We start from the raw sequence: 71,732 nt of genomic DNA, 5'->3' as shown, positions 1-71,732 counted from the left end.
CCCTGCCCCTGCCCCTGCCTTCCCCCCCCCCCTCCCCCATCGCTGAGCCTGTACTGAGTGAGTTCTGGGGGAGGTGTCCCACATTACCTCCTCCTGAGACACCGGGATAGCAACCTCCTCCCGCCATGCACTTTGTCAGTTTCTGTACAGTTGGTGACTTGCTCCTTTGTAGAGATGGTGTAAGTTAACCGAGGTGTATAAACTCTAAGGATACACAGCCTATCCTGTAAATACTGTTCTACCCCCACTGCCCCCACCCCCCCTCCCGTGGTCCCATCTCCTCGAGATGGCTCGGGACTGCCTGTTATTTGGCCTCAGATTCCCGTGCTGGTCAGCAACTCACCTCTGACCCAGCTCACTGCCAATTCACACATTGTTTGATTTTATTGTAAAGATTTGAATGAAGGTAATTATTGCCGTTAAATGGGACACGACATCCAGGAGGATGAGGGTGGGGAGTGGACATGGAGACTGGGGGTGTGGGAGACCTTTGTCCTGATACCGAGCCCTGACAGAACCCCTCTCCCACAAACCCAGAAGGAAGCCACATGGATTCCTGTCTCCCCCAGGGCACCTCCTCCGGGAGTGAGCGTTTGTACGCTGCAGTTTGACCAACGGTTACCAGAGCAACGGGGCGACGCGTGAATTGTAGAGATCACCAGACAGGACCTGACCCACACACACCCCCCCACACACACACGCACACACCCACACACACACCCCCATACACACACACACACACCCACACACACACCCCCCATACACACACACACACACACACACACACCCCACACACACACCCACATACACCCCCACCCTCCCCACACAGACCCCCACCCACACACCCACACACACCCCCCATATACACACACACCCACACCCACACAGACACACACACACCCACACATACCCACACACACACATGCACACGCACAGACACACCCACACCTCCACACCCACATACACCCCCACCCTCCCCACACAGACCCCCACACACACCCCCCATATACACACACACCCACACAGACACACACACACACACACACGCACAGACACACCCACACACACTCACCCACACACACACACACGCACAGACACACCCACACACACACACACCCACATACACCCCCACCCTCCCCACACAGACCCCCACACACACACCCCCCATATACACACACACCCACACCCACACAGACACACACACACACCCACATACATCCCCCCACACACCTACACACACACAAACACTCAGACCCACATAGACACCTACACACACAGACACACACACTTACACACACACATCCGCACACAGACACGTACATACCCACACACACACACCCACCCACCCACACACACCCACACACCTACATACAGACCCACACACACACACACCCTACGCACCCAACCCCCCACACACACACACACACCCACACAGACACACCCACACACACACACACCCTCACACACACACACCCCCACACACACACCCCTACACACAGACACACCCACACACACACCCTACACACAGACACACCCACACACACAGCCTCTGTTGCGGTGAGCCTCTGGTACAGGATGTGATGAGTGGTGACCGTTCCCTGACCATTGTGAACCGACTGAAAGTCCCAGTTTCGGGCCTGGGCCTGGGTCTGGCTGGACTGGAGGCTCTGACCCCAGGGTGGGTGAGAAGGAAGGTGCTGACCCTGGGGAGGGGGACAGGGTGATGATCCTGTCTCAGCTAGTACAGTCACAGCTTTAATCTGCTGAACATTTCGCATTGGGAGGATGGAGCTTGTGTGCCAGGACAGTGACAGGATTAAACATGGAGTGTCCTTGCTGAGCTGCCTGACCCTGGTCACTGTGTTGTGTACACTCTGAGGCCTTTCCTGGACACAGCCCATGAAATCACTGCCATAGCAACGGGCAGGGACCCACATCAGCTGCTCACTCCCGGGCTCCATGTTGTTTGAATCTCTGCCTGACTCGGATGTTTCCCTGAATCACGTCTATTTTTGCACTGACCATGATTGTACGTCGAGCTGACCGTGTTTTCCTGCCTGTGGTGAGATGTCTCTCACACAAACAGAATGGTCACAGAAAGCACGTTACACCCAGAGTCAGCAATGGGTTGTGATGCACCGACTGATCTATTTGTTTAAATGTTTGCTAATTTAAAATTCATAAAAAGATTAATTAATTCTATTGACTTTCTCATTTCTCTGACTATCAAAAAGATGATTGCAGTGTGACACTGTCACCTCCCAGTTGCTGCTCCTGACTGTAGATCTGCGGGAAGGCAGCGTTCCTGTGGTATTACCACTGGACTGTTAATGCTGAGATCCACTGCATATTCCGGGGACCTGGGTTCAAATCCCGACACGGTAAAAGATGGAATTGGAACTTAATTAATTTCTGCAAATAAGAATCTAATGATGACCATGAATTCATTGTCGGAAAAACGCATCTGGTTCACTAATGTTCCCCAGGGAAGGAAATCTACCGACCTCCCCTGGTCTGACCAGTGTGTGATGTGACTGACCAGTGTGTGACTGTAGATTGACTCTCAACTACACTCTGGGCAACTAGGGACGGCAGGGCTGTTGGAGCAGTAACTAGGGAAGGGTGGGGCTGTTGGAGCAGTAACTAGGGAAGGGTGGGGCTGTTGGAGTTATAACCAGGTAAGGGGCGGGGCTATTGGAGCTATAACCAGGTAAGGACGGGGCTGTTGGAGTTATAACCAGGTAGGGGCGGGACTGTTGGAGTTATAACCAGGTAAGGGTGGGTTGTTGGAGCTATAACCAGGTAAGGGGTGGGGCTGTTGGAGTTATAACCAGGTAAGGGTGGGTTGTTGGAGTTATAACCAGGTAAGGGGCGGGGCTGTTGGAGCTATAACCAGGTAAGGGTGGGTTGTTGGAGTTATAACCAGGTAAGGGGCGGGGCTGTTGGAGCTATAACCAGGTAAGGGGCAGGGCTATTGGAGCTATAACCAGGTAAGGGGCGGGGCTGTTGGAGTTATAACCAGGTAAGGGGTGGGGCTGTTGGAGTTATAACCAGGTAAGGGGCAGGGCTGTTGGAGTTATAACCAGGTAAGGGCGGGGCTGTTGGAGCTATAACCAGGTAAGGGGTGGGGCTGTTGGAGTTATAACCAGGTAAGGGGCGGGGCTGTTGGGGCGATGACCAGGTAATGGGCGGGGCTGTTGGAGCTATAACCAGGTAAGGGGCGGGGCTGTTGGGGCGATGACCAGGTAAGGGGCGGGGCTGTTGGGGCGATGACCAGGTAAGGGGCGGGGCTGTTGGAGCTATAACCAGGTAAGGGGCGGGGCTGTTGGAGCTATAACCAGGTAAGGGGCAGGGCTATTGGAGCTATAACCAGGTAAGGGGCGGGGCTGTTGGGGCTATAACCAGGTAAGGGGCGGGGCTGTTGGGGCTATAACCAGGTAAGGGGCGGGGCTGTTGGAGCGATGACCAGGTAAGGGGCGGGGCTGTTGGGGCTATAACCAGGTAAGGGGCGGGGCTGTTGGAGCTATAACCAGGTAAGGGGCAGGGCTGTTGGGGCGATGACCAGGTAAGGGGCGGGGCTGTTGGAGCTATAACCAGGTAAGGGGCGGGGCTGTTGGGGCTATAACCAGGTAAGGGGCGGGGCTGTTGGAGCTATAACCAGGTAAGGGTGGGTTGTTGGAGTTATAACCAGGTAAGGGGCGGGGCTGTTGGAGCTATAACCAGGTAAGGGGCGGGGCTGTTGGAGCTATAACCAGGTAAGGGGCGGGGCTATTGGGGCGATGACCGGTTTCCTCTGAGGGGAGAGGATCCAGAACTTGTCTCTCATCTCACTGTTGGTTCCTGACCTTGATCTGGAACGTTCCTGACTGAGCGAGTTTACGCAGCCTGACCAGAACCCAGACCTACAAACATCTGATTGCATTCACATTCATCCTGACCACAGTCACATCTGCCTGGGAGTGTGCACACCAGTGACTAACCCACAGCACTAACCCACACCCATCTGATTTGATTTGTTCTTCTCACAGTGAAAAGCTGTGATCTGTGCTCAGTGCGGGCAGATCATACAACACCAAGATCATAGGGTGATCAAACCGAGCGAGGAGAACCTGCTGCAGGGACGGTACACAAAGCACAGGTCAACATTCCCTTTAAAATGTGAGGTCCATTCTGAAGTCGAATACAGCCCGAAGAAGCTGCGCTTGAACCTGCTGGAGCCTGTGTTTAAGCTTCTGTGTCTTCTGCCTGACGGAAGAGGTTCTAACCGGGATGGAAGGGGCTAGCTGCCTCTATACAGCACCGAGACGTGTCGATGGAGTCCATGGATGGAGGGTTGGTCTGTGGGATGGACTGGGCTGTGGTCACAACTCTCTGTAGTTTCATATAGGCCCAGGCAGAGCAGTCGCATAACAGACCATTCTATATCCGACAATAGTGTATCTGTAAACACTGTTGTGCTCTCTTGACCATGGCATCAACGTGGGTGGACCAGGACAGATTGTTGGTGATAGTCACTCCGAGGAACTTGATGCTTTTGACCATCTCCACCTTGGCACCTTTGATGTGCCCACCTCCTGGATTTCTGATGTCAATGACCAGCTCTTTAGGTTTGCTGACATTGAGGGAGAGATTGTTATCTTAGCACCATGTTGCCAAGCACTCACTCTTTCCTGCATTCTGTCTCGACATTGTCTGGCCGACAACAGTGGTGTCATCAGCGAACTTATAGATGCAGTTCAGACGAAATTTGGCCACAAAGTCACGGGTGTACAGGAAGTACGCGGAATATTACAGCACAGTACAGGCCCTTCGGCCCTCAATGCTGCACCGACCTGTGAAACCAATCTGAACCATATCTATCCCACACTATTTCATTCCCATCCATATATTTATCCAATCACCATTTAAATGCCCTTAAAGTTGGAGAGTCTACAACTGTTACAGGCAGTGTGTTCCTTAGCCCTACTACTCTCTGAGTAAAGAAACTACCTCTGACGTCTGTCCTATATCTATCACCATCAATTTAAAGCTGTGTCCCCTGGTGCTAGCCATCGCCATCTGAGGAAAAAGGGTCTCCCTGTCCACCCTATCTAACCCTCTGATTATCTTATATGTCTCAAGTCACCTCTCAACCTTCTCTCTCACAAAAACAGCCTCAAGTCCCTCAGCCTTTCCTTGCAAGACCTTGCCTCCATACCAGGCAACATCCTGGTAAATCTCCTCTGAGCCCTTTCCAAAGCTTCCACACCCTCCCTATAATGCAGTGACCAGAACTGTACACAATATTCCAAGTGCGGCCACACCAGAGTTTTGTACAGCTGCAGCATGACCTCCTCGTTCAGAAACTCGATCCCTCTACCAATAAAAGCTAACCCATCATATGCCTCTTAACAACCTCATCAATCTGGGTGGCAACTTTCAGGGATCTATGTACATGGACACCGAGATCCCTCTGCTCATCTACACTACCAAGAATCTTACCATTAGCCCAGTACTCTGCATTCCTGTTACTCCTTCCAAAGTGAATCACCTCACACTTTTCCTCATTAAACTCCATTTGCCACCTCTCAGCCCAGCTCTGCAGCTTATCTATGTCCCTCTGTAACCTACAACGTCCTTCAGCACTGTCCACAACTCTATTCAGTGTCGTCCACAAATTTACTAACCCATCCCTCTCCACCTTCATCAGGTCATTTATAAAAATGACAAACAGCAGTGGCCCCAAAACAGGTCTTTGTGATACCCCACTAGTAACTAAACTCCAGGATGAACATTTCCCATCAACCACCACCCTCTGTCTCCTTTAGCTAGCCAATTTCTGATCCAAACCGGTAAATCACCCACAATCCCATGTCTCCGTATTTTGTGTAATAGCCTACCGTGGGGAACCTTATCAAACGCCCTACTGAAATCCAGATACACCACATCAACCGGTTTACTCTCATCCACCTGTTTGGTCACCATCTCAAAGAATTCAATAAGGTTTATGAGGTATGACCTACCCTTCACAAAACCATGTTGACTATCCCTAATCAATGTATTCCATTCTCAATGATTATAAATCCTATCTCTTATAACTTTTCCAACACTTTACCCACAACTGAAGTAAGGCTCACTGGTCTATCATTGCCAGGATTGTCTCTACTCCCCTTCTTGAACAAGGGAACCACATTTGCTATCCTCCAGTCTTCTGGCACTATTCCTGCAGACAATGATGACATAAAGATCAATGCCAAAGGCTCTGCTGTCTCCACCTTGGCTTCCCAGAGAATCCGAGGATAAATCCCATCTGGCCCAAGGGACTTATCTACTTTCACACTTTCCAGAATTGCTAACACCTCCTCCTTGTGAATCTCAATCCTGTGTAACCTAGTAGCCTGTATCTTGGTATGCTCCTTGACAACATTGTTGTGTGAATACTGAGCAAAAATATTCATTTAGCGCTTCCACTATCTCCTCGGACTCCACGCACACCTTCCCATTCCTATCCATGATTGGCCCTAATCTTACTTTACTCATTCTTTTATTCCTGATAATACCTATAGAAAGCTTTATAGTTTTCCGTGATCCTAACCACCAATGACTTCTCATGTCCTCTCCTTAGCTCTCTCTTTAGATCTATCCTGACTAACTTGTAACTCTCAATCACCCTGACTGAGCCTTCACGTCTCATCCTAACATAAGCCGCCTTCCTCTTGACAAAAGATTCAACTTCCTTAGTGAACCACGGCTCCCTCACTCGATAACGTCCTCCCTGCCTGATAGGTACATACTTATCAAGGACACACAGTGGCTGTTCCTTGAATAAGTTTCACATTTCTATTGTACAGTACATGTGTAAACCAACCCAAATGACAAAAATATATTTTGTACAACTTCTATCTCACAGCATTAGTGGGAATTTGGAGTGAAGGTCAGGTCTGTGTCACTGTGACATCGGTGCTGGGTAAGTTGTTGGACGGGAGTCTGATCAGATCTCCATGCATTTGGCGAGACAGGGATTTGGCGATTAGCAATAGCCAGCTTGGATGTGTGTAGAGGAAATTATGTCTCTCTAACTCGTTTGTGTTCTTCAGGATGTTACCAATATGATTGTTGAGGGCAGAGCAATAAACATTGCCTACATGGACTATAGTAAAGCCTTTGACAAGGCTCCCCAACTTAGACTGGTTAGTAAAGTTAGACCAATGGGATTCCAGAAGAGCTCACCAGTTGGATACATCATTGGGTTAACAGTCGAAGACAGAGGGTGGTGGTGGAGGGTCGGTTTTCAGACTGGAGGCCGGTGACCAGGGGAGTTCTGCAGGGATCAGTCTGTTCACTGTTGGGTCCACTTTGTCATTTACATAAACAATTTGGATGAGGATTTCGGAGACATTCAGTAAGTTTGTGGATGACACCAGAATTGGTGGCGTATTCAACAATGAAGGAAGTTACCGAAGATTATAAAGAGATCTTGATCACTTGGGCCAATGGGCTGAGGAGGGGCAGGTTGAGCTGGATTTGGATAAATGCGAGGTGTTGTATTTTGGGAAGACACACAAGGCCAGGACTTACACAGTGAACAAAAAATAAAAGATCTGTAAATGCTGTAAGTCAGAAATAAATACAGACATTGCTAGAAAAGCTCAGCAGGTCTGGCAGCATCTGTGCAGAGAAATCGGAGTTAATATTTCATGTTGAGTGACCCTTACCCAGAACTGCCGGTTCTGATTTCTCTCTACAGACGCTGCTAGACCTGCTGAGCTTTAACAGCAATTTCTGTTTGTGTCTCATACACAGTAAACGGTCAGGCCCTGGGACATGGTGCTGTCCAAGGGAGAGACCGAGGGGTTCCAGTTTGTAGGTCTTTGGAAGTTATGTCACAGGTAGACGGTGGGGGGGGGGGGGGTGGTTAGCATGCTTGCCTTCATTGCTCAGGTTTGAGTGTAGGATTTGGGATGACGTGTACAGGACGATGGTGAGGCTAGTTTTGGAGTACAGTGTCCAGTTCTGGTCGCCCTGATATAGGAAGGACATTATTAAAATTGCAGAGGATTCAGAAAAGATTTACCAGCATGTTATTGGGACTGGACGATTGGGGTTATCAGGAGATGCTGGGATTTCAGGGAAGTGTACTTAAGGCCTAGGCAGCTAAGAACAGAACAGGCCCTGGAGGAATATCAGGAGAGTAGGACAAGTCTTAAACAAGGAATCAAGGGGGCTAAAAGGGGTCATGAAATAGCTTTAGCAAGCAGAATTACAGAAAATCTCAAAGCATTTTATTCTTATATAAGAAGCAAGAGGGTAACTAGAAAAAGGATTGCCCCACTAAAGGATAATGAAGGAAGGCTGTGTGCCGAACCTGAGAGAATGGGTGAGATTCTGAATGATTACATCAGTGTTCACTGAGGAGAGGAACATGATGAGTGTTGAGATTAGAGATAGAAGTTTGATTAGTCTGGATCATGTTGACATAAGTAGGGAAGATGTGTTGGGTAGGCTAGAGGTTATTATGGTGCACAAATCCCCAGGACCGGATGGGATCTATCCCAAGTTGCTGAGGGAGGCGAGAGAGGAAATAGCTGGGGCCCTGACAGATATCTTTGTGGCATCCTTCAATACAGGTGAGGTGCCAGGGGTAAGGAAGGTTGCTCATGTTGTCCCCCTGTACATGAAGGGTAGTAGGGATATTCCGGGTAACTACAGACCAGTGAGCCTGACATCGGTGGTGGGAAAGTTGATGGAGAGGGTACTGAGAGATAAGCTCATTCTTTTCTAAATATAAATAGATCATATCAGTGATAGGCAACACGGTTTTGTGTGGGAGAGATTGTGCCTTACCAACTTAATAGAGTTCTTTGAGGAAGTGACCACGTTGACAGATGAAGGAAGGACTGTAGATGCCGTATACATGGACTTTACAAGGGCGTTTGATAAGGTTCCCCATGGTAGACTAATGGAGAAAGTGAAGTCAGATGGTGTGCAGGGTGTTCTAGGTGGATTTAGAACTGGTTGAGCAACAGGAGACAGAGAGTAGTAGTGGAAGGGAGTTTCTCGAAATGGAGAAAGGTGACCAGTGGTGTCCCACAGGGGTCAGTGTTGGAGCCACTGATGTTTGTAACATACATAAATGATCTAGAAGAGGGCACTGTTGGTATGATCAGCAAGTTTGCGGATGGCACGTAGATTGGTGGAGTAGCAGAAAGTATAAGGAACTGTCAGAGAATACAGGAGGATATAGATAGACTGGAGAGTTGGGCAGAAAAGTGGCAGATGGCTTTCAATCCAGACAAATGTGAGGTGATGCATTTTGGGCAAGTCTAATTCTAGAGCGAATTATACAATGAATAGAAAAGCCTTGGGAAAAGCTGATGAGCAGAGAGATTTGGGAGTTCAGGTCCATTGTACCCTGAAGGTGGCTGCACAGGTGGATAGAGTGGTCAAGAAGGCATATAGTATGCTTGCCTTCATTAGACGGGGTATTGAGTATAAGAGCTGGCAGGTCATCTTAACATTGTACATGACATTGGTTCGGCCGCATTTAGAATCCTGTGTACAGTTCTGGTCTCCACATTACCAAAAGGATGTGGACACTTTGGAGAGGGTGCAGAGAAGGTTTACGAGGATGTTGCCTGGTATGGAAGGTGCTAGCTATGAAGAGAGGTTGAGTAGATTAGGTTTATTTTCACTAGAAAAAAGGAGATTGAGGGGGGACCTGATTGAGGTTTACAAAATCATGAAGGGTATAGACAGGGTGGATAGAGACAAGCTTTTTCCCAGGGTGAGGGATTCAATAACAAGAGGTCATGCTTTCAAGGTAAGAGGTGGAAAGTTTGAGGGGGATACTCGCGGCAAGTACTTCACACAGAGGGTGGTGGGCATTTGGAACGCGTTGCCAACAGAGGCGGTAGAGGCAGGCACAGTAGATTCATTCAAGATGCATCTGGACAGATGCACGAGTAGGTGGGGATCAGAGGGATACAGATGGTTAGGAACTGAACGACAGGTTTAGACGGTGGATTTGGATCAGCTCTGGCTTGGAGGGCCGAAGGGCATGTTCCTGGGCTGGAAATTTTGTTTGTTCTTTGTTCATTCCCTGTAGTGTCGGAGGCTGAGGGATGACCTGACAGAGGTTTATACAATCATATGGGGCAAAGTTAAAAATCACACAACACCAGGTTATAGTCCAACAGGTTTAATTGGAAGCACTAGCTTTCAGAGCGACATTCTTTCACAACCACCTGGTGAAGGAGCGTCGCTCCGAAAGCTAGTGCTTCCAATTAAACCTGTTGGACTATAACCTGGTGTGTGATTTTTAACTTTGTACACCCCAGTCCAACACCGGCATCTCCACATCAGAAGGGACATAGATACAGTGAACAGAAAAGGTCTTTTCCCAAGGGTGGGGGGAATTCAAACCTCAGGGGATGCAATTTAAGTTGAGAGGAGAAGGATTTAAAAGGGACCTGAGAGGCAACTCGCCGAGGCAGAGGGGTGGCTCCCCTGTGGAAGGGGTAGATGCAGGTGCAGTTACACTGTTTAAAAAGCATCTGGACAGGTACGTGGACAGGAGGAGTTGAGGGGGATATGGGCCAACCGCAGGGAAATGGGACTGGATTAGTTTCTGAAACCTGGCTGGCATGGACAGGATGGACCGAAGGGTCTGTTTCCATTGGCTGTATTGGCCTGCAGAGGACTGGAGTATGATTATGCAGTTACAGTTCGATCCGACAGGGAACTCTGGGAGCAGATGGGAGTAGCACGCCTTAGGAAGGGTAGATTGGCCTGAGAGGGAACACAACAAGGAGCTGACCTGGAGCTGAGGTTATGGGGAGGGATTAGACACGAGGCACGTTTCCTTCAGAAGTTAGAGGGTTAACGGTGATCAGATCAAAATCTTTAAGATATTAACAGGAAACGGCAGGTACATGAAGAAACTCCCTTTGCCTGCCTGGGAATTTCAGAGCTGGGGGGGGTGAGGGGGAGTGGGCGAGGGGGAGGGGGGAGGGGGGGGGGGGAGGCATAGACAGAGGCTTCAGGCCAAACTCTTCAGGATGGGGGGGGGGCCCGATGTTGGACTGGGGGTGGACAAAGTCCGCAGTTACACCACACCAGGTCATAGTGCAACAGCTTTAACTGAAATCACAAGCCTTTGGAGCACTGCCCCTTCATCAGGTGACACATCTCTTCAACATCGTGACTGTACCTGCTTCCACCACACCCTCTGGAAGCCCATTCCACGTACAGACCACCCTGCCGAATAAAAAACATTGCCCTCAAATTCTTTTTAAATCTTTCTCCTCTCACTTCAGAGTGTGCCCCCAGCTTTCAGACCCGAAAACTTCACGGCAAATATCCTCATCACTCACAGTAACAATACAGCTTCCCCCTGTCCCTAACCCCCACACTATCCCTGCCCCTGTCCTGGGGGTGTTTGAGGGGGGGACAGTGTAGAGGGAGCTTTCCTCTGTCTCTAACCCCCGTGCTGTCCCTGTCCCTGTCCCTGGGAGTGTTTGATGGGGTCAGTGTAGAGGAAGCTTTACTCTGTATCTAACCCTGTGCTGTCCCTGTCCCTGGGAGTGTTTGATGGGGGAAAGTGTAGAGGGAGCTTTCCTCTGTATTTAACTCTGTGCTGTCCCTGTCCCTGTCCCTGTCCTGGGAGTATTTGATGGGGGGACAGTGTAGAGGGAGCTTTACTCTGTATCTAACCCCGTGCTGTCCCTGTCACTGTCCTGGGAGTGTTTGATGGGGGGAACAGTGTAGAGGGAGCTTTCCTCTGTATCTAACCCTGTGCTGTCCCTGTCCCTGGGAGGGTTAGATGGGGGGACAGTGTAGAGGGAGCTTTCCCCTGTATCTAACCCCAGGCTGTCCCTGTCCTGGGGAGGGTTAGATGGGGGGACAGTGTAGAGGGAGCTTTACTCTGTATCTAACCCTGTACTGTCCCTGTCCTGGGGAGGGTTAGATGGGGGACAGTGTAGAAGGAGCTTTACTCTGTATCTAACCCTGTGCTGTCCCTGTCCCTGGGAGTGTTTGATGGGGGGACAGTGTAGAGGGAGCTTTACTCTGTATCTAACCCCGTGCTGTCCCTGTCCCTGGGAGTGTTTGATGGGGGGACAGTGTAGAGGGAGCTTTACTCTGTATCTAACCCCGTGATGTCCCTGTCCCTGGGAGTGTTTGATGGGGGGACAGTGTAGAAGGAGCTTTACTCTGTATCTAACCCTGGGCTGTCCCTGTCACTGTCCTGGGAGTGTTTGATGGGGTGACAGTGTAGAGGGAGCTTTACTCTGTATCTAACCCTGGGCTGTCCCTGTCACTGTCCTGGGAGTGTTTGATGGGGTGACAGTGTAGAAGGAGCTTTACTCTGTATCTAACCCCGGGCTGTCCCTGTCCCTGGGAGTGTTTAACATAGAACAGCACAGTCCAGGCCCTTCGGCCCTCGATGTTGTGCTGACCTTCTATCCTACTCTGAGATCAGACTAACCCCCATCCCCTACATTGTACTGTCCACCATGGGCCTATCCAAGAGTCACTGAAATGTCCCTAATGTCCCTGACTCCCCCCACTGGCCGTGCATCATAACCTCGCGGCTCTTAAACCCAATCCCTCTGCCCATGAAACCTTCTTAACAACCCTATCAACCTGGGGGGCAACTTTGAGGGATCTATGGTCATGGATGAAGACTCGCCGTCTGAGGTAGTTTGGGCTGAGCTTAGAAATAGGAAAGGTGAGGTCACCCTGTTAGGAGTTTTCTGCAGGCCTCCTAATAGTCCTAGAGACGTAGAAGAAAGGATTGTGAGGATGATTCAGGAGAAGAGTGAAAGTAATAGGGTGGTTGTTTTGGGGGACTTTAACTTCCCAGATATTGACTGGGAAAGCTATAGCTCGAGTACGTTAGATGGGTCGGTGTTTGTCCAATGTGTGCAGGAGGGTTTCCTGACACAATATGTAGACAGGCCAACAAGAGGTGAGGCCAAACTGGATTTGGTTCTGGGTAACGAACCAGGCCAGGTGTTAGAATTGGAGGTAGGTGAGCACTTCGGGGACAGTGACCACAACTCGGTGACTTTTACTCTAGTGATGGAGAGGGATAAGTGTGCGCCGCAGGGCAAGAGTTATAGCTGGGGGCAGGGAAATTATGATGCAGTGAGGCATGACTTAGGATGCGTGGATTGGAAAAACAGGCTTCAAGGGAAGGGTGCAACCGATATGTGGAGCTTGTTCAAGGAGGAATTATTGAGTGTCCTTGATAAGTATGTACCAGTCAGGCAGGGAGGAAAGGGTCGTGTGAGGGAGCCGTGGTTTAATAAGGAATTGGAATCCCTTGTGAAAGGGAAGAGGGCGGCCTATGTAAAGATGAGGCGTGAAGGTTCAATTGGGGGGATTGAGAGTTATAAGGTAGCCAGGAAGGATCTAAAGAGGGAGCTAAGAGCAGCAAGGAGGGGACATGAAAAGTCCTTGGTTGGTAGGATTAGGGAAAACCCAAAGGCTTTCTATAGGAATGTCAGGAATAAAAGAATGACTAGGGTAGGAATAGGGCCCGTCAAGGATAGTAGTGGGAAGTTGCATGTGGAGGCTGAAGAAATTGGGGAGACACTGAATGAATACTTTTTGTCAGTATTCACTCAGGAACAGGACATTGTTGCTGATGTGAATATTGAGTCACAATTAATTAGAATGGATGGCTTTGAGGTATGTAGGGAAGAGGTGTTGGAAATTCTGGAAAGGGTGAATATAGATAAGTCCCCAGGGCCTGATGGCATTTATCCTAGGATTCTCTGGGAAGCTAGGGAGGAGATTGCAGAGCCATTGGCCTTGATTTTTATGTCGTTGCTGTCTACAGGAATAGTGCCAGAAGACTGGAGGATAGCAAATGTGGTTCCCTTGTTCAAGAAGGGGAGTAGGGATAACCCTAGTAACTATAGGCTGGTGAGTCTTACCTCTGATGTGGGCAAAGTCTTAGAGAGAATTGTAAGGGATAGGATTTATGAACATCTGGATAGGAATAATGTGATCAAGGATAGTCAGCATGGTTTTGTGAAGGGCAGGTCGTGCCTCACAAACCTTATTGAATTCTTTGAGAAGGTGACTAAGGAGGTGGACGAGGGTAAAGCAGTAGATGTGGTGTATATGGATTTTAGTAAGGCGTTTGATAAGGTTCCCCATGGTAGGCTACTGCAAAAAATACAGAGGTATGGCATTGAGGGGGAGTTGGAGGTTTGGATTAGGAATTGGCTGGCTGGAAGAAGACAGAGGGTAGTAGTTGATGGTAAAGGTTCATCTTGGAGTGCAGTTACTAGCGGTGTTCCGCAAGGATCTGTTTTTGGACCATTGCTGTTTCTCATTTTATAAATGACCTGGAGGAGGGGCTAGAAGGTTGGGTGAGCAAGTTTGCAGATGAAATGAAAATCGGTGGAGTTGTTGACAGTGAGGAAGGATGTGGCATGTTACAGCGGGATATAGATAAGCTGCAGTGCTGGGCAGAAAGGTGGCAAATGGAGTTCAATGTAGCTAAGTGTGAAGTGATTCACTTTGGTAAGAGTAACAAGAAGATGGGGTACTGGGCTAGTGGTCGGATACTTGGTAGTGTGGATGAGCAGAGGGATCTTGGTGTCCATGTACACAGATCTCTGAAAGTTGCCACCCAGGTAAATAGTGCCGTGAAGAAGGCATATGGCGTACTGGGCTTTATTGGTAGAGGAATTGAGTTCCGGAGTCCTGAGGTCATGTTGCAGTTGTATAAGACTCTGGTGCGGCCGCATCTGGAGTGTTGTGTGCAGTTTTGGTCGCCATACTATAGGAAGGATGTGGAGGCATTGGAACGAGTGCAGAGGAGGTTTACCAGGATGTTGCCTGGAATGGTAGGAAGATCGTATGAGGAAAGGCTGAGGCACTTGCGGCTGTTTTCATTGGAGAAAAGAAGGTTTAGGGGTGACTTGATAGAGGTGTACAAGATAATTAGGGGTTTAGATAGGGTTGACCATGAGAACCTTTTTCCACGTATGGAGTCAGCTATTACGAGGGGGCATAGCTTTAAATTAAGGGGTGGTAGGTATAGGACTGATGTTAGGGGTAGATTCTTTACTCAGCGAGTCGTGAGTTCATGGAATGCCCTGCCAGTAGCAGTGGAGGACTCTCCCTCTTTATGGGCATTTAAACTGGCATTGGATAGGCATATGGAGGATAGTGGGCTAGTGTAGGTTAGGTGGGCTTGGATCGGCGCAACATCGAGGGCCGAAGGGCCTGTACTGCACTGCATTTTTCTATGTTCTATCCCACTGTTCCTCCACACTGCCAAGAATCCTGCCTCTAACCCTGTAATCTGCATTCAAATCCCACCTTCCAAAGGGAATCACTTCTCACTTTCCCAGGTTGAACTCCATCTGCCACGTCTCAGCCCAGCTCTGCGTCCTACCAATGTCCCGTTACAACTTACAACAGCCCTCCGCACGATCCACAACTCCACCAACCTTCGTGTCATCAGCAAACTTACTAACCCCCCTTCCACTTCCTCATCCAAGTCATTTATAAACATCACAAAGAGCAGAGATCCCAGAACCAATCCCTGCGGAACACGACTGGTCACCGAGATCGACACTGAATACTTCCCATTTACCACTACCCCCTGTCTTCTCTGGGCCAGTCGATTCTGTATCCAGACAGGAAGGTTTCCCTGTATCCCAGGTCTCCTTACTTTCTGAATGAGCTGATCATGGGGAAACCTGATAAAATGCCTTGCTGAAATCCACATACACCACATCTACCACTCTATGTAGGAATCAGTTTAGCTCAGTTGGCTGGATTGTTGGTTTGTAGAGCAGTATAACACCAACAGTATGGGTTCAATTCCCATCCTTGGTTTGAGGTTACCATGAAGGGCTCTCCTTCTTAACCATTCCCTTCCCTGAGCTCTGATTGTCCTCAGGTTAAATCAACACCAGTTACTTCTCTCTAATGAGAGATTAACCCCTATGGTCTAGTAACACACAATACACCGTCATCAATGTGTTTTGTCACATGCTTAAAGGATTCAATAAAGTTTGTGAGGAATGACCTGCCCTATCTCTAAATAAACTATTCTTTTGCAAATAATCATAAATCCTGTCTCTCAGAATCTGCTCCAATAATCTGCCCACCACTGACTGGTCTGTAATTCCCAGGATAATCCCTGTTCCCTTTCTTGTACAAGAGAATAACGTCCGTTTGTTGGAGACAGTGTCAAGAGAGAGAGTTCTTTTCAGTTTAGATGTGAGGAAGCAGCTTTACTCTTTTATCATCCCGTTCTGCCCCTACCCTGGGGGGTGCTGGATGGCACAATAACGTTTTGAATTGACAAAGACTGTAAGGCTGGAGGGAGTTACAGAGGGAGGAGGGTTGTTGATGTACCATCGAGATCTACAGCACAGAAACAGACTCTTCAGTCCAACCTGTCCATGCCGACCAGATATCCCAACCCAATCTAGTCCCACCTGCCAGCACCTGGCCCATATCCCTCCAAACCCTTCCTATTCATATCCCCATCCAGATGCCTCTTAAATGTTGCAATTGTACCAGCCTCCACCACTTCCTCTGGCAGCTCATTCCATACACGTACCACCCTCTGTGTGAAAAAGTTGTCCTTTAGACCCCTTTTATATCTTTCCCCTCTCACCCTGAACCTATGCCCTCTCGTTCTGGATTCCCCCACCCCAGGGAAAATACCTTGTCTAATTACCCTATCAATGTCGCTCATGATTTTATAAACCTCAATAAAGTCACCCCTCAGCCTCCGACGCTCCAGGGAAAACAGCCCCAGCCTGTTCAACCTCTCGCTGTAGCTCAGATCCTCCAACCCTGGCAACATCCTTGTAAATCTTTTCTGAACCCTTTCAAGTTACACAACATCTTTCTGATAGGAAGGAGACCAGAATTGCCCGCAATATTCCAACAGTGGCCTAACCAATGTCCTGTACAGCCGCAACATGACCTCCCAACTCCTATACTCAATACTCTGACCAATAAAGGAAAGCATACCAAACGCCTTCTTCACTATCCTATCTACCTGCGACTCCACTTTCAAGGAGCTATGAACCTGCACTCCAAGGTCTCTTTGTTCACAACACTCCCTAGGACCTTACCGTTAAGTGTATAAGTCCTGCCAAGATTTGCTTTCCCAAAATGCAGCACCTCGCATTTATCTGAATTAAACTCCATCTGCCACTTCTCAGCCCATTGGCCCATCTGGTCCAGATCCTGTTGTAATCTGAGGTAACCCTCTTCGCTGTCCACTACACCTCCAATTTTGGTGTCATCTGCAAACTTACTAACTTGTACCTCTTATATTCACATCCAAATCATTTATATAAATGATGAAATGATGAGCCCAGCACCGATCCTTGTGGCACTCCACTGGTCACAGGCCTCCAGTCTGAAAAACAACCCTCCCACCACTACCCTCTGTCTTCTACCTTTGAAGCAGGTCTATCTTCAAATGGCTAGTTCTCCCTGTATTCCATAAGATCTAACCTTGCTCATCAGTCTCCCATGGGGAACCTTGTCAAACGCCTTACTGAAGACCATGTAGATCACATCTACTGCTCTGCCCTCATCAATTCTGTTTGTTACTTCATCAAAAAACTCAATCGTTTGTGAGACATAGTTTCCCACACACAAAGCCATGTTGACTATCCCGAATCAGTCCTTGTCTTTCCAAATACACGTCCATCCTATTTGTCAGGATTCCCTCCAACAACTTGCCCACCACCGAGGTCAGGCTCACTGGTCTATAGTTCCCTGGCTTGTCCTTACTGCCCTTCCTAAACACGTTTGCCAACCTCCAGTCTCCCGGCACCTCATTTGTGTTCATTGCTCCTGCTCCAAGCTCACGTTGTGTCTGTGGCTTTCGTGAAGAAATCAGGTCCCAGTGTAGATTGTCATTCCCTCTGTACCCCCTTCCCTCTGTCTGCAATGTGTCTGATCGATCAGAATGCTGAAGCTGATGAGGATTCTGGACAGTTCTGTCCCCCCCAAGGGGGTAAATGAAATGAATGGCCTCGGGGCAGGGTGCAGTACTGCAGAGAACCAACTGGTGGCAGTGTTGGTCTGTTAGTTATTCTCCAGATTATCCAAATTGGACATTAGATTAGATTATTACAGCGTGGAAACAGGCCCTTCGGCCCAACAAGTCCACACTGACCCGCCGAAGCACAACCCACCCATACCCCTACATTTACCCCTTACCTAACACTATGGGACACTGTCCCATGGCCAATCCCACCCTAACCCGGACACTATGGAAGGGGAAGGTGGGGATCGAACTTCAGTTCCTCGCCGTCTCCCCGGCCCCCGAGCCCGGCGCTGATCCCACTCGGCCACTCTCGGTCGGGAGCGAGCGCCGCTCGGGAAACGCCCCTTTAAGGTGTAGCCCCTCCCCCTCCCACACCGTCAGCGGGGGTGGGGCTCACGCGGCAGGCGCCACTTCCGGTGCGGTCCAAGATGGCGGACCTGCTTAGCACGATCTTGAGCTCTATGGAGAAACCGCCGAGTGTGGGCGACCAGGAGAGCCGGCGGCAGGCCCGGGGTGAGCCCGGGGAGAGGGGGCTGGGCCAGGGGCCGGCGGGGAGGGGGGTGGGGGGTGGGGGGTCGGGCCGGCCCGGGGGGGAGGGGGATTACCGCACGGTCAACTCTCCCAACCTCCCATTGGCTGCCAGTGCTGCCCGTCAGACCGAAGGAGCCAATAGGGAAGGGAATAGAAGTAGGGGCGGGGCACGTGGGAGGAGAGTTATTCGGGAGGGGAATGTGGGGGGATATGGGGGGAGGGGGATAATGGGGGAGGGGGATGAGGGGGATAATGGGGGAGGGGGATGAGGGGGATAATGGGGGAGGGGGAATATGGGGGGAGGGGGATAATGGGGATCATGGGGGAGGGGGATAATGGGGATATTGGGGGAGGGGGATAATGGGGGATAATGGGGGAGGGGATAATGGGGATAATGGGTGAGGGGATAATGGGGATATTGGGGAGGGGATTATGGGGATAATGGGGGGAGGGGGATAATGGGGGGAGGGGGATAATGGGGATAATGGGGGGAGGGGATAATGGGGGGAGGGGGATAATGGGGATAATGGGGGGAGGGGGATAATGGGGGGGGGGGGATAATGGGGGAGGGGGATAATGGGGGAGGGGATTATGGGGATAATGGGGGGAGGGGGATAATGGGGGGAGGGGGATAATGGGGAGGGGATTATGGGGATAATGGGGGAGGGGGATAATGGGGGAGGGGGATAATGGGGAGGGGATTATGGGGATAATGGGGGGAGGGGGATAATGGGGGGAGGGGGATAATGAGGGGGAGGGGATAATGGGGGAGGGGATTATGGGGATAATGGGGGAGGGGATTATGGGGATAATGGGGGGAGGGGGATAATGGGGGGAGGGGGATAATGAGGGGGAGGGGATAATGGGGGAGGGGATTATGGGGATAATGGGGGGGGTAATGGGGATAATGGGGGAGGGGGATAATGGGGAGGGGGATAATGGGGATAATGGGGAGGGGATAATGGGGAGAGGATAATGGGGAGGGGATAATGGGGGAGGGGGATAATGGGGATTTTGGGGGAGGGGGATAATGGGGATATTGGGGAGGGGATTATGGGGATAATGGGGGGAGGGGGATAATGGGGGGAGGGGGATAATGGGGATAATGGGGGAGGGGGATAATGGGGGGAGGGGGATAATGGGGATAATGGGGGGAGGGGGATAATGGGGGGAGGGGGATAATGGGGAGGGGATTATGGGGATAATGGGGGAGGGGGATAATGGGGGGAGGGGGATAATGGGGAGGGGATTATGGGGATAATGGGGGGAGGGGGATAATGGGGGGAGGGGGATAATGAGGGGGAGGGGATAATGGGGGAGGGGATTATGGGGATAATGGGGGGAGGGGGATAATGAGGGGGAGGGGATAATGGGGGAGGGGATTATGGGGATAATGGGGGAGGGGATTATGGGGATAATGGGGGGGGTAATGGGGATAATGGGGGAGGGGGATAATGGGGAGGGGGATATTGGGGATAATGGGGAGGGGATAATGGGGGAGGGGGATAATGGGGATTTTGGGGGAGGGGATTATGGGGATAATGGAGGGGAGGGGGATAATGGCGGAGGGGATTATGGGGGGTAATGGGGGAGGGGGATTATGGGGGATAATGGGGGGAGGGGGATAATGGGGGGAGGGGGATTATGGGGGATAATGGGGGGAGGGGGATTATGGGGGATAATGGGGGGAGGGGGATTATGGGGGATAATGGGGGGAGGGGGATTATGGGGGATAATGGGGGGGAGGGGGATTATGGGGGATAATGGGGGGGAGGGGGATTATGGGGGATAATGGGGGGGAGGGGGATAATGGGGGGGAGGGGGATAATGGGGGGAGGGGGATTATGGGGGATAATGGGGGGAGGGGGATTATGGGGGATAATGGGGGGAGGGGGATTATGGGGGATAATGGGGGGAGGGGGATTATGGGGGATAATGGGGGGGAGGGGGATAATGGGGGGGATAATGGGGGAGGGGGATTATGGGGATAATGGGGGAGGGGGATATTGGGGGGGAGGGGGATAATGGGGATAATGGGGGGAGGGGGATAATGGGGGGAGGGGGATTATGGGGGATAATGGGGGGAGGGGGATTATGGGGGATAATGGGGGGAGGGGGATTATGGGAGATAATGGGGGGAGGGGGATTATGGGGGATAATGGGGGGGAGGGGGATTATGGGGATAATGGGGGAGGGGGATATTGGGGGGGAGGGGGATAATGGGGGGAGGGGGATTATGGGGGGAGGGGGATTATGGGGGGAGGGGGATTATGGGGGATAATGGGGGGAGGGGGATTATGGGGGATAATGGGGGGAGGGGGATTATGGGGGATAATGGGGGGAGGGGGATTATGGGGGATAATGGGGGGAGGGGGATTATGGGGGATAATGGGGGGGAGGGGGATAATGGGGGGGAGGGGGATAATGGGGGGGATAATGGGGGGAGGGGGATTATGGGGATAATGGGGGGAGGGGGATTATGGGGATAATGGGGGGAGGGGGATTATGGGGATAATGGGGGATAATGGGGGGGGATTATGGGGATAATGGGGGGAGGGGGATTATGGGGATAATGGGGGGATGGGGATTATGGGGGGATGGGGATAATGGGGGGAGGGGGATAATGGGGGGAGGGGGATTATGGGGGATAATGGGGGGAGGGGGATTATGGGGGATAATGGGGGGAGGGGGATTATGGGGGATAATGGGGAGGGGGATTATGGGGGATAATGGGGGAGGGGGATTATGGGGGGCAGGGGATTATGGGGATAATGGGGGAGGGGGATAATGGGGGAGGGGGATAATGGGGGGAGGGGGATATGGGGGGAGGGGGGAGGGGGATATTGGTGTATATGGGGGAGGGGGATAATGGTGTATATGGGGGGAGGGGGATAATGTGGGATATGGGGTGGAGGGGGGTAATGGGGAGGAGGGGGATAATGTGGGATATGGGGTGGAGGGGGGTAATGGGGAGGAGGGGGATAATGTGGGATATGGGGTGGAGGGGGGTAATGGGGAGGAGGGGGATAATGTGGGATATGGGGTGGAGGGGGGTTATGGGGTGGAGGGGGGTAATGGGGAGGAGGGGGAGGGGGATATTGGGGGGAGGTGGATAATGGTTTATATGGGGGGAGGGGGGTATGGGGGAGGGGGATATTGGTGGATATGGGGGGAGGGAGATATTGGTGGATTTGGGTAGAGGGGGACATGGGGGGAGGGGGGTATTGGTGGATATGGAGGGAGGGGGATATGGGGGAGGGGGCTATTGGTGGATATGGGGGGATATGAGGGGGGTATTGGTGGATATGGGGGGTGGGGAATATGGGGGGAGGGAGGTATTGGTGGACATGGGGGGAGGGGGATATGGGGGAGGGGGGTATTGGTGGATATGGGGGGAGGGGGATATGGGGAGGAGGGTAATAGTGGGATATGGGGGGAGGGGGATATTGGTGGATATGGGGAGAGGTGGATATGGGGGGAGGGGGATATTGGTGGATATGGGGGGAGGGGTATATTGGTGGATATAGGGGGAGGGGGATATTGGATATGGGGGGAGGGGTATATTGGTGGATATAGGGGGAGGGGGATATTGGATATGGGGGGAGGGGTATATTGGTGGATATGGGGGAGGGGGATATTGGTGGATATGGGGGGAGGGGGATATGGGGGGAGGGAGATATTGGTGGATATGGGGGGAGGGGTATATTGGTGGATATAGGGGGAGGGGGATATTGGATATGGGGGGAGGGGTATATTGGTGGATATAGGGGGAGGGGGATATTGGATATGGGGGGAGGGGTATATTGGTGGATATAGGGGGAGGGGGATATTGGATATGGGGGGAGGGGTATATTGGTGGATATAGGGGGAGGGGGTTATTGGATATGGGGGGAGGGGGATATTGGATATGGGGGGGAGGGGGATATGGGGGAGGGGGATATTGGTGGATATGGGGGAGGGGGATATTGGTGGATATGGGGGGGAGGGGGATATTGGGGGATATGGGAGGAGGGGGACATGGGGGGATAATGGTGGATATGGGGAGGGGTATATTGGGGGATATGGGGGAGGGGGAAATTGGGGGAGGGGGTAATGGTGGATTTGGGGGAGGGGGTAATGGTGGATATGGGGGGAGGGGGGTAATGGTGGATATGGGGGGAGGAAGGGGTAATGGTGGATATGGGGGGAGGGGGGGGTAATGGTGGATATGGGGGGAGGGGGGGGTAATGGTGGATATGGGGGGAGGGGGGTAATGGTGGATATGGGGGAGGGGGATAATGGTGGATATGGGTGAGGGGGATATTGGGGGGTGGTGGATAATGGTGTATATGGGGGGAGGGGGATATTGGTGATTATGGGGGGAGGGGGATATTGGTGGATATGGAGGAGAGGGGGATAATTGGGGATATGGGGGGAGAGGGAGGTGGATAATGGTGTATATGGGGGAGGTGGATAATGGTGTATATGGGGGGAGGTGGATAATGGTGTATATGTGGGGAGGGGGATAATGGTGGATATGGGTGAGGGGGATATTGGGGGGAGGGGGATAATGGGGGATATGGGGGGAGGGGGATAATGGGGGATATGGGGGGAGGGGGATATGGGGGGAGGGGGATAATGGGGGATATGGGGAGGGGGATATGGGGGAGGGGGATAATGGGGGATATGGGGGGAGGGGGATATGGGGGGAGGGGGATAATGGGGGATATGGGGGGAGGGGGATATGGGGGGAGGGGGATAATGGGGGTTATGGGGGGAGGTGGATAATGGGGGTTATGGGGGGAAGGGGATAATGGGGGTTATGGGGGGAGGGGGATAATGGGGGATATGGGGGGAGGGGGATAATGGGGGATATGGGGGGAGGGGGATTATGGGGGAGGGGGATAATGGGGGTTATGGGGGAAGGGGATAATGGGGGTTATGGGGGGAAGGGGATAATGGGGGATATGGGGGGAGGGGGATAATGGGGGATATGGGGGAGGGGGATATTGGGGGGAGATGGATAATGGTGGATATGGGGGGAGGGGGATAATGGTGGATATGGGGGAGGGGGATATTGGTGGATATGGGGGGAGAGGGATAATGGGGGGTATGGGGTGGAGGGGGATATGGGGTGGAGGGGGATAATGGGGATATGGGGTGGAGGGGGATAATGGGGATATGGGGGAGGGGGATAATGGGGATATGGGGGGAGGAGGATAATGGGGGATATGGGGGGAGGGGGGAGGGGGATATTGGTGTATATGGGGGTAGGGGGATAATGGTGTATATGGGGGGAGGGGGATAATGGTGTATATGGGGGGAGGGGGATAATGGTGTATATGGGGGAGGGGGATAATGTGGGATATGGGGTGGAGGGGGGTAATGGGGGAGGAGGGGGGAGGGGGATATTGGGGGGAGGTGGATAATGGTGTATATGGGGGGGTATGGGGGAGGGGGATATTGGTGGATATGGGGGGAGGGAGATATTGGTGGATATGGGGGGAGTGGGATATGGGGGGAGGGAGATATTGGTGGATTTGGGTAGAGGGGGACATGGGGGGAGGGGGGTATTGGTGGATATGGGGGGAGGGGGCTATTGGTGGATATTGGGGGATATGAGGGAGGGGGGTATTGGTGGATATGGGGGGCGGGGGATATGGGGGGAGGGAGGTATTGGTGGATATGGGGGGAGGGGGATATGGGGGAGGGGGGTATTGGTGGATATGGGGGGAGGGGGATATGGGGAGGAGGGTAATAGTGGGATATGGGGGGAGGGGGATATTGGTGGATATGGGGGGAGGGGGATATGGGGAGGAGGGTAATAGTGGGATATGGGGGGAGGGGGATATTGGTGGATATGGGGAGAGGTGGATATGGGGGGAGGGGGATATTGGTGGATATGGGGGGAGGGGGATATTGGTGGATATGGGGGAGGTGGATATGGGGTGAGGGGGATATGGGGGAGGGAGATATTGGTGGATATGGGGGGGATATTGGAGGATATGGGGGGAGGGGGATATTGGTGGATATGGGGGGGATATTGGGGGGAGGAGGTTATTGGTGGTAATGGGGGGAGGGGGGATATTGGATATGGGGGGAGGGAGATATTGGTGGATATGGGGGGAGGTGGATATGGGGGGGAGGGGGATATGGGGGAGGGAGATATTGGTGGATATGGGGGGGAGGGGGATATTGGTGGATATGGGGGGGAGGGGGATATTGATGGATATGGGGGGGAGGGGGATATTGGTGGATATGGGGGGGAGGGGGATATGGGGGGGAGGGGATATTGGTGGATATGGGTGGGAGGGAGATATCGGTGGGTTTGGGGGGAGGGGGATATTGGTCGGTTTGGGGGGAGGGGGATATTGGATATGGGGGAGGGGGATGTTGGGGGATATGGGGGAGGGGGATGTTGGGGGATATGGGGGAGGGGGATGTTGGGGGATATGGGGGAGGGGGATGTTGGGGGATATGGGGGAGGGGGATGTTGGGGGATATGGGGGAGGGGGATGTTGGGGATATGGGGAGAGCGGGATATTGGGGGATATGGGGGAGGGGGATGTTGGGGGATATGGGGGGAGGGGGATACGAGGGGAGGGGGATGTTGGGGGATATGGGGGGAGGGGGATATGGGGGGAGGGGGATATTGGTGGATATGGGGGGGAGGGGGATATGGGGGGAGGGGGATAATGGTGGACGTGGGGGAAGGGGATCGCCGATTTGGGGTGGGGGGTGGAGGGTTGGGGGGGTCGGCGATCGTGGTAGCGGGGAGGGCAGGGATTCCAATCCCACCTTGATACTTTTAAGAAAAGGATGGAAATATAAGTCTCTTCTTAGAAATGACGACCAAGACACTGTTGCGAATTGTTGTAAAACCCACTTGGTGAAGTCGTGTCCTTTAGGGGAGGCAGTATGCTGAGCTTATCAGGTCTGGTGTACTTCCAACTGCAGGCACACAGCAGTGGGACTTAGTCTTGATTCTCCTCTGGCACGGCTGAAGAGAGATCTATTTCCGGGGCATTTAGGGATGGGGATTAAAACCTGCCACTGCCAGCACACCCTGTGAAACAGGAAAAGCCATGCCAAGTCTTTGTTGGAATATTGTGGGAGGCTGTCTGGAAGGATTCAGGGCCTTTGTTGTATAGGAGGCTGTGGTGACATCAGGCACAGTGCCATCTCAGACCGTGCAGTCAGTGTCCCAGCCCCATTGCACTCCTCCAACATTCACTTTGACAGACAAGCCCCAGTTTGCTGGTAACTGTGACTTTGCTTCTTTCTCAGAGCAAGCAGCCAGACTGAAAAAGATGCAAGAGGAAGACAAGAGACACAAAGCCGAATTCAGGAAGCGGGTAAGACAGTTAGAGGACTGTAGGACGTCCTTTACACACTCCCGCATTACACATTGTCCATGTTGAACACTCTCAGGACAGCTACAGCACCACATTAGGTCCAGAGTAACGTTCCCGCAACAGTGTCTCCATCCAAAGCTCCGTGGAGAGGGACAGGGTGAGGTTGAATAGAATAAAGCTCCATTTACCCTTTTAAACTGAAAGTGAACCACCTTGACACTGTCCCTGTTTAATCCAGCACAGTGACAGTATGAGGTTCGATCGAGATTAAATGTCCCTCAACAATCTCCCCACCAAACACTCCCAGGACAGGGACAGCACAAGGTTAGATACAGAGTAAATGTCACTCTGCACTGACCTCCATCAAACACTCCCAGGACAGGGACAGCACAAGGTTAGATACAGAGTAATGCTCCCACACATTCCCCACCAAACACTCCCAGGGCAGGTATGGTATTGGGCAGGATACAGAGTAACGCTTGTACTAGTCTTTGATGGAAGATTTTGTCTTGTTGTTGATATTTCCAGATGGAGAAACTGATTTCCGATTTTATCCAGAGCAGCACACAGAAAAAGAAGAAATTTGATCCAATGAACAAACTCGAGAGGAGTATTCTGTAAGTGTGTGTGTGTGTGTATAATCCCTGAGCTGGGCTGGAGAGGGGTGTTCTGTAAGTGTGTGTGTGTGTGTGTATAATCCCTGAGCTGGGCTGGAGAGGAGTATTCTGTAAGTGTGTGTGTGTGTGTGTATAATCCCTGAGCTGGGCTGGAGAGGGGTGTTCTGTAAGTGTGTGTGTGTGTGTGTATAATCCCTGAGCTGGGCTGGAGAGGAGTATTCTGTAAGTGTGTGTGTGTGTGTGTGTAATCCCTGAGCTGGGCTGGAGAGGGTATTCTGTAAGTGTGTGTGTGTGTGTGTTTAATCCCTGAGCTGGGCTGGAGAGGAGTATTCTGTAAGTGTGTGTGTGTGTGTGTATAATCCCTGAGCTGGGCTGGAGAGGGTATTCTGTAAGTGTGTGTGTGTGTGTGTTTAATCCCTGAGCTGGGCTGGAGAGGAGTATTCTGTAAGTGTGTGTGTGTGTGTGTATAATCCCTGAGCTGGGCTGGAGAGGAGTATTCTGTAAGTGTGTGTGTGTGTGTGTATAATCCCTGAGCTGGGCTGGAGAGGAGTATTCTGTAAGTGTGTGTGTGTGTGTGTATAATCCCTGAGCTGGGCTGGAGAGGGTATTCTGTAAGTGTGTGTGTGTGTGTGTGTATAATCCCTGAGCTGGGCTGGAGAGGGGTATTCTGTAAGTGTGTGTGTGTGTGTTTAATCCCTGAGCTGGGCTGGAGAGGGTATTCTGTAAGTGTGTGTGTGTGTGTGTGTATAATCCCTGAGCTGGGCTGGAGAGGAGTATTCTGTAAGTGTGTGTGTGTGTGTGTATAATCCCTGAGCTGGGCTGGAGAGGGTATTCTGTAAGTGTGTGTGTGTGTGTGTGTATAATCCCTGAGCTGGGCTGGAGAGGGGTATTCTGTAAGTGTGTGTGTGTGTGTATAATCCCTGAGCTGGGCTGGAGAGGGGTATTCTGTAAGTGTGTGCCGTCTGCCTATATAATCGCTGAGCTGAGCTGGGCTGGAAACGTAGTCTCACTTTGTGTCCTGTGGTGATCACTGCATTTTGTGACACAGAGCAGACAGTCTCTGATTCTCATCCCTCCACTGTTAATGACTATGCTTTCAGCTGCTGTGTTCTGGTACTCCCTCACTAATCCCCTCGCCCTGTTCGCACCTTGCGCAGTTCCTTCCCCGCTCCCCCAGCCCCATCTCCCTCCACACCCCACGGGATATTTTGTAACAGTTCAGTTGCTGTATCAATGCAGGTTGTTGTTGTTTTATTGTTGTTCCTGGAATTGAGTATTGCCTGATGTTCGGATCGTGTTCCCCACCTTCCTCTTAGTGACCAGCTCTTCCTGTGTCTAGGCACGATGTGGTCGAAGTGGCTGGGCTGACCTCCTTCTCGTTTGGGGATGACGATGAGAGTCGATACGTGATGATCTTCAAAAAGGTATTCCGTGAGAAAGGAAGGTCCAGGCACCAGTGTGGGGGCAGGGTGCTGTCCCTGGACCTTGCACTTTCCTGGGCTCAGGTCACCGAGAGGGGCTGTTGTTGCTCTCATCTGGGGTTTTTTAAATCTTCAGTTAACTTTGGCTGGGTCAATGTTTACATGTGCTGCAGGGTAGACCCACAATGTTCCTCAGGGAGGGAATCCCAGGATTCTGACCCAGCCACACTGAGGGAACAGTGATGTATTTCCAAGTCAAGATGGGGAGGGGCTCGGAGGGGAACGTGCAGGGGGTGGGGTTCCCTTGTACCTGCTGCCCTTGTCCTTCTGGATGGAAGTGGCTGTGGGTTTGGAAGGTGCTGCCTGAGGATCTTTGGTGAGTTTCTGCAGCACATCTTGTAGATGGTACACACTGCTGTTACTGAGGGGAGGGTGGGTAAGGGAGGGAGGGGATGGTACACACTGCTGTTACTGAGGGGGGGTGGGTAAGGGAGGGAGGGGATGGTACACACTGCTGTTACTGAGGGGGGGTGGGTAAGGGAGGGAGGGGATGGTACACACTGCTGTTACTGAGAGGGGGTGGGTAAGGGAGGGAGGGGATGGTACACACTGCTGTTACTGAGCGTCGGTGGGTAAGGGAGGGAGGGTGTGGTACACACTGCTGTTACTGAGGGGGGGTGGGTAAGGGAGGGAGAGGATGGTACACACTGCTGTTACTGAGGGGGGGTGGGTAAGGGAGGGAGGGGATGGTACACACTGCTGTTACTGAGGGGGGGTGGGTAAGGGAGGGAGAGGATGGTACACACTGCTGTTACTGTGGGGGGGTGGGTAAGGGAGGGAGGGGATGGTACACACTGCTGTTACTGAGAGGGGGTGGGTAAGGGAGGGAGGGGATGGTACACACTGCTGTTACTGAGCGTCGGTGGGTAAGGGAGGGAGGGGATGGTACACACTGCTGTTACTGAGGGGGGTTGGGTAAGGGAGGGAGGGGATGTTTGTGGTTGTATTAGAGTCATAGAGATGTACAGCACGGAAACAGACCCTTTTTCCCAGCTCAACCACACCACCCAGATATCCCAACCTAATCTAGACTCATTTGCCAGCATTTGGCCCATATCCCTCCAAACCCTTCTTATTCATATTCTCATCCAGATGCCTTTTTAAATGCTGAATTGTACTAGCCTCTAGCAGCTCATTCCATCCCAAGGACAGTATTACGGTGGCAGAAAGGACATTTGAGGACTCTGGATTAGTAATGCTGGAAGAGCACAGCAGCTCAGGCAGCATCCGAGGTGCAGTTTTACCATTTGGGGACTCGTCAACTGAGGTAGTATGGGCTGAGGTTAGAAACAGGAAAGGAGAGGTCACCCTGTTGGGAGTTTTCAGTAGGCCTCCTCATAGTCCCAGAGATGTAGAGGAAAGGATAGCAAAGATGATTCTCGATAGGAGCAAGAGTAACTGGGTAATTATTATGGGGGACTTCAACTTCTCAAATATTGACTGGAAATACTATAGTTTGAGTACTTTAAATGGGTCAGTTTTTGTCAAATGTGTATAGGATGGTTTCCTGACACAGTATGTAGACAGACCAACAAGGGGCGAATCCACATTAGATTTGCTACTGGGTAATGAACCTGGCCAGATTTGGGAGGTAGATGAGCACTTTGATGGTAGTGACCACAATTCAGCTATGTTTACTTTAGCAATGGAAAGGAATAGCTATCCACCAGAGGGTAAGAACTACAGCAGGGAGGAAAAGCAATTATGATGTGATTAGACAAGATTTAGGATGCATAGGATGGGGAAGGAAACTGCAGGGAATGGGCACAATAGAAATGTGGAGCTTATTCAAGGAACAGTTACTGTGTGTCCTTGACAAGTATGTACCTATCAGGCAGGGAGGAAGTGGTCGAACGAGGGAGCCGTAGTTTACTAAAGAAGTTGGGTCCCTTGTCAAAAGGAAGAAGAAGGCTTCTGTTAGGATGAGATGTGAAGGCGTACTTATGGCACTTGAGAGGAAAGACCTAAAGAGAGAGCTAAGAAGAGCCAGGAGGGGACATGAGACGGTGTTGACATTCCACAGCAGGAAAATCTCTAAAGCTTTCTGTAGGTATAGAAGGGATAAAAGAATGACTCAAATAAGATTAGGGCCAATCAAGGATAGCAGTGGGAAGTTGTGCGTGGAATCAGAGGAGATAGGGGAAGCGCTAAATGAATATTTTTCATTAATATTCACACAACAATGTTGAGAATACAGAGAAACCGGCTACTAGATTAGATGGGACTGAGGTTCACGAGGAGGAGGTGTTAGCAATTCTGGAAAGTGGGAAAATAGATAAGTCCCCTGGGCCAGATGGGATTTATCCGAGGATTCTCTGGAAACCAGGGAGGGGATTGCTGAGCCTTTGGCTTTGATCTTTATATTGTCATTGTCTACAGGAATAGTGCCAGACAAGTGGAAGATAGCAAATATGGTTCCCCTCTTCAAGAAGGGGAGTAGAGACAACCCTGGGAATTATAGACCAGTGAGCCTTACTTTGGTTGTGGGTAAAGTGTTGGAAAAAGTTATAGGAGATTTATAATCATCTTGAAAGGAATAAGTTGATTAGGGATAGTCAGCATGGTATTGTAAAGGGTAGCTCGTGCCTCACAAACCTTGCTGAGTTCTTTGAAATGGTGACCTAACAGGTGGATGAGAGTAAACCGGTTGATGTGGTGTATCTGGATTTCAGTAAGGTGTTTGATAAGGTTCCCCATGATAGGCTACTGCACCAAATAGAGACATGGGATTGTGGGTGATTGAGCAGTTTGGATCAGAAATTAGCTAGCTAAAGGAGACAGAGGGTGGTGTTTGATAAGGAATATTTGTCCTGGAGTTCAGTTACTAGTGGGGTACTGCAATGACCTGTTTTGGGGCCACTGCTGTTGGTCATTTTTATAAATGACCTGGATGAGGGCGTAGAAGGATGGGTTAGTAAATTTGCAGATGACCCGAAGGTCAGTGGAATTGTGGACAGTGCTGAAGGATGTTGTAGGTTACAGAGGGACATAGATAAGCTGTAGAGCTGGGCTGAGAGATGGCAAAAAGAGTTTAATGCAGAAAAGTGTGAGGTGATTCACTTTTGAGGGAGTAACAGGAATGCAGAGTACTGGGCTAATGGTAAGATTCTCGATAGTGTAGATGAGCAGAGGGATCTCGGTGTCCAGGTACATAGATCCCTGTAAGTTGCCACCCAGATTGATAAGGTTGTTAAGATTGTTAAGAAGGCATATGGTGGGTTAGCTTTTATTGTGAGAGGGATTGAGTTCCAGAACCATGAGGCCATGCTGCAGCTGTACAAAACTCTGGTGCAGCCACACTTGGAGTATTGTGTACATTCTGGTCACCGCATTATAGGGAGGATGTGGAAGCTTTGGAAAGCGTTCGGAGGAGATTGACCCAGGATGTTGCCTGGTTTGGAGGGAAGATCTTATGAGGAAAGGCTGAGGGACTTGCTGTTTTCATGAGAGAGAAGAAGGTTGAGAGGTGACTTAATTGAGCGATATAAGATGAACAGAGGGTTAGATAGGGTGGACAGGGAGAGCCTTTATCCTCAGATGGTGATGGCGAGCACATAGGAACATAGCTTTAAATTAAGGGGCGATAGACATAGGACAGATGTCAGAGGTAGTTTCTTTACTCAGAGTAATAGGGCGTGGAACACCCTGCCTGTAACAGTTGTAGACTCTCCAACTTTAAGAGCATTTAAAAGGTCATTGGATAAACATATGGATGGAAATGGAATAGTGTGGGATAGATATGGTTCAGATTGGTTTCGCAGGTCGGCGCAACATCGAGGGCCGAAGGGCCTGAACTGAGCTGTAGTGTTCTATGTTCACCCTAACCCTATACTCTCTAGTTATGGACTCCCCTATTCTGGGGAAATGTCCTTGTCTGTTTACCTTGTCCATTCCCCTAATGATTTTATAACCCTCTATAAGGTCACCCCTCAGCCTCCGACGCTCCAGGGAAAACAGCCCCAGCCTGTTCAGCCTCTCCCTGTAGCTCAGATCCTCCAACCCTGGCAACATCCTTGTAAATCTTTTCTGAACCCTTTCAAGTTTCACAACATCTTTCCGATAGGAAGGAGACCAGAGTTGCATACAATATTCCAACAGTGGCCTAACCAATGTCCTGTACAGCTGCAACATGACCTCCCAACTCCTGACCAATAAAGAAAAGCATACCAAATGCCTTCTTCACTATCCTATCTACCTGCGACTCCACTTTCAAGGAGCTATGAACCTGCACTCCAAGGTCTCTTTGTTCAGCAACACTCCCCAGGACCTTACCATTAAGTGTATGAGTCCTGCTCTGATCATTTTGAGTTGTGGCAGTTTACTAAGCGATGTCTGTCTTGTCAGGAGTTTGCTCCATCCGATGAGGAACTGGAAGCCTACCGCAGAGGTGAGGAGTGGGATCCACAGAAAGCTGAAGAGAAACGCCGGATTAAGGTCAGGACACCTTTGAGTGGGGGGGGGGGGGGGGGGGGGAGGGAGGGGGAGGGGGGGAGTGTCACCCACTGTCTGCCAAATCACCACAAACCCCCATCCCCTCTGATCTGGATTTGTGCAGATAATTCATTAGTTTTGTTCCAACTACGATGTACACTCATGTATGGAGCTTTTATTACTTTAATCATTTTGGCCATCATTAGCCTTAATTTATTGTTAAAGTTATAATCTGTCTCCCTTCCTGACCCTGCCACATTCTGTCTATCATTTCTGTTGTTATATGTTTTAGTTTGTTCAGCCCTATCTCTATCCCTACTTTTTGATTTACTCGGTGTTCTCTAATGTGTTCCCCTGCTCCCACTCTTTATTAAAAACACTCTTTCCTTCTGTAGTTATCATAGAATCTCTACAGTGTGGGAGCAGGCCATTCGGTACATCGAGTCGACACCAACCCTTGGCATCATACCGTCTACTGAGTCCCTGTAACCCTGCATTTAGCATGGATATCTCACCAAGCCTGCACACTATGGGACAATTTCCCACAGCCAATCCACCCTAACCTGCACATCCCTAGGCACTATGGGACAATTTCCCATGGCCAATCCACCCTAACCTGCACATCCCTGGACACTGTGGGACCATTTCCCATGGCCAACCCACCCTAACCTGCACATCTTTGATGGAGTACCAGGATTATGGGAGGTAACCGGAGCACCCGGAGGGAACCCACACAGGGAATGTGCAAACTCCACACAGAGTCGCCCGAGGCTAGAATCGATCCTGGGTCCCTGGCGCTGTGAGGCAGCAGTGCTAACCACTGAGCCTTCGTACAGCCGGAACACCTTGAGGGGAGACCAGCCTCATGGACCAGAGACCACTTCCTCCCCCCCCCAATGTCTGTCCCCCACCATAACATCTGCCTCCCCTTTTAATTTGACACCCTCACATCTGGACCCCCCTGTGATTTCCCACCCACATTTACCTCTGCGCACACTTACCCCCTCCCCCACGTTTCCCTCTGTAATCTGACTTGGTCTGTGCCAAATTGCCCCTGGCCTTCAGTGACGGAGAGTGATGATTCTGTCCCGTTTTGTCCCTCAGTGATGGGGAGTATTCCCCGCTCCGTGCTGAGTGATGATTCTGTCCCTGTTTTGTCCCTCAGTGATGGGGAGTATTCTCCGCTCGGTGCTGAGGGATGATTCTGTCCCTGTTTTGTCCCTCAGTGATGGGGAGTATTCCCCGCTCAGTGCTGAGTGATGATTCTGTCCCTGTTTTGTCCCTCAGTGATGGGGAGTATTCCCCGCTCGGTGCTGAGTGATGATTCTGTCCCTGTTTTGTCCCTCAGTGATGGGGAGTATTCCCCGCTTGGTGCTGAGGGATGATTCTGTCCCGTTTTGTCCCTCAGTGATGGGGAGTATTCTCCGCTCCGTGCTGAGTGATGATTCTGTCCCGTTTTGTCCCTCAGTGATGGAGCTTATTCCCCGCTCGGTGCTGAGTGATGATTCTGTCCCTGTTTTGTCCCTCAGTGATGGACGGTATTCCCCGCTCGGTACTGAATGATGATTCTGTCCTGTTTTGTCCCTCAGTGATGGAGGGTATTCCCCGCTCGGTACTGAATGATGATTCTGTCCTGTTTTGTCCCTCAGTGATGGAGGGTATTCCCCGCTCCGTGCTGAGTGATGATTCTGTCCCTGTTTTGTCCCTCAGTGATGGGGAGTATTCCCCGCTCCGTGCTGAGTGATGATTCTGTCCCTGTTTTGTCCCTCAGTGATGGAGGGTATTCCCCGCTCGGTGCTGAGTGATGATTCTGTCCCGGTTTTGTCCCTCAGTGATGGGGAATGTTCCCCGCTCGGTGCTGAGTGATGATTCTGTCCCTGTTTTGTCCCTCAGTGATGGGGAGTATTCCCCGCTCGGTGCTGAGTGATGATTCTGTCCCTGTTTTGTCCCTCAGTGATGGGGAGTATTCCCCGCTCGGTACTGAGTGATGATTCTGTCCCATTTTGTCCCTCAGTGATGGAGGGTATTCCCCGCTCGGTGCTGAGTGATGATTCTGTCCCGTTTTGTCCCTCAGTGATGGGGAGTGTTCCCCGCTCCGTGCTGAGTGATGATTCTGTCCCTGTTTTGTCCCTCAGTGATGGGGAGTATTCCCCGCTCGGTGCTGAGTGATGATTCTGTCCCTGTTTTGTCCCTCAGTGATGGGGAGTATTCCCCGCTCGGTGCTGAGTGATGATTCTGTCCCTGTTTTGTCCCTCAGTGATGGGGAGTATTCCCCGCTCGGTACTGAGTGATGATTCTGTCCCATTTTGTCCCTCAGTGATTGGGAGTATTCCCCGCTCGGTGCTGAGTGATGATTCTGTCCCATTTTGTCCCTCAGTGATGGAGGGTATTCCCCGCTCGGTGCTGAGTGATGATTCTGTCCCGTTTTGTCCCGCAGTGATGGGGAGTATTCCCCGCTCGGTGCTGAGTGATGATTCTGTCCCTGTTTTGTCCCTCAGTGATGGAGGGTATTCCCCGCTCGGTACTGAGTGATGATTCTGTCCCTGTTTTGTCCCTCAGTGATGGGGAGTATTCCCCGCTCGGTGCTGAGTGATGATTCTGTCCCTGTTTTGTCCCTCAGTGACGGGGAGTATTCCCCGCTCTGTGCTGAGTGATGATTCTGTCCCGTTTTGTCCCTCAGTGATGGAGGGTATTCCCCGCTCGGTGCTGAGTGATGATTCTGTCCCTGTTTTGTCCCTCAGTGGTGGGGAGTATTCCCCGCTCGGTGCTGAGTGATGATTCTGTCCCTGTTTTGTCCCTCAGTGATGGGGAGTATTCCCCGCTCGGTGCTGAGTGATGATTCTGTCCCTGTTTTGTCCCTCAGTGATGGAGGGTATTCCCCGCTCGGTGCTGAGTGATGATTCTGTCCCTGTTTTGTCCCTCAGTGATGGGGAATGTTCCCCGCTCGGTGCTGAGTGATGATTCTGTCCCTGTTTTGTCCCTCAGTGATGGGGAGTATTCCCCGCTCGGTGCTGAGTGATGATTCTGTCCCTGTTTTGTCCCTCAGTGATGGGGAGTATTCCCCGCTCGGTGCTGAGTGATGATTCTGTCCCGTTTTGTCCCTCAGTGACGGGGAGTATTCCCCGCTCGGTGCTGAGTGATGATTCTGTCCCGTTTTGTCCCTCAGTGATGGGGAGTATTCCCCGCTCCGTGCTGAGTGATGATTCTGTCCCTGTTTTGTCCCTCAGTGATGGGGAATGTTCCCCGCTCCGTGCTGAGTGATGATTCTGTCCCTGTTTTGTCCCTCAGTGATGGGGAGTATTCTCCGCTCCGTGCTGAGTGATGATTCTGTCCCTGTTTTGTCCCTCAGTGATGGGGAGTATTCCCCGCTCGGTGCTGAGTGATGATTCTGTCCCTGTTTTGTCCCTTTGCCTGCAGGAGTTGGCTCAGCAAGAACTCGAGGAAGCTGAAACCCGAGGGCCTTCGAAGGAGCCCTGCCCCAACAGCAACTACAAGGAGAAGTATAGCCATTTAATTGGCACTGTCGCAGCCAAGGAGGGCGCACACACGCTTCAAGCTAACAAGGCGTACGGCTGTGGTACGTGTGGCTTCCTTTCTGAGGATTGTTCACCTGTCAGCAGGGTGTTGGCTAGCACCCAACCCCCCTCCCCCATCAAACACAGTCCCCACGCTCTCATTTCTACACTCCCACCCCTTACCACATTATTTCACCTACCGCACCCATGTATCCTGCACAAACCTGCTGGTACGTCTATTCCCTTCCCTCATGTGAGTCATTAATGTCATCGTTGGTGATCCCTCACAGAGCAGGAGGACTGTCCTCCCCTCTCAGGGTGAGTCTGTAGCTGGCTGTATAGACTGATGGGGCTACCGCAGCCTCTGGAGGCAGGTGGTGGTCATGGGAAGGGGGGGGGTGGGGTGTTGGTGCCGCAGCAGGCTCCTTCCCCTGATTCCGATGGGAAGTCTCGAGGTGTTTGGCACCTTCCCGGGTCTGCTCCTCCAGTTTGGGTGGGCTGGTGTCAGTGGTTCCCGGGTATGTATATTGTAAACACTGCTCGCCATCCTGGAAATGCTCTCCTTCCTCCCAACTCTGTTCTCTGATAGTTTCCTTCATGAAAGGAAATGACTGCTGAGATAGTGGGTGCACTGGTAGTAATCGCCCAGTTCCCCTTAGACTTTGATGTAATGTAATGCATGCCAATGTAATACCTTTATAAGAGAAAGAGAGAGACACAAAACCCGTAACTATAGGGAATACTCTAACTCTGGGCTGTTTTGTTGTTAAGTAGTTGAACATATAGACTTTACGGATTGCTTTTTAGAAAGTCAAATATATCACCTACATTATATCACTGCTTCCCATTTCTGGATCCTGCTTGGTACTCCATCTAAGAATGTTTCAGACACACAGTCTCTGTTTGGTCATGTTACATATTTCTAAATGCCTTGTTGTCCATCCTTTATCATAAACTTTTAACATTTTCCCCATCACAGATGTTAAGCTAATTTGTTTTCTGTTTTTGTGCCTCTCTTTTGTAAATAAAGGTATAACATTGGCAGTTTTATAATCTTCTAGGGTTTTTTCAACATCTAAGGATTATTGGGAGATTACATTCACTACCTCTGCCAGCTACTTCATTTAATATTCCCAGGATGTATCCCACAGAATAATAGGGTGGTTATGGGAGGGGATTTTAACTTTCCAAACATAGACTGGGACTGCCATAGTGCTAAGTGTTTAGATGGAGAGGAATTTGTTAAGTGTGCACAAGACAATTTTCTGATTCAGTATGTGGATGTACCTACTAGAGAAGGTACAAAACTTGACCTACCCTTGGGAAATAAGGCAGGGCAGGTGACTGAGGTGTCGGTGGGGGAGCACTTTGGGGCCAGCGACCATAATTCTATTAGTTTTAAAATAGTGATGGAAAATGATAGACCAGATCTAAAAGTTGAAGTTCTAAATTGGAGAAAGGCCAATTTTGACGGCATTAGGCAAGAACTTTCAAAAGTTGATTGGAGGCAGATGTTCACAGGTAAAGGGACGGCTGGAAAATGGGAAGCCTTCAGAAATGAGATAACAAGAATCCAGAGAAAGTATATTCCTGTCAGGGTGAAAGGGAAGGCTGGTAGGTATAGGGAATGCTGGATGACTAAAGAAATTGAGGGTTTGTTTCAGAAAAGGAAGGAAGCATATGTGAGGTATAGACAGGATAGATTGAGTGAATCCTTAGAAGAGTATAAAGACAATGGGAGTGTACTTAAGAGGGAAATCAGGAGGGCAAAACGGGGACATGAGATAGCTTTGGCAAATAGAATAAAGGAGAATCCAAAGAGTTTTTAAAAATACATTAAGGACAAAAGGGTAACTAGGGAGAGAATAGGGCCCCTCAAAGATCAGCAAGGCGGCCTTTGTGTGGAGCCGCAAGAATGGGGGAGATACTAAATGAATATTTTGCATCAGTATTTACTGTGGAAAAGGATATGGAAGATCTAGACTGTAGGGAAATAGATGGTGACATCTTGCAAAATGTCCAGATTACAGAGGAGGAAGTGCTGGATGTCTTGAAGCGGTTAAAGGTGGATAAATCCCCAGGACCTGATCAGGGGTACCCGAGAACTCTGTGGGAAGCTAGGGAAGTGATTGCTGGGCCTCTTGCTGAGATATTTGTATCATTGATAGTCACAGGTGAGGTGCCGGAAGACTGGAGGTTGGCTAACGTGGTGCCACTGTTTAAGAAGGGTGGTATGGACAAGCCAGGGAACTATAGACCAGTGAGCCTGACCTCAGTAGTGGGCAAGTTGTTGAAGGGAATCCTGAAGGACAGGATGTACATGTATTTGGAAAGGCAAGGACTGATTAGGGATAGTCAACATGGCTTTGAGTGTGGGAAATCATGTCTCACAAACTTGATTGAGGTTTTTGAAGATGTAACAAAGTTGAGGGCAGAGCAGTAGATGTGATCTATGTGGACTTCAGTAAGGCATTCGACAAGGTTCCCCATGGGAGACTGATGAGCAAGGTTAGATCTCATGGAATACAGGGGGAACTAGCCATTTGGATACAGAACTGGCTCAAAGGTAGAAGACAGAGGGTGGTGATGGAGGATTGTTTTTCAGACTGGAGGCCTGTGACCAGTGGAGTGTCACAAGGATCAATGTCTACTGATTTTCATCATTTATATAAATGATTTGGATGCGAGCATAAGAGGTACAGTTAGTAAGTTTGCAGATGACACCAAAATTGGAGGTGTAGTGGACAGAGAAGAGAGTTACCTCAGATTACAACAAGATCTGGACCAGATGGGCCAATGGACTGAGAAGTGTCAGATGGAGTTTAATTCAGATAAATGCGAGGTGCTGCATTTTGGGAAAGCAAATCTTAGCAGGACTTATACACTTAATGGTAAGGTCCTGGGGAGTGTTGCTGAACAGAGAGAGCTTAGAGTGCAGGTTCATAGCTCCTTGAAAGTGGAGTCACAGGTAGATAGGATAGTGAAGAAGGCATTTGGTATGCTTTCCTTTATTGGTCAGAGTATTGAGTACAGGAGTAGGGAGGTCATGTTGCAGCTGTACAGGACATTGGTTAGGCCACTGTTGGAATATTGCATGCAATTCTGATCTCCTTCCTATCGGAAAGATGTTGTGAAACTTGAAAGTGTTCAGAAAAGATTTACAAGGATGTTGCCAGGGTTGGAGCGTTTGAGCTACAGGGAGAGGCTGGGGTTGTTTTCCCTGGAGCGTCGGAGGCTGAGGGGTGACCTTATAAAGGTTTATAAGATCAGGTAAGTGGACAAGGTCTTTTCCCTGGGGTCGGGGAGTCCAGAATTCGAGGGGAAAGATATAAAAGAGACCTAAGGGGCAACTTTATCTCCCAGAGGGTGGTGCGTGTATGGAATGAGCTGCCAGAGGATGTGGTGGAGGCTGGTACAATTACAACATTTAAGAGGCATCTGGATGGGTATATGAATAGGAAGGGTTTGGAGGGATATGGGACAGGTGCTGGCAGGTGGGACTAGATTGGGTTGAGATATCTGGATGGGTTGGACCGAAGGGTCTGTTTCTGTGCTGTACATCTCTATGACTCTCTCAGGCCCAGGTGACATGACTGTCTTTACCTTGATTAATCTCCAGAGGACCTTCTCTCTGATAGTTGTTATGTTTATTTCCTCTCCTCCTTTTTGCCCTTCGAATATTTAGAAGGTTTGGAATGCTGTTTGTAGCTTCCAATGTGGAGACTGATGCAGAGTCTTTATTTAACTTCCATACTACCATCTCCTGACTTCCCCTCTCATGACTATTTGCCCAGCCTCGTTCTCTCCGAGGTCTTTGTTCGTTTTGGATGGATATAAAGCAGCTCTCCCTGCTCTGAGATTGCCTGCTAGTGTCTCTGGGGAGTTTACTTCCTCAATATCTCTATTATATCTTTCTCACCTTCTTCCTTATTTACCAGTAATCTTTGCCACATTGTACGTGTTTTGTTTCGATTTGATGTTATACTTAATTCCCTGGTTAACTGTATCCTCTTCATGTGCTCCTTCATCTTCACTGGGATACATCTTTGTTGGATATATATCATACATTCGATATAAAAACATTCCCAAACCCCTCAGTTAGATTCCACTCTATAACTCCCTCCCGGGTATCTGTTATTCTGTATATAAATCACCCGAACCCCTCGATTAAATTCCGGTCTGTAACTCCCTCCCAGGTACCTGTTATTCTGTATATAAATCACCCTGGACCCCGTGATTAGATTCCAGTCTGTAACTCAATCCTGGGTACCTGTTATTCTGTATATAAATCACCCCGAACCCCGTGATTAGATTCCGGTCTGTAACTCAATCCTGGGTACCTGTTATTCTATATATAAATCACCCGAACCCCTCGATTAGATTCCAGTCTGTAACTCCCTCCCAGGTATCTGTTATTCTGTATTTAAATCACTCCGAATCCCTCGATTAGAATCCAGTCTGTAACTCAATCCTGGGTACCTGTTATTCTATATATAAATCACCCCGAACCCTGTGATTAGATTCCAGTCTGTAACTCAATCCTGGGTACCTGTTATTCTATATATAAATCATCCCGAACCCCTCAATTAGATTCAGTCTATAACTCGCTCCTGGGGATCTATTTAACTCCCACACCCACCAATCCCGTGATTAGATTGTAGTCTGGTAGCTCCCAATGTTTGACAGCTGAAATCTCCTAAACCCTCCAAGATCTCTGGCTTCCTCTAATTCCAGCCTCCCTGAACATCCCCGAATTCTGGGAGTATCCGCTGTGCTATCAGCTTTCTGGGTCTTAACCCTTCGAATCCCTAAACTTCTTAAACCTCTCTGCTTTGCTGTGTCCGCCTTTGTCACCTGCTTTAAGGTGTCTTCTTTGGTCTGTTCTAATACCCGTCAAATGTCTGTTCTTGTTGAATAAAACTCCTATCAGTAACACTGGAAAATGCCAAGTTGGAAGAATGTTGCCTAGAGCATGTACTGAAACCACCAGCGAAGATGGTGATGATAATGTCTGCAGGGCTGACATTGAGGCAGAGTGCTGTTCGCAGTGTTACAGCGTGCAGATTCATGTTACATATCAGCAGCTACTGAGCAATGTTCCAAAGCTGTGTACATGCACACCATTCTGTCTCTCTGCGTATGCCTGTTTGAGAATGCGTGTGTCTGTATCTGAGAGTGTGTGCGTCCCTATGCGTGTCTCTGCGTGTGTCTGTATCTGAGAGTGTGTGCGCCCTTATGTGTACCTCTGCGTGTGCCTGCCCCTACGGATCTCTGTATGTGCCTGTATCTGAGAGTGTATGTGTCCTTATGTGTGCCTCTGCGTGTGTCTGTATCTGAGAGTGTGTGTGCCCCTATGTGTCTGTGTGTGTGTGTGTGTGTGTCTGTATCGGAGAGTGTATGTGCCGCTGTGTGTGTCTGTGTGTACCTGTATCTGAGTGTGTGTGCGCGCCCATATGTGTCTGTGTGTGTGTGTGTGTCTGTATCTGAGAATGTGCGCGCCCCTACGATCTCTGTGTGCCTGTATGCCTGTATCTGAGAGTGTGTGTGCCCCTATGTGTCTGTGTGTGTGTCTGTATCGGAGAGTGTATGTGCCGCTATACGTGTCTCTGCGTGTACCTGTACCTGTGTCTAAGAGTGTGTGCTCCTATGCGTGTCTGTGTGTGCCTGTATCTGAGTGTGTGCCCCTATGTGTCTGTGCGTGTGTGTTTGTATCTGAGTGTATGTGCCCCTTTGTGTCTGTGTGTATGTGTCTGTATCTGAGAGTGCATGTGTCCCTATGTGTGTCTCTGCGTGTGTCTGCATCTGAGAGTGTGTGCGCCCATATATGTGTCTGTATCTGAGTGTGTGTGTGTGTGTGTGCGCCCCTATGCGGATCTCTGCCTGTTTCTGTACCTATATCTGAGTGTAAGTGTCCCATGTGTGTCTCTGCGTGTACCTGCATCTGAGTGTGCCCCTATGCGGATCTCTGCGTGTAAGTGTCCCATGTGTCTGTATCTGAGTGTGTGTGTACCCCTATGCGTATCTGTGTGTCTGTATCTGAGAGTGTGTGTGCCCCTTGCGTGTCTGTGTATGTATCTGAGAGTGTATGTGCCCCTATGCATGTTTGCGTGTCTGTATCTGTGTTTTCTGTCTGGTGTTTCTCCTTCACTTACCCCCTGCCTCTCTGTTCCCACCCTCAGTGCCCACAACCAACAAGAGGGACACGCGCTCGATTGAAGAAGCGATGAACGAGATCAGGGCCAAGAAGAAGCTGAAACTGTCGGATGAAGGAACAGGCGGGTCGAGTGGACAGTAGCTGGGGATTGATGCCCAGGTGTGAATCTCCTTCAGGAGCTGTGACCTCTATCAGGGTGGCAATGTCCCTGCTTGCTGCAGTTACGCCCATGCTGTGTTCCTCGGGATGTGGGGCAGAGATGGGTAGCGTTGAGACTGCGGTTCGGGAGAGGGGGAAGTGGGAAGTTGGGATTGTGTCTAAACCCAGGAACCTTGGTCTTGATGCCTGGACCAGGTTCCTGTGATCTGCACGAGGGGAACTTTAGTCTCTGTCATGTTCACTGAGTTGTCCTTTCCTTGGGTATCGGCCCCCTTCCCCCTGGTCTGCCACTAACTGAGGGAATCCTCAATTATGGTCAGTGCTGTTGGAGTGGGAGGGAAGCAGACAAAGGTTTTAATCAAGGTCTTTGTGTTGTGCAACTCTTAAAGCTTTAAGGAAAGCAGTGTTCTGATGTGGACAACCCCTGCTTAAGCTCATTAACCACTGAAATTGCTGCCTCCGAGTGTTATCGTTGAGTCAACGGGAAACACTAAACGCTGAGCATTTTGCTCCCCCCCCATCCCAAGTTTCCAAACTGTGTTCCCCCCTCACCTGGGACTCCATGCTGCCCCGTCCCTGCCCGCTCAATCCCCCAGCTCGTGTGATGGTGTTAATCAGCTCCTGGTGACCGAGAGAGGGGAGCTCCTGGCCAGGACAGCTACTGTCTCTTTCATTGCCTTCAGAATCTAACTTGCAACCATTTTGAATGGAGTTTTCCCTTTTATCTGCTGTGTTTGAATGTAAATTATCATCCTCGGAGATGCTTGGTATCAGTTAGTTGCTGAAATCATTTTATCTTTTCGCAAATAAACAATAATTTCGCACATTCTCTCAGAAGGCTTTTCTGCTGTGTGTGTGTTGGGCACTTTATTAATTCCTTGGGATGATGGTGGCAGTGAGCTACCTGAACACTGCAGTCGGTGCTGGGGGGAGGAGTGGGTGGCAGGGTGGAAGGTGCTGCCTGAGGGTCTTTGGTGAGTTTCTGCAGGACATCTTGTAGATGGTACACACTGCTGTTACTGAGGGGGGGTGGGTAAGGGAGGGAGGGGATGGTACACACTGCTGTTACTGAGGGGGGGGTGGGTAAGGGAGGGAGGGGATGGTGCACACTGCTGTTACTGAGGAAGGGTGGGTAAGGGAGGGAGGGGATGGTACACACTGCTGTTACTGAGGGGGGGGTGGGTAAGGGAGGGAGGGGATGGTACACACTGCTGTTACTGAGGAAGGGTGGGTAAGGGAGGGAGGGGACGGTACACCCTGCTGTTACTGAGAGGGGGTGGGTAAGGGAGGGAGGGGACGGTACACCCTGCTGTTACTGAGGGGGTGGGTGGGTAAGGGAGGGAGGGGATGGTACGCACTGCTGTTACTGAGGGGGGGGTGGGTAAGGGAGGGAGGGGATGGTACGCACTGCTGTTACTGAGGGAGGGTGGGTAAGGGAGGGAGGGGATGGTACACCCTGCTGTTACTGAGGGGGGGTGGGTAAGGGAGGGAGGGGATGGTACACCCTGCTGTTACTGAGGGGGGGTGGGTAAGGGAGGGAGGGGATGGTACGCACTGCTGTTACTGAGGGAGGGTGGGTAAGGGAGGGAGGGGATGGTACACCCTGCTGTTACTGAGGGGGGGTGGGTAAGGGAGGGAGGGGATGGTACACCCTGCTGTTACTGAGGGGGGGGTGGGTAAGGGAGGGAGGGGATGGTACGCACTGCTGTTACTGAGGGAGGGTGGGTAAGGGAGGGAGGGGACGGTACACCCTGCTGTTACTGAGGGGGGGGTGGGTAAGGGAGGGAGGGGATGGTACACCCTGCTGTTACTGAGCGGGGGTGGGTAAGGGAGGGAGGGGATGGTACGCACTGCTGTTACTGAGGGAGGGTGGGTAAGGGAGGGAGGGGACGGTACACCCTGCTGTTACTGAGGGGGGGGTGGGTAAGGGAGGGAGGGGATGGTACACACTGCTGTTACTGAGGGGGGGGTGGCTAAGGGAGGGAGGGGACGGTACACCCTGCTGTTACTGAGGGGGGGGTGGGTAAGGGAGGGAGGGGATGGTACGCACTGCTGTTACTGAGGGGGGGTGGGTAAGGGAGGGAGGGGATGGTACACCCTGCTGTTACTGAGCGGGGGTGGGTAAGGGAGGGAGGGGATGGTACACCCTGCTGTTACTGAGCAGGGGGGGGGGGGGGGGAAAGAGTGGATAAAGGAGGGGATGTTTGTGGGTGTGGGGCCAAACCAGTGGGGGCTGCTTTGTCCCTGGATGGTGTCAAGGTTCTTGTGTTGTTGAAGCTGCAGCACTCCATGCTTTGAGAGACCGGTGTCCTATTGTACTTTTTTTTAGATTAGATTACTTACAGTGTGGAAACAGACCCTTCGGCCCAACAAGTCCACACCGACCCGCCGAAGCGCAACCCACCCATACCCCTACATATACCCCTTACCTAACACTAGGGGCAATTTAGCATGGCCAATTCACCTGACCCGCACATCTTTGTGACTGTGGGAGGAAACCGGAGCACCCGGAGGAAACCCACGCAGACACGGGGAGAATGTGCAAACTCCACACAGTCAGTCGCCTGAGGCGGGAATTGAACCCAGGTCCCTGGCGCTGTGAGGCAGCAGTGCTAACCACTGTGCCACCGTGCTGCCCTGTAGATGAGGATTCAGGTGTGGCTGTTGCGACCCTCCAACCCCAGGGCATCAGTGTGGGCTTCACCAGTTTCCTCATTTCCCACACCCCCTTACCCCAGTTCCAACCTTTCAGCTCAGCACTGTCATGACCTGTCCTACCTGCTGATCTCCCTTCCCACCTGTAGCAGGCTGGAGATTGTCTGGTGTTATTCTCTGGGGGCTGGTAGAAACATCAGTGCTCTCCTGGACTTGGCATAATTTCAAAATTTGCAGATGAGGCAAACAGTGAATGTCGAGAGAGAATAATAGGGGCATAATTAGGGCCCCTTTGAACAGCACGTTGTGAAGGGATGGGATTTATATTGAAAGAGCCAATGAGAAGATGCAGAGGGCCAAGCTGATAGTGAACGCAGGGACAGGCTTGGGGTTATAAACTGACCTGTACAGGACAGGGAAAAGCTGATGAAGGTGACCCCGTAACGGTCCCTTTTGTATTTTTTAAAAAAGTTACATTCATGTGAAAAAGTGTTCAGCCTGGGGCTGTGATTTAATAAACTTGTACAAGGGATAAGAGCGTTAGAACTGGAGAGATCATGGCTCTATCTGTGGCTGAACTCCATTTACCTGCCTTTGGTCTATATCTCGCTTCCTTTGCTGAACAAAACAGATTTAAAATTAACAAATGATGTCGCATCCCAGTGCCATTCCTGGAGCATGTATATAAATACTTCCAACACCTCTCTCCTGCCCAGTCTGGTCCAAAATCTCAACCACACCCCTACTGGAGAATGCCCCGAACCAGTGGAAAGAGTTTATTTCAAAGGGAGGAGGTTACAACAGGTTAACATTCTTGGGAGAGAGCACAAAGCAGCAACGGGGCATGTGTAAATGAGGTAGAAATCTCATTCTCAACTGCACTCCATCGATGAGGGAACAGCAACCAAAGCAACTCCAATTCCACCACCCAGAGGATAGACAGACAGACAGCTGAGTGACACGAGCACTTTATTCACCAACACATCACATCCTGATTACAAAGCAACATCTAGGTTTGACCAGAAGCCTTTGCAGGGGAGCCATGGGACAGGTGGAGAGGAGACAACTGGTGATGGTGGTGGATCAGAGAGAGAGAGCAGTCTTCAGGAGAGTGGAGTGAGGGGTTATGACGGCTAGATGCTGCTCCCTACAGCTCCCAGGGAAGCAGATCAGGCTTTCACAGTGGTTTCCGGAAGTTGCGACCAGCAAACTTGGCTTTGTCCCCCAGCTCCTCCTCAATCCTGCACAAAAACCACAAAGAGAATTGGGTTCATGTTCAACGCCTGCAATTCTCAGGACGTACCCGCTTCCCCTCCAACCCCTTCCCCACCAAATTCAGGCTCTAGTACACATTACACTGACAGAGGCTGTTACCTGGACTGGGAATGGTTGGTGAATCACATGACAGTCTAAAAAAAATGTACCCAGATGGAGAAACACCAGCCATTAGTTACAAGGATAACGAGAATTCTCCAGGATAGGGAGCAGCAGAGAGATGTGGGATGAGATTGAGGGATACAAGATCAAACTCTGATAAGGCCCAGTTATTCCCAGTGCTCCCAGGATTCTCTGCTCCTGGTGTTTGGTATTACCCTCCATCTTCAAAAAGCAGCCCCGTATTACAATCTCTGCAGAATTCTTCCACTTGAGTGTTACTCACCTCATCAGCTGGTTGTACTTGGCCAGACGTTCAGAGCGACACGGAGCTCCAGTCTTAATCTAAAAGAGAGAGAGAGGGAGAGAGAGAGAGAGAGAGGGGAGGTTACCCAGTGCTGTGCAGAACCAGCCAACACCAGAGAGAAAGCACGAGACAGCCGTCACCCCCCACGAAGGGAGGTCACACACTTACCTGGCCAGTGCAGAGACCTACAACCAGGTCAGCAATGAAAGGATCCTCTGTCTCCCCAGAACGGTGACTCACCATCACTCCCCAGCCATTAGTCTGAGCCAGTTTACAGCTGAAGGAACAGGAAAGGAAAGGGGAGTGAGTTACAGTGTAGAGGGAGCTGTAAACAACCCCATGCTGCACCGGTTCTTGCGGTGTTTAAGGATACTGCATTGATTTGGCCACTTTTTAAAAACTCAGCAGCTTCCTTTACAAGGGGAGGAGTGAGTGTGCACAGAGACAGGCTAAATCCAGGGGAAGACAGTAGTGAAGGAAACAGAGCTGGTGCTAATACTGTCACCACTCTGCCCAGTGATTACCCACACGCAGAGCTGTGTGCACTCTCTCCTCTCCTGAGAGAGAGATAGAGAGAGAGAGGGAGAGTCAGTCTCCAGTTTCAGACAACCCCAAAATAGCAAGGTTTGGAAAGGTCAGCATTCCCTGCCCCACCCTCCTCACTCCCATATGGTGTGTGACATTTGCAGTGGATGCACCCTAACCCCAATTACTATCTGGATTTCTGTAGGAGGTTCCTTCTCCTCTGACCAGGGGGTTCAGTGACAGCAGACAGCCAGCCATTCAGCCCATCACATCTGCAATGCAATCCCTGAAAGCTATCCATTTAGCACCACCGGCTTGGGCCATGCTCTTTCCCCATGGGACTGTGCCATGGCCCTCAATTCAGAGGTAGACTGAACAGAGCAACAACAAGCCACCACTTCAGAGAGAGTGCAGTGTGCACACACCCCCTCCCTTCCTTCCCCAACCCTCCCCGAATGAATGAATGATCACTCACGCCTTGATGGACTCAGAAACCGTTCCAATCTGGTTGACCTTCAGTAAGAGACAGTTGCAGGCTTTCTTATCCACCGCTGTCTGGATGCGTTTGGGGTTTGTGACAGTCAGGTCATCTCCCACAATCTGAATGGACACACTGGAGGTGAACTTGGACCAGTTTTCCCAGTCATCCTGGTCAAAGGGATCTTCAATGGACATAACTAAAGGAGGGAGAGGGAGAGTCAGCACCAGCCCAGGCTCTTAGAACAAAGAAAATTTCCAGCTCAGGAACAGGCCCTTCGGCCCTCCAAGCCTGAGCTGATCAAATCCACTGTCTAAACCTGTCGTTCAATTCCTAACCATCTGTATCCCTCTGATCCCCACCAACTCGTGCATCTGTCCAGATGCATCTTAAATGAATCTACTGTGCCTGCCTCTACCATCTCTGCTGGCAACACGTTCCAAACACCCCCCACCCTCTGGGTGAAGTACTTGCCGCGAGTACCCCCTTAAAAACTTTCCACCTCTTACCTTGAAAGCATGACCTCTTGTTATTGAATCACTCACCCTGGGAAAAAGCCTGTCTCTATCCACCCTGTCTATACCCTTCATGATTTTGTAAACCTCAATCAGGTCCCCCCTCAATCTTCTTTTTTCTAGTGAAAATAAACCTAATCTACTCAACCTCTCTTCATAGCTAGCACCTTCCATACCAGGCAACATCCTCGTAAACCTTCTCTGCACCCTCTCCAAAGCGTCCACATCCTTTTGGTAATGTGGCGACCAGAACTGTACACAGGATTCTAAATGCGGCCGAACCAATGTCTTGTACAATGTTAAGATGACCTGCCAGCTCTTATACTCAATACCCCGTCTAATGAAGGCAAGCGTCCCATATGCCTTCTTGACCACACTGTACCCTGAAGGTTGCTGCACAGGTGGATAATGGACCTGCTCTCCCAGATCTCTCTGCTCAACATTTCCCAAGGCTCTTCTGTTTACAGTATAGTTCACTCTTGAAGTAGATTCCTAACCAGCCACCTCCCTGTACTGCCCTTACCAGGGTAGTTATTGATGAAGGATTTATACAGATCGCCCAGCTTCTCCCCAGAGATGTAGCGGCTAGGATCGTCGGGAGATTTGAAATCCAGGTCATATTGTCCTTTGCGGCAGAACTCTGAGGCCGCCACGTCCATTCCAATGATAATCTTGTCGGTATAACCAGCCTTCTCGATTGCAGTCTTCAGCAACTCCAGAGCTGCAGAGTGGAAGGAAGGAACAAAGGAGGGTCACCCAACCCCAAACCATTAACTCTGATTGCTCTCTACCCAGACGCTGCCAGACCTGCCGAGCTTCCCCAGGACTCTTTCTGGGTTACAGCATCCACAGGTCCTTTGGATTTTAAGAAACTTTAACCCTTTGCTGCACTCTCTGGGTTGGGGGAGGGGGTGGGGGAAAGAGAATTGAATTCATTCAATTGTCACGTAACTCAAAATGGGTGCAGTGGAGTGAAACGATTACAAGCTGCGACTTTAGGTACAGAGATACCAAGGTACAGATTCTTAAACACAAACTCTTAGCAAAAATAAATTAGAAACATGAATACTCCAGCATTACAGATCTTCCAGAATTTTTTAAAAAATCAGTCATTGGGGATGGGAGCAAATAAAAAGGGGGAGGGGAAGAGTGTCTGTATCAGATTTATGGTTCCATCTTAAACAGTTCCCTCCATTTGCAATGAGATCCCAGTTCTCTGCTCTCTCCATTTCCCCCCCCCACCCCACCTGTAAAACAGAACTGAACTCGCTTTTCCCCGTTGACATTCAAGTTCCCAGCTGTGAGCCGGCCATTTTCTGCGTTTATTTCAGTGTCCTTCAGCTCTCAGACCATGGTATTTTATCTGAAGGTTGTAGGTCGGCGCCAAGCACTTCAGATTCGGTTACTGCTCCTGCAGCTAAAGTTAGGTCTTGACATTTGGAGAGGGCAGCGCGAAACAGAACATGAGCTTCTGAAAGCTCGACTGGCCACTCGTCAGCCCTGCGGCTCCGTCACTTGGCAACAGCACTAAGTAGGCAGAATATCCAGCCTGTGCCCTGCTACTCTCTGCAGGAGTTCAGGAAATGTCTTAGAATTCAGATTAACACATCCCAGGGAGCAGCCCCAATTCAGGGCCCAGTATACGGGCAGCAAGTGATCTTCTGGGTTGGGGAGGGGGGAGGGGGAAGTTTCGAGTTTCAGTTGCAGAGTGTGAATTCTCGCTGAGCTGAGGATTGACAGCGCTGGGGTCCTCCGTAAATTCCTAACCCGTTCCCAGGGCAGACAAGAGAGGCAGTCCTCCTCCCAGGGATGTCAGGGAGGTGGGTAGAGGAAGGGAAGGTTGGTGCATTGTTACCTTCATTGTTCTCCAGGATGTTGGGGGCAAATCCTCCCTCATCACCCACATTGGTGGCATCTTTCCCATACTTGGCCTTGATGACGTTCTTCAGGTTGTGGTAGACCTCTGCCCCAATCCGCATTGCTTCCTTGAAGGTGGCAGCACCAACAGGCAGGATCATGAACTCCTGCATGGCTAACTTGTTCCCAGCATGGGAACCCCCATTGATCACATTGAAGGCCTGCAGGGAAAGACAAGGGACCGACAGGGTTACAGCAGCCTGGAGGAACAGGCACGCACGTGGCCCACCCCCACCATTAACTCCACATTCTCCCAGCCTGAGGGAACTCCCACTGAAAGCCTGTAGGGGAGGGGGAACAAGGGACTGACTGTTCCAGCTTCCTGGAGGTACAGTGCCCAATGAGATTCAGGTACATAGCTCTTTAAAATGTCAGAAAATGGTCAAGGTGACCAATGAAATGCTGGCCTTTAGGAGGACAGGGTTCCACTCCTGACTTAAGGATGTACTGGCACTGGAGGGGGTTCATGAGGTTGATTCTAGAGTTGACGGGGTTGGCTCATGAGGAGGGACTGAGTAAATTGGGATTATACTCATTGGAATTTAGAAAAAAATGAGGGATATCTTTAACACGATCTAAACTGATGAAGGGAAGAGGTAAGATCAAAGCAGGGAGGCCGTTTCCACTGATGGATAAAACTAGAACTCAGGGGCAGGGCATCAAAATAGTGGGGGGTGGGGGAAGCAGATTTCAGACTGAGCTGAGGAGGAACTCCTTCCCCAGAGGATTGGGAATCTGTGGAATTCCCTGCCCAGGGAAGCAGCTGAGGCTTCATACGAAAGAGATGTTTGAACAGTGAAGGAACAGCGGGATATGGTGAGAGGGCTGGGAGGTGGAGCTAGGTCCGTGATCTGATTGAATGGTGGGGCAGGCTCGAAGGGGTCAGACGGCCTAGTCCTGCTGCTGGGTCTTGCTTTATGGAGATGGTTATACAATTAGACCCCTCTTAGAAATCTGTTAGGAAGAATGTCGTGGTCCTGGGGCTGGTCACTCAAAAGGTTTACAGGAAAAATAGCTGGATTTCAGGGAGGTCATGAGGAGAGATTGGACAAATGAGGCCTGTTTAGAAGGTTAAGAGGTGATCTACTCAAAGTCTTAGCAGGGAAAGACTAAGCAAAGGAACTATTCCCATTGGTTGACAATTTGAGAAACAGGGGCTCAGTGGTAAGAATTTGGACCGGGCCATTCAGGAAATGTTACAAAACAGTTCTACAACAGTGGTGGAAATTTCAAACACTTCCTCAAATGGCAGTCAACGCTAATTCAATAGTTAAATTTAATCTAACTTAGACAAATTCCCATGAATGGCCTCACAGTATAGGCCACTGATTGGCCATGAGTGGCTGAGCTGATAGAGGGTTCAATGGTGTCCCTATGTTTCCCATCCCCCCCTCCAAGTTAAGACCCCTCCGAATCTATCATGTTTCAATCAAGTCAACCCTTCCTCCACTCCAGCAGATACGAGTTCAGTCAGTCCAACTGGTCTCTTAAAATAACTCCCCCATTCCCGGTTTTAGCTTTCTCTAACTGCTTTCAGTATATTTACAACCCTTGCTGAATGAAGGTGATTTATACTGTACACAGTACCCCAGATTTAGTCACAGTGCCCTTTATAACTGAAACATTACCTCACTACTTTTGAATTTAATTTCCTTTTGCAATTAGAGGAACCTTGCTTATCCAAACAGCACGGGTGGGGAGTATGGTGTTCGGATAATTGAATGCTAGATAACAGTTCAGCCAAGCATCGGGACCTTCTGATCTTGTTCAGATAATCTGAACTTTGGATAATCGAGGTTACTGTGCAATAAGATTGCACTAGCTTTCCTAATTACTTCCTGTACCTGTGTACTAACCTTTCATGATTTGGTCACAAGGACATCAAATCCCCCTGCATCTCCAAACTCTGCAATCTCTTAGCACTGACAAGGAGTCCTTTCTGTTCTTCCTGATAAAATGGACACTTTCCCAGCTGATACTGTCCAAACCTTTTCATATCCATTTGTATACTCACGTCCTCTTCACAACTCTCTGCAGCCAGACCTTGATCAAAATGGCGGCCATCACTGCAGGGCATTGCTTGGAGGTGATTGGAGGAAGGTTGAGGGGAAAGGTCAGAGGTACGTTCTTTACCAGAGTGTGGTGGGCACGCAGAGTGCACTGCCAGCGGTGGGAGTCGAGTCAGAGACATTAGGGTCATTTAAGTGACTCTTGGTTAGGCTCATGGATGATGGTACAATGAAGGTCAGCACAACATCATGGGCCGAAGGGCCTGTACAATGCTGGACCATTCTAAATCTATAAGTCTATGCTAGTTGGAAAGAGGACTCAGCACAAGTTTGGTATTAGTTATACACAACTCCCTAACTCCGAACAGACCCAGCCCCATCCCTAGTGATCACCACTTGAAGCTGAACTTGTCTCTAGCTCCATTTCAGAACTACAAATGCGAAAAGGATTTTTGGTAAATTGGTTGCCTATGATTTTATTAATTACTCATTAATTCAAAGATCAATTTCTTGCTTTGGAATGATTTAATTCACTTCCAGTTACAGGACATTTTTGTGACTTTCTGAAGTTTGTTCATTGGCATTTGATACCTTGTGCCCAATCCCATGCTGCCCGTGACCGAGGGAATGTTTGATGGGGACAGGAAAGAACGTTTACTTTAAAGAATAGAGGGGGCTTTACTCTGAACTTCACTCTGCTGTCCCTATCCAGGGAATGTCTGAAGATGACGGCGCAGAAGGAGCTTTACTCTGTATCTAATCCCACGCTGTCCCGGTCCTGGGAATGTTTGGTGGGGCATCTCAGTGTGGTTTTAGGAGGAGCGGAGGTGGATAATGCAGGAATTGTAAGCTACTCCCACAGGCCGGGAATAACAGACTCACCGGGACTGGGAGGATGAGATCCTTATTGCCAGCGAGGTCAGCAATATGGCGGTACAGTGGCACCCCCTTCTCCTTCGCACCAGCTTTGCAAATCGCCAGGGACACACCCAGAATGGCATTGGCACCAAACTTAGCTAGAGAGAGAAAGAGAGAGAGAGAGATGACCACAGCCCTTTGAGCCTAGGCCAGGCAAAGTAAAGCAGTTGAGAATATTTCCCCCCGACCCACACTCACATTTATTATCAGTTCCATCCAGGTGTAACATCAGCTCATCGATCTTCTCCTGCTCAAGTACATTCACTTTCTGTGAAAGAGTAAGTTGAACATTTGGTGTTCGATACCGCGGATTGCGAAAGGGACAACGACAGTGCGACATTGCGCTAATTTAGCCTCAGCACCACGAGACAGGGAGCATAAAGCATTCCAGACCTTGGTTACTTGGATGACTGAGCAGAGATCATGGGAAGGATTCGGTAACTTTAGATTAGATTACTTACAGTGTGGAAACAGGCCCTTCAGCCCAACAAGTCCACACTGACCCACTGAAGCGCAACCCATCCATACCCCTACACCTAACACTACAGGCAATTTAGCATGACCAATTCACCTAACCTGCACATCTTTGGACTGTGGGAGGAAACCGGAGCACCCGGAGGAAACCCACGCAGACACGGGGAGAATGTGCAAACTCCACACAGTCAGTCACCTGAGTCGGGAATTGAACTCGGGTCCCTGGCGCTGAGGCAGCAGTGCTAACCACTGTGCCACCGTGCTGTTCAGGTAACCTTGGAGGGCAGATCACAGCTTACAAGAATGTTAGCTGGACTTCAGCTGATACATTAATGAGGACATAATATAAGTGAGAATGGTTTTCTCAAGAATTAGAAGACTAAGGGGTGATCTGATCAATGTCTTCAAGATATGAACAGGAGAAGACAGTGGATAAATTATTTCTGCTCTTTGGGAATTCTAGAACTAGGACAATTAGGACCAGATTATCCAGGAGAGATGTTAGGAGACTCAACACACAGGGAAGGAGATTTGGAACTCTTATACAAAATGGCAGCTCTTGCTTGATCAGAGAGACAGACACTTTTGTTAAGCAAAGGTACAAGGGATATTGGCCACAGGGAAAACAATGGAGTTGGACCACAAATCTGTCAAAGTCTCACTGAGTGGTGGGACAGGTTTAAATGGCCTACTCGGGATTAGTGGTGCTGGAAGAGCACTGCAGTTCAGGCAGCATCCGAGGAGCAGTAAAATTGACGTTTCGGGCAAAAGCCCCTCATCAGGAATAAAGGCAGAGAGCCTGAAGGGTGGAGAGATAAGCTAGAGGGGGGTGGGGGTGGGGAGAAAGTAGCATAGAGTACAATAGGTGAGTGGGGGAGGGGATGAAGGTGATAGGTCAGGGAGGAGAGGGTGGAGTGAATAGGTGGAAAAGGGGAGGAAAACTGCTGTGCTTTTCCAGCACCACTCATCCAGAATCTGGTTTCCAGCATCTGCAGTCATTGTTTTTACCACCTTAAATGGCCTACTGTCCTCACATTCCCGCGGAGAGGTTTTACTGTACTGACTGGGGGGGGGGGGGGGGGGGGGGGAGAAGAATACAGCTGATCAGTGAGCCCTGGGGTTCAGTGTGCTATCTTCAGCAGATTATAAACTGGGGGGAGCTGCAGGGCAGTGTTAGCTCTGTGGGGCTCAGCTGAATGGAGGCGGCTGTGCAAGGCAGAGAAGCACGTTTCCACTCAGCGGCAATCAGAGGGGCTGCGGTACGTTACCTTCTCAATCAGCGCTGGGCCAAGGTGTTTATTGATGTTCTCAACAGCCTTCAGTACTCCTGTAAAGTGAGAGAGAAAGAGAGAAATGAACAGTGAGCAGATGACCCAAAGAGTCGGGCTCTTGTATAGCCGCTGGCTATGACCTTCCATGGGGTCAGCTTTTCAGGGAGATGGTGAGCTGATTTATTCTGACCCTGTGGGGGGGCCCTTTACACTCAATCATCAATTCAAGTCAAGCCCAACAAACAGAAGACATTCCCCATTGTGTTATGGAGGAGATGGTGACACTCGAGATGGATTTACGGACAGTAACTCAGCAAATACAGCAGCTGGTCCAGACTGCAGAGCCAGTGGAATGTGGCCGGTGAGTGGGGGAGGGGTAGAACTTACACTCAGTTACCAGCAGAAACCAGTCACTGGCACAGGGCTGCAACTAACGATTGCATTATATTTTCACTGGACTGAACCTGCAGGTTGCAACAAGTGATCACTGCAATGCGGCATTCGGCTAATTTAGCCTCAGCACCCTGGGGATTGGGAGTATAAACCGTGTCAGGGTACCAAAACCCTGCTTACACTCCAATTACAGGACTGTACAGATCGGGTACCACAGTTTAGGAAGAATACATTGGCCTTGGAGAGAGAGCACAACGTAGGTTTACAAGAATGAAGGGCCAGCAGCGGCCTCTCAGCACCTAGTGGGTGGCACGGTGGCACAGTGGTTAGCACTGCTGCCTCAGCGCCAGAGACCTGGGTTCAATTCCCGCCTCAGGCGACTGACTGTGTGGAGTTTGCACATTCTCCCCGTGTCTGCGTGGGTTTCCTCCGGGTGCTCCGGTTTCCTCCCACAGTCCAAAGATGTGCAGGTCAGGTGAATTGGCCATGCTAAATTGCCCGTAGTGTCAGGTAAGGGGTAAATGTGGGGGTTGCGCTTCGGTGGGTCGGTGTGGACTTGTTGGGCCGAAGGGCCTGTTTCCACACTGTAATAATCTAATCTAACCTGGGACCCAGGTTCACCTCCACTCTGAGGTGACTGTGTGGAGTCTGCATGTTCTCCCTGTGCCTGTGTGGGTTTCCTCCCACAGTCCAAAGGTGTACAGGTTAGGGTGGATTGGCCATGCTAGACCACCCCATAGTGTCCAGAGATGTGCAGGTTAGGTGGATGAGCCATGGGAAATACAGGTTCACCGGGATGGGGTCGGATGTCCGGGTGCAGTCTCAGAGCTGAAGTGTGTGTTCGCACTGTCGGGATTCTGCCCGGCTAAAGGCACCTCAGTAACCTGTGAAGGGTCAAAATACTCAACCTGATGGCCCTGGGGAAAGGGCTTTAAGTGATTCAGATGGTCACCTTCATAAATCCCAAGCCATCACACAACACACAACACCTCCATTGTTCCAATACTGCAGGGGACAGCACTGACTGTGGGGAGACACTCTGGGGAGCTGTTTCCTTGCTCTGCTCCACCCTCAGCACCTTTATAACCCAGGGCAGCTGACTCACCTTTGCCCAGGTACCTGGACTTGTCTCCATCACGAAGTTCCAGAGCTTCGTAAATCCCTGTGGAAGCCCCACTCGGTACGGCTGCTCGGAAGTGGCCTGAAAGTAGACGCAGCTCACGGTCAGGACAAAGGCTTCATTAATCTGCGCTTTTCCAGCAACACATTTTCAGCTCTGATCTCCAGCATCTGCAGTCCGCACTTTCTCCTCATTAATCAGTGGCCAGGTATACAATCACACAATAACGGACTTTGTTTACACATCTCACAACTATCCAGCTCCAATGTTACACACTGATCTCCCCCCTTCACAAACAAATCACCCACCATTCTGAACCCCCACCACCTGCTAGCACACACACCACCACCCACCCCCCAAACTCCTCTTCCAATCTCAGGCCAGACTCACCTTTGGCCGTGTAGAGGTCCACTTCAACAGTGGGATTCCCTCTGGAATCCAGGATTTCCCGGGCATGGATCTTCTCAACTGACATTTTGCTGCAACTGAAATTACCCACTGGTTAAAAACGTCAAGAGACAGACAGACAAAGATGGAGCCGGGGTTACGGATTACTACCCAAACACCCCCTGGGAGGTGCACGTGAGACCCGACTCTCCAGGGAAAGGGTTAACCTCACCTCCACACGAGGTACCCAGTGTCAATGATTGGCAGGAAGTGAGAGAGAGAGAGTCAGCAGTCACATGCAGCTAGGCAGTGATCACTTTGTTCAAATCTTCAAGGCCTGGGACCATTGATGGTTATCCCCCCTCCCCCCAAACAGGGAATAGATTCAGGAATGAGGTTAAACAACAGGGTCAGGAGCCTCGGGGGGAGGGGGGAGAGAAGAGAGAGGGGGGTTGGACTCTCCCATCATGGACAGTGTGGGTCAGAGCTGACCCCCAGGAAGCATGGTTGCCTCTCCCCATCAGATAAACCTACCCACCCCCCCACCCCGATAGACACAGACCCTTCGCCAAGAGGACAGGGTCAGCAAAACCCTCCACTGCACACCCCCAAAGTTCCCATCAAATCAGTGGAGCCAGAGATCACAAATTTTAAAATGCAGTCAGTTATGAACAGAAATTATAACTAACGTTCCTTTGTTTAAAAAAAATAACAATCTCCTAATTCAGTCTGTGATTGCGGCACCCAGAGAGTCAGGAAGGGACAGGAATAAAGCACTCACTACCCTTACACACATCATCCACACCCCCCACCCCCCCCCACACACACACACACACACACACACACACACCCCCATCCACACACACCATCCCCCCCCACACACACACACACACCGCTCAGATAACACTGCAGCCTCTCTCAGGCACAGAAACCTGACAGTGCCCCTTTACGGGGGGAGGGGGCGGAATGGGGTGGGAATGGGGAAGGAGGATGGGATGGAGAGGGGAGGAGAGGGGTGGGGGGAGAGAGAGGAAGGAGGGAGGGCGGGGGGCAGGGAGAGGAGGACAGGATGGGGGGGGAGGGGGGTGGGGGGGGAGGGGAGTGGGTGGGGTGGGGGGGAGGGGAGTGGGTGGGGTGGGGGGGGAGGGGAGTGGGGAGGGGGGAAAGGGTGGGGGGGGGGGGGGGAGGGTGGGGGGGGGGGGTGAAAGGGGGGGTGGGATGGGGGAAGAGGGGGGGTGGGGTGGAGGGGGGGGGGGGGGGGGGGGGAGGGGGGAGGGGGGGGGTGGAGGGGAGGGGGGAGGGGGGGGGGGGGAGGGGGGAGGGGGGGTGGAGGGGTGGGGGTGGGAAGGGGGGGGGGGGGGGGGGGGGGGTGGGAAGGGGGGGGGGGGGGGGGGGGGGGGGGAAGGGGGGGAAAGGGGTGGGGGGGGGAAAGGGGTGGGGAAAGGGGGGGGGGTGGGGAAAGGGGGTGGGGAAAGGGGTGGGGGTGGGAAAGGGGTGGGGGGGAAGGGGTGGGGGTGGGGAAAGGGGTGGGGGTGGGGGGGAAGGGGGGGTGGGGGGTGGAAGGTGGGGTGGGAGGGGGTGGGGGGGGAAGGGGGTGGGGGGGGAAGGGGGGGGGAAGGGCCCTACCTGCTCTCTCCCAGCCTCTGCCTCTCTCTGTCTCAGGCTCCGCTCTTTCTGCCGCCGCTACTTCCTGTTCCGCCTTTTATAGCATCGGCCCCGCCCCTTCCCTCAGGCCCCGCCCCCCTCGCTCCCAGGGACTGTCTGCATTTTCCTGTCTCCATCAGGAGCGCAGCAAATGGAGAGAAGGGAAAATGGTTCCATTCTCCCCACCCCCAGTCACATGAGGTGAGGGAATATTCCTCAAGAGGCAATGATTGCAGAATCTCGAAATATTTTCAGGCAGTGATGAAAAATGATTAGATTAGATTCCCTACAGTGTGGAAACAAGCCCTTCGGCCCAACAAGTCCACACTGACCCTCCAAAGAGTAACCCACCCAGACCCATTTCCCTCTGACTAACGCACCTAACACTACAGGTAATTTCCCATGGCCAATCCACCCTAACCTGCACATCCCTGGGCACTATGGGACAATTTCCCATGGCCAACCCACCCTAACCTGCACATCCCTGGGCACTATGGGACAATTTCCCATGGCCAACCCACTCTAACCTGCACATCCCTGGACACTATTGGACAATTTCCCATGGCCAACCCACCCTAACCTGCACATCCCTGGACACTATGGGACAATTTCCCATGGCCAACCCATCCTATCTTGCCCACCTTTGGACTGTGGGAGGAGACCGGAGCACCTGGAGAAAACCCACACAGACACGGGGAGAATGTGCAAACTCCACACATGCATTCCGAGGCTGGACTCGAACCGGGGACCCTGGTGCTGTGAGGCAGCAGTGCTAACCACTGAGAGACCGTGTCAGGAAACACACAGAAATACATGTGGGACTGGGTCGATGGGTGGAGTGGCCTTCTTCATGTTCCTTGTCTCTTATTCCTGATGAAGGGCTTATGCTCGAAACGTTGAATTCTCTATTCCTGAGATGCTGCCTAACCTGCTGTGCTTTGACCAGCAACACATTTGCAGCTACGTTTGTAACAACAGCAAAACAAATACACAGGAGACACAGACTCCATCTATAGCAACACCTCCCTTTCTCTCTACCTCTCTCCTCCACCTCTCCTATTCTCTCTCCTCCCTCCTTCAGCCCCTCCATCTCTCCCCACCCCCTTTATGCGCTTCGCCAAGGGCTGTCTCACTGAGACACTGAAATGGTCTGAACTCTCCTTTTCTGGCTAATGTTAAACGCCTTCGTTGTGTTTGTCAGGTCACTCGGGGTTTTGACTCTGTTAGGTTGGGCTCTATGTAAATGCAGGCTGTGTGTTGTCTCTAACACACGGGGGAAAGTTACAGCCGGTCCCTGAGTGTTTGTACTAGATTGGGAAAAGGTGAAGGTTCAGCTACAGCAGGGATTACACAACTGATGCTGACCTGCAGCTTAGCACGTATAGTGTGTGGGTAATGTAATCCCCTTGGTGCACATTCACCGCCAGCGCTGAGGGCTGAGGCCGAGCTCTCAACACCACACACCTCCCTCCCTCCCTCTCTCTCTCTGTCTGCCCGTCTCTCTTTCTATTTCTACCGCAGTCTCTCTATCTGTCTCTGCCGCGTGGTCTCTCTATGACTTTGTCCCTGTCTCACTTCCCGATGTCTTGTTTCATCCCCAGCATTCTTGTCTGTCTGTCTCTCCTTCTCTCTCTGGCGGAGCCATTTTTCCCTCTCCTTCCCTCTCTCTCTCTCCCTCCCTCTCTCTCTCCCCCTCTCTCTCTCTCTCCCTCTCTCTCTCTCCCTCTCTCCCTCTCTCTCTCCCTCTCTCTCTCTCTCCCTCCCTCTCTCTCTCTCCCTCTCCCTCCCTCTCTCTCTCTCCCTCTCCCTCCCTCTCTCTCTCCCTCTCCCTCCCTCTCTCTCTCTCCCCCCCTCCCTCTCTCCCTCTCTCTCCCTCCCTCTCTCCCTCTCTCTCCCTCTCCCTCTCTCAGTGGCTGAGCCATTTCTCTGTGTGTGTGTGTGTCCGTGACTGAGTTACTGAAACAGCCTGCATCTTCTGCAAGGCGGGAGGCGGAGACCTCAAGGGCACTCAATGTCACACCCGCTCTCTGCAGCATTTCCACAGCAGCTCATGTCCGGTTGAACTCAGTAACATGACAAGCTCCGTGCAGACAAAAGGGGACTTGAGCGGATTGAATCCCTGCAGAATATCCCCCTTCACTGGCTCTCACCTTGAGCTTTCATTTATCGCTCACCAAAATGGAGAGCTCTCTGCGGTCTGCAGAAATACACGCGTTTACGAAATCCTCTTAACAGGAGAGTCAAGATGTTGCTTCAAGGCAAAATTATCCCAAATTTCCCACTTTGGATCATTTCCCAGTGAGTCCTGATGGAAAATGAGTATTATTGTGTGCTGCTGTGTGTGTGACTGTGTCTCTCAGTGAGTGTTTGAGGGATGCATCTGTGGGAGCCTCTATTAATGTCTGTGTGTGTGCATCAATGTGGTATGTGTGTGAACATGTGTCTCTCTCTGTTAGTGTGTCTGTGTGTGTATTATGTATCAGTAAGTATCTCTTAATATGTGTGTGTCTCTCTGTAAGTTGTGTGTGCGTACGTCTGTACATGTGTATCTGTGTGTGTCTCTTAGTGTGTATGTCTCTCTGTGAGTATCAGTGTGTGTGTGTCTCTGTAAGTATGTGTCTGTGTCTCTCTGTGAGTATCTGTGTGTGTCTCTCTGTGAGTGACTGTGTGTGTCTCTCTGTAAGTATCTGTGTGTGTCTCTCTGTGAGTGTGTGTGTCTCTCGGTCACTATCAGTTGTGAGGATGTTCCCTGGATGTGAAATTTCAGTTATATATGCAGGCCCTGGAAAGGCTGATTTTTTTTTAATTCAGAGAAAGTAATTCATTTTGCAAAGCAGGAACAGAGCCAATTGTAATTAAATACTGCAAGGAGGGGATACTGATCAGAGCGAGCTGTGTGTAAATCAGTGGCTGTGTCAGGTCAGGTGGAGAGACAGTTAATAAAGCAGGTAGTGCCCTTGGATTTGTTATTGGGGATATGGGGACAAAGCCATGCATTCTAGTGAGCCTGTATAAAACTGGTTTGGCCTCAGCTTCGGCCCATCATGTCCCTGCAGGTTATTATGCTCCTGTCTCCTTTAGACCCGTTCTCCAGCTCTTGGCCTGTGGCCCTGTATTTTACAATGTTTCAAGTCTTCATCTAAACATTTCCTAAATATGGGGAGGGCTCCTGCCTCTCCCCTCCCTTTCAGGCAGTGCGTTCCAGACCCCCCACCCCCTGGGTGAAAACATTCTTTCTCAGATCCCTGTCACCCTCCTCCCCTTTACGTTAAACCTGTGTCCCCTGGTTACTGACCCTGTCTCAGGGGAAAGAGTTTCTCCTGATCCATCCTGTCTGTGCCCCTCAGCCCAGTCTGCTCGAAGGAAAATGTGCAGAGTATCCAGTCTCTCGTCACCACTGAATCCCCCCAGTATCCAGTCTCTCTCCATCACTGAATCCCCCCCAGTATCCAGTCTCTCGTCACCACTGAATCCCCCCCAGTATCCAGTCTCTCGTCACCACTGAATCCCCCCAGCCCAAGCAATGTTCTGAGGAATGTTTGCCTCTGCAAAGTCAAGATTAATGTCAGAGCACCTGCGGTCTCCTCCCTTTCCTCGCACAGCATTCTGGTTAATGTCTCATCTGAGCATAAGGATGATCCACTTTAAGCTGGTAAAATGATTAATACCTCTCCTCTCTCACAGTTACTTTGTTGAAGGACGTCACGGACTCTCCTCCCTGATTTCGAGACCCACACATTGCCTAGGATTTGTTACAACTCATTGGGAGGGGGTCCAGCTGTCCATGGAAATCAAGTCCTGTATTCACACAGAACATAGACCATTCCAGCACAGTACAGGCCCTTATAGAACACTCCAGCGCAGTACAGGCCCTTACAGAACATTCCAGCGCAGTACAGGCCCTTATAGACCACTCCAGAGCAGTACAGGCCCTTATAGAACACTCCAGCGCAGTACAGGCCCTTATAGACCACTCCAGAGCAGTACAGGCCCTTATAGAACATTCCAGCGCAGTACAGGCCCTTATAGACCACTCCAGAGCAGTACAGGCCCTTATAGAACATTCCAGCACAGTACAGGCCCTTATAGAACATTCCAGCGCAGTACAGGCCCTTATAGACCATTCCAGAGCAGTACAGGCCCTTATAGAACATTGCAGCGCAGTACAGGCCCTTATAGACCATTCCAGCGCAGTACAGGCCCTTATAGAACACTCCAGCGCAGTACAGGCCCTTCGGCCCTCAATGTTGTGCTGACCTGTGGAACCAATCTGAAGCCCATCTAACTGACACTATTCCATTCTCATCCATACGCCGATCCAATGACCATTTAAATGCCCTTAAATTTGGTGAGTCACTTCTCAACCTTCTGTCTTATGAAAACAGCCCCAGTTCCTTCAGCCTTTCCTCGTAAGACCTTCCCTCCACACCAGGCAACATCCTGGTAAATCTCCTCTGAGCCCTTTCCAAAGCTTCCACATCTTCCTATAATGCAGTGACCAGAACTGTACACAATACTCCAAGTGTGGCTGCACCAGAGTTTTGTACAGCTGCAACATGACCTCGTGGCTCCAAAACCCGAGTCCTCTACCCGTAAAAGCTAACTCACCGTATGCCTTCTTAACAACCTTATCAACCTGTAACAACTTACAGGGATCTGTGTACCTGGTCACTGAGATCTCTCTGCTCACCTACACTATCAAGAATCTTACCATTAGCCCAGTACTCTTTATTCCTGTTGCTCCTTCCAAAGTGAATCACCTCACACTTTTCTGCATTAAACTCCATTTTCCACCTCTCAGCCCAGCTCTGCAGCTTATCAATGTCCCTCTGTAACCTGCAATATTCTTCAGCACAGTCCACAACTCCTCCGACCTAAGTGTCATCTGCAAATTTACTAACCCATCCTTCTATGCCCTCATCCAGGTCATTTATAAAAATGACAAACAGCAGTGGACCCAAAACAGGTCCTTGTGATACCCCACTAGTAACTGAACTCCAGGATGGACATTTCCCATCAACCACCACTCTCACTTCTTTCAGCTAGCCAATGTCTGATACAAACCACTAAATCACCCTCCATCCCATGCCTCCGTATAATGTGCAGGAGTCTACCGTGGGGAACATTATCAAATGCTTTACTGAAATGCATATACACCACATCAACTGCTTTACCCTCATCCACCTGTTTGGTCACCTTCTCAAAGAATTCAATAAAGTTTGTGAGGTAGGACCTATCCTTCACAAAACTGTGTTGATTATCCCTAATCAAATTATTCTTTTCTAGATGATTATAAATCCTATCTCTAATAACCTTTTCCAACACTTTACCAACAACTGAAGTGAGACTCACTGGTCTGTAATTACCAGGGTTGTCTCTACTCCCCTTCTTGAACAGGGGAACAACATTTGCTACCCTCTCGTCATCTGGCACTATTCCTGTAGACAATGACAACATAAAGATAAATCCCATCTGGCCCAGGGGACTTATCTATTTTCCCACTTTCCAGAATTGCTAGCACCTCCTCCTCGTGAACCTCAGTCCCATCTTGTCTAGTAGTCTGTATCTCAGTATTCTCCTCGACGACATTGGTATTCACACTAGGAAAAGACAATGAAAAATATTAATTTAGCGCTTCCCCTATCTCCTCAGACTCCTTGCACACCTTCCCACTGCTATCCTTGATTGGCCCTAATCTTTCTCTAATCATTCTTTTATTCCTGATATACCTACAGAAAGCTTTAGGGTTTTCCTGGATCCTACCTGCCAGTGACTTCTCATGTCCCCTCCTGGCTCTTCTGAGCTCTCTCTTTAGGTCTCTCCTGCCTAACTTGTGACTCTCAAGTGCTCTAACTAGGCCTTCACATCTCATCCTAACATTAACCTTCTTCTTCCTCTTGACAAGAGATTCAACTTCTTTAGTAAACTACGGCTCCCTCGCTCAACCACTTCCTCCCTGCCTGACGGGTACATACTTATCAAGGACACACAGTAGCTGTTCCTTGAATAAGCTCCACATTTCTGTTGTGCCCACCCTCTGCAGTTTCCTTCCCATCCTATGCTTCCTAAGTCTTGCCTAATCACATTGTAGTTGCCTTTCCTGCTGCTGTAGCTCTAGCCCTGCGATATATGCCTATCCTTTTCCATCATTAAAGTAAACATAGACAAATGTGGTCACTATCACCAAAGTACTCACCCACCTCCCAAATCTAATACTTGGCTGGGTTCATTACCCAGTACCAAATCCAATGTGGTCTCACCCCTTGTTGGTCTGTCTACATACTGTGTCAGGAAACCATCCTACACACGTGACAAAAACTGACCCATTTAAAGTACTCGAACTATAGTATTTCCAGTCAATGTTTGGAAAGTTAAGGATCCCCATAACAACTAACCTGTTACTCTCGCTCCTATTGAGAATCATCTTTGCTATCCTTTCCTCTATATCTATTCAAATGCCTGTAGAAAACTCCCTACAGGGTGACCTCTTCTTTCCTGTTTCTAACCTCAGTTGACAAGTCCATAAACGTCCTTTCTGCCACCATAATACTGTCCTTGACTAACAATGCCACACTTACACTTCTTTTACCATCTTGTCTGTTTACTGAAACATCTAAATCCTGGAACCTGCAACAACCATTCCTGTCTCTGCTCTACCCATGTCTCCGAAATGGCCACAACATCGAAGTACCAGGTACCAACCCATGCTGCCAGTTCACCCACCTTATTCTGGATGCCCCTGGCGTTGAAGTAGACACACTTCAAACCACCTTCCTGCTTAGCGGTGGACTCTTGTGACCTTGATACCTCATTTCTGACCTCACGACTCTCAACCTCCTTGATACCGGAGCTCCAATGTAGGTTCCCATTCCCCTGCTGAATTAGTTTAAACCCTCCTGAAGAGCATTAGCTCCCTATTCTTCACCTTGCTAGCACGTGGCACGGGCAACAAACCAGAGATAACAATACAGACACACATACACAGTCACATATACAGACACACGTACACAGACATGTACAGACATACTTACACAGTCACATATACAGACACATGTACACAGTCACATAAACAGACACGTACACAGTCACATAGACACACGTACACAGTCACATAAACACATGTACACAGTCACATGTACAGACACACGTACACAGAGACACGCAGACATATGCAGACACACGTACACAGATACATATACAGGCACACACAGACACATATACAGGCACACAGAGACACACACACAGATACACAGACATGCAGACATATGCAGACACATACACAGAGGCAGACACAGATACATGCATAGACATATACACACAGACACATACACACACAGACACATATGCACATATACACTTACACACACATGCACAGATATGGATACACAAATACACACACACAGACATATGCATACACAGAGTCATACACACACACACACACACACACACATAGAGTCATAGAGATGTACAGCACGGAAACAGACCCTTCGGTCCAACCCGTCCATGCCAACCAGATATCCCAACCCAATCTAGTCCCAACTGCCAGCACCCGGCCCATATCCCTCCAAACCCTTCCTATTCATATACCCATCCAAATGCCTCTTAAATGTTGCAGTTGTACCAGCCTCCACCACTTCCTCTGGCAGCTCATTCCATACATGTACCACCCTCTGCGTGAAAAAGTTGCCCCTTCGGTCTCTTTTATATCTTTTCCCCTCTCACCCTAAACCTATGCCCTCTAGTTCTGGATTCCCCGATCCCAGGGAAAAGACTTTTCCTATTTATCCTATCCATGCCCCTCATAATTTTGTAAACCTCTATAAGGTCACCCCTCAGCCTCCGACGCTCCAGGGAAAACAGCCCCAGCCTGTTCAGCCTCTCCCTGTAGCTCAGATCCTCCAACCCTGGCAACATCCTCGTAAATCTTTTCTGAACCCTTTCAAGTTTCACAACATCTTTCCGATAGGAAGGAGACCAGAATTGCACGCAATATTCCAACAGTGGCCTAACCAATGTCCTGTACAGCCACAACGTGACCTCCCAACTCCTGTACTCAATACTCTGACTATTAAAGGAAAGCATACCAAACGCCTCCTTCACAATCCTATCTACCTGTGACTCCACTTTCAAGGAGCTATGAACCTGCACTCCAAAGTCTCTTTGTTCAGCAACACTCCCCAGGACCTTACCATTAAGTGTATAAGTCCTGCTAAGATTTGCTTTCCCAGAATGCAGCACCTCGCATTTATCTAAATTAAACTCCATCTGACACTTCTCAGCCCATTGGCCCATCTGGTCCAGATCCTGTTGTAATCTGAGATAACCCTCATCTCTGTCCACTACACCTCCATCTGCAAACTTACTAACTGTACCTCTTATGCTCGCATCCAAATCATTTATGTAAATGACAAAAAGTAGAGGGCCCAGCACCGATCCTTGTGACACTCCACTGGTCACAGGCCTCCAGTCTGAAAAACAACCCTCCCACCACTACCCTCTGTCTTCTACCTTTGAGCCAGTTCTGTATCCAAATTGCTAGTTCTCCCTGTATTCCATGAGATCTAACCTTGCTAATCAGTCTCCCTTGGGGAACCTTGTCGAACGCCTTACTGAAATCCATATAGATCACATCTACTGCTCTGCCCTCATCAATCCTCTTTGTTACTTCATCAAAAAACTCAATCAAATTTGTACACACAGAGACAGATACACACACACTCAGACAGACCCAGACACACATACACAAACACACACACACAGAGACACATACCTAGACACACACACTCAGACAGATCCAGACTCTCAGACAGACCCAGGCACGTGTGTGCACACACACACACACACTCAGACAGACCCAGACCACACACACACACACACAATCAGACAGACCCAGACACACATACACAAACACACACACACAGATACATATCTCGACACACACACTCAGACAGATCCAGACCCAGACACAGACTCTCAGACAGACTCAGGCATGCGCGTGCACACGCACACACACACACACACTCAGACAGACCCAGACACACACACACTCAGACAGACCCACACACACACTCAGACAGACCCAGACACACACACACACACACACACACACACTCAGACAGACCCAGACACACACACACTCAGACAGACCCAGATAAAGTAAAACACGGTGTAGTGGATGGAGAGAGCGACCAGTTGAATGGTTCCTTTCCTCAGGGCTTGCTCTGGGAAGATCTTTTTGCTGACCAACAACTGCTGTTTGCTGAGCTTTCTCTTCCAGGTACTTACTGCACTCACAGAGCAACCGGTTCACAGACTGCAAACACAGGCAATGGCTGATCTCCAACTCAGATCCCTGTTCCCACTCTCTTCCTTCTTACGCTTTGACCCCTTTAGCCCTAACAGCTGGATCTATCTCCTTCTTGAAAACACACCATCTGCTTCCTACACAGAACATAGAAAAATACAGCGCAGTACAGGCCCTTCGGCCCTCGATGTTGCACCGATCCAAGCTCACCTAACCTACACTAGCCCAATAACCTCCATATGCCTATCCAATGCCCGTTTAAATGCCCATAAAGAGGGAGAGTCCACCACTGTTACTGGCAGGGCATTCCATGAACTCATGACTCGCTGAGTAAAGAATCTACCCCTAACATCTGTCCTATGCCTACCAACCCTTAATTTAAAGCTATGCCCCCTCGTAATAGCTGACTCAATACGTGGAAAAAGGTTCTCATGGTCAACCCTATCTAAACCCCTAATCATCTTGTACACCTTCCTGTGGCAGGTTTCCCCCTTTCTGGGTGAAGTCATTTCTCCTCATCTCAGTCCCACCCTGTACCCATAAACTGTGACTCCCTAATTCTCTAAGTTACCATTAAAGTCTCTCAGCTACTGCTGAGGGAAACTAAACTGACCTTCTTCAGCAATTTATTCCCACACAGTGAGAGAGAGAGAGAGATTTCAATTCCCCCCCAGAGGTCCCATTGCTTCTGGCCAGACTATTCACACCCACAAGTTGTTCTGCTCCATGGAAGCCCATTCCAGAGTTTTTGGATGGTGCTTTGTCATTGAGAACAGGTCACTGGTCACAGGAGAGGTGATAACCTGGTAGTATTATCGCTGGACAATTAATCCAGAGACCCAGCTAATATTTTGGGGACACTGGTTCAAATCCAAATAGGACTACTTCCAAACAGCATAAACAGCAAGTGATAGACAGAGCTAACCAATCCCACAACCAATGGATCAGATCTTAGCTCTGCAGTCTTTCCACATCCAGTTGTAAATGGTGGTGGTGAATTAAACAGATGGTAGAATTTGAATTCAATTTTTAAAAATGTCTGGAATGGAGAATCTACTGATGACAATGAAATCATTATTGATTGTTGGAAAAACCCATCTGCTTCACTAATGTCTTCACTGAATGAAATCTGCCATCCTCACCTGGTCTGTTCTACATGTGACTCCTGACCCACAACAATGGGGTTGACTCTCAGTTGTTCTCTGAAATGGCCTAGCACATACCACATTACCACATACCACATACCATCCTCCCTCAGTTGATGAATTAGTATTCCTCTATGTTGAACAACACTTGGAAGAAGCACTGAGGATGGCAAGGACACACAATGTACTCTGGATGGGGGATTTTAATGTCCCCCCACCAAGAGCAGCACTACTGATTTGAACTGATCGGGTGCTAAAGGACATAGCTGCTAGACTGGATCTGTGGTAGGTGGTGAGGGAACCAACAATAGGGAAAAAACATACTTGTCCTCATCCTCATCCTCACCAATCTGCTGGCTGCAGATGCACCTGTCCATGACAGTATTGGTAAGATGACCACCGTACAGTCCTTGTGGAGACAAAGTCCTGCCTTCACATTGAGAATACCCTTAATGTGTGGCACTATCATTATGTTAAATGAGACAGACTTTGATCAGATCTAGCAACTCTGGTCTGGGCATCCATGAGACGCTGTGAGCCATCAACAGCAGCAGAATTGTACTCCAACACAATCTGTAACCTCATGGCCCAGCATAACTCCCACTCAACCACTACTATCAAGGCAGGGATCACTGGAGAGTGTGGGAGGGCATGCCAGGAGCAGCACCAGGCATACCTGAAGATGAGGTGTCAACCTGGTGAAGCTACCAAACAGGACTACTTGTCAAACAGCATAAACAGCAAGAGATAGACAGAGCTAAACGATCCCACAACCAATGGATCAGAGCTTAGCTCTCCAGTTGTGAATGGTGGTGGAGAATTAAAAATACACTGGAGAAGATGCTCCATAAATACCCCCCTCCTCAATGATGGAACAGTCCAGCACATCAGAGCAAAAGGTAAGGCTGATGCATTCACAACAATCTTCAGTCATGATGTGGACTGAAACCAACACATGGCCCATTCTAACAGATGAGAGACTTAACCAACAATCCAGGTCTTTTTCGATGTATAATTTCAGTTACATCACACTGTAAACTTTTGCAATAAATTCTGTGTCCTACGATCTTACACTCCACAACTACCTGGTGAAGGAGCAGCGCTCTGAAAGCTAGTGCTTCCAAATAAACCTGTTGGACTCTATTGTATGCTTTTTAACAATTTTCAGCCAGAAATGCTGAGTGGGTGATCCATCATGGCCTCTTCCAGTGACCCCCAATTTAATTCACTCCACCTGATATCAAGACGGTTGGAGACACTGAATTCTGCAAAGGCTATGGGCCCTGACAACATTCCGGCAATAATACTGAAGACTTGTGCTCCACAATGTGCTGTTCCCTGACCCAAGCTGTCCCAGTCCAGTTACAACACTGGCATCTGGCCAACAAGGGGGAAAATTGCCCAGGTATGTCCTGCACAGAAAAAGCAGGAGAAATCCAACCCGGACAACTCCCTCCCCATCATCTCCTCTCGATCATCAGGAAAGTGACGGAAGGGGTCATCAACAGCACCCGCTCAGCAATAACCTGCTCAGTGACGCCCAGTTTGGGATCCCCCAGGGTCACTCAGCTCCTGACCTCATTCCAGCCTTGGGTCAAACATGGACAAAAGAGCGGAATTCCAGAGGGGAGGGAAGAGGGACAGCCCTTGACATCAAGACTGCATTCGACCGGGTGTGACATCAAGGAGCCCGGGGAAATCTGGAATCAGTGGGTATCAGGGACAAGCATTCCTCTGGTTACAGCTATACCTGGCACATGGGAAGGTCAGCTCCAACAACACTCAAGAAACTCGACACCATCCAGGGCTAAAGCAGCCCCACACCCACAAACACCCCCTCCCTCCCTTACCCACCCCCCCTCAGTAACAGCAGTGTGTACCATCCCCTCCCTCCCTTACCACTGACACTCAGTAACAGCAGTGTGTACCATCCCCTCCCTCCCTTACCCACACCCCCTCAGTAACAGCAGTGTGTACCATCCCCTCCCTCCCTTACCCACCCCCCCTCAGTAACAGCAGTGTGTACCATCCCCTCCCTCCCTTACCCACACCCCCCTCAGTAACAGCAGTGTGTACCATCCCCTCCCTCCCTTACCCACCCCCCTCAGTAACAGCAGTGTGTACCATCCCCTCCCTCCCTTACCCACCCCCCTCAGTAACAGCAGTGTGTACCATCCCCTCCCTCCCTTACCCACCCCCCCTCAGTAACAGCAGTGTGTACCATCCCCTCCCTCCCTTACCCACCCCCCCTCAGTAACAGCAGTGTGTACCAGCTACAAGATGTCCTGCAGAAACTCACCAAAGACCCTCAGGCAGCACCTTCCAAACCCACGGCCCCTTCCATCCAGAAGGACAAGGGGCACCAGGCACATGGGAACCCCTCCCCCTGCACGTTCCCCTCCGAGCCCCTCCCCATCCCAACTTGGGAATATATCACCGTTCCCTCAGAATGGCTAGGTCAGAATCCTGGGATTCCCTCCCTCAGGGACATTGTGGGTGTTCCCTCCAGCACATGGACTGCAGCGGGTCAAGAAGGCAGCTCACCCCCACCTTCTCAATGGGGGCAACTAAGGACAGCCCAGCCAGAGACCCCCACACCCCACAAATGAATAAATAACGAAAAACTAGTCAACCGACCAATCAGCAACTTGTAACTGGATGTATACACCCTCTGATGCCAGTTTATCTGCAGCTAACCTTCCCCCACTGGCTGAACAAGCAGCTGTGTAAACAGCACTACCAAAGAGTGTCATGGAACCTGCTTTTAAAGGCACCATTACTCTTCAACAATCGCCGATTTTCAAAACCAGTCCTTTTACTGAATATAGATACAGTTCCTGGCTCCAGACTTTTGGAAGAATGCAAAGGGATGAGAAAAAAAATGCAGTTGTCATGACAACGGTTGAGATCCCCTAAGTTTCCAACAGTATTGAACTTTGAAATTCAAGGCATCTTTTTAATTGAAAGGGCATTTCACAACCAGAAACTGAGTGTGGATCTCGATTCAGTGGCTGTCCTCCATTATCCTCTGTGGACCATGGAAGGTTAC

At 50.3% G+C, this 71,732-nt stretch overlaps 2 protein-coding genes across 2 annotated transcripts; one reads left to right on the top strand and one right to left on the bottom strand.

The window, feature by feature from the left end:
* The first annotated feature begins 18,415 nt into the window (after positions 1-18,415).
* spag7 (sperm associated antigen 7) lies at positions 18,416-43,076 on the top strand. The gene is made up of 7 exons (XM_060854533.1): positions 18,416-18,538; positions 25,823-25,890; positions 26,419-26,507; positions 27,847-27,931; positions 32,333-32,422; positions 35,837-35,996; positions 42,114-43,076. The coding sequence occupies exons 1-7, from the start codon at positions 18,454-18,456 to the stop codon at positions 42,227-42,229; spliced, it is 693 nt and encodes a 230-aa protein (XP_060710516.1). The 5' UTR covers positions 18,416-18,453; the 3' UTR covers positions 42,230-43,076.
* A 2,778-nt stretch (positions 43,077-45,854) lies between these two features.
* LOC132835352 (beta-enolase) lies at positions 45,855-58,293 on the bottom strand. Its single transcript, XM_060854803.1, has 12 exons — positions 58,217-58,293; positions 56,594-56,688; positions 56,189-56,284; positions 54,688-54,746; positions 53,144-53,213; positions 52,910-53,043; positions 49,957-50,179; positions 48,625-48,822; positions 47,584-47,785; positions 46,752-46,860; positions 46,563-46,621; positions 45,855-46,143 (listed from the first exon to the last, which is right to left on the bottom strand). The coding sequence occupies exons 2-12, from the start codon at positions 56,676-56,678 to the stop codon at positions 46,080-46,082; spliced, it is 1,299 nt and encodes a 432-aa protein (XP_060710786.1). The 5' UTR covers positions 56,679-56,688; positions 58,217-58,293; the 3' UTR covers positions 45,855-46,079.
* Between the last annotated feature and the right edge of the window lie 13,439 nt (positions 58,294-71,732).

This window comes from Hemiscyllium ocellatum, chromosome 44 (genome assembly GCF_020745735.1).
Source record: "Hemiscyllium ocellatum isolate sHemOce1 chromosome 44, sHemOce1.pat.X.cur, whole genome shotgun sequence".
NCBI lineage: Eukaryota > Metazoa > Chordata > Chondrichthyes > Orectolobiformes > Hemiscylliidae > Hemiscyllium > Hemiscyllium ocellatum.
Note: the sequence above shows the minus strand (reverse complement) of the source record. Positions and strands in the feature narration are given on the sequence as shown.

Excerpts from the sequence above, each read along its gene's own strand:
- spag7 (XM_060854533.1), top strand. The coding sequence starts at position 18,454 with ATGGCGGACCTGCTTAGCACGATCTTGAGCTCTATGGAGAAACCGCCG. Across the intron at positions 26,508-27,846 it reads AAACTCGAGAGGAGTATTCT|GCACGATGTGGTCGAAGTGG; the intron begins GTAAGTGTGTGT and ends TCCTGTGTCTAG. Across the intron at positions 27,932-32,332 it reads ACGTGATGATCTTCAAAAAG|GAGTTTGCTCCATCCGATGA; the intron begins GTATTCCGTGAG and ends CTGTCTTGTCAG.
- LOC132835352 (XM_060854803.1), bottom strand. The coding sequence starts at position 56,678 with ATGTCAGTTGAGAAGATCCATGCCCGGGAAATCCTGGATTCCAGAGGG. Across the intron at positions 54,747-56,188 it reads GTCCAGGTACCTGGGCAAAG|GAGTACTGAAGGCTGTTGAG; the intron begins GTGAGTCAGCTG and ends CTCACTTTACAG. Across the intron at positions 47,786-48,624 it reads CTTCATCAATAACTACCCTG|TTATGTCCATTGAAGATCCC; the intron begins GTAAGGGCAGTA and ends TCCCTCCTTTAG.